The sequence below is a fragment of the Lissotriton vulgaris genome, chromosome 8, assembly GCF_964263255.1.
Source record: "Lissotriton vulgaris chromosome 8, aLisVul1.2, whole genome shotgun sequence".
NCBI classification, from domain to species: domain Eukaryota; kingdom Metazoa; phylum Chordata; class Amphibia; order Caudata; family Salamandridae; genus Lissotriton; species Lissotriton vulgaris.
Window position 1 is genome coordinate 352,013,330 of NC_141696.1, and position 72,089 is coordinate 352,085,418.

Genomic DNA, 72,089 nt, shown 5'->3' on the forward strand with positions numbered 1-72,089 from the left:
GTTAGTGCAACTAACTATATATGGAATTTCAATGGTTTTGTGTGAGTAAAATAAGGTTTTGTAAATGCGAATTCCTAACTATATATGGTCTATAACCTATGGTTTTTTCAGTGAATTTTCAAGGTTTTGTAAATGCTAATTCCTAACTATATATGGTCTATAACCTATGGTTTTTTCAGTGAATTTTCAAAGTTTTGTAAATGCTAATTCCTAACTATATATGGTCTATAACCTATGGTTTTTTCAGTGAATATATATATATACATACATATATAAACATATATCATCTGTATATCTATATAAATACAAACATAAATGCATGCATACATATACTTATATGCATACAGATGCATGTTATTTACATGAAAGTTGAAAAAACACTAATAAAAGCAAAGCTAAAAAGCCACCTCATTACAAACAGAATGGCTTTAACTTAAACGAGGGCGAGATCTATTGCATTTTCAATGCTTGTTTACTTTGGTTCCATCAAGAAGGCATTCAGATGTGTCACACATTTGCCATAAATTCTGAATGTTAGCACTCTAGTTGCACATTAGATCACTGTAGTAAAGCTACTGCTCACCAGGGACGTCTGCTGCTGGTATTCAAAGTGCATGTTTCAGTCTGCATGTCAGAATTTTTTTAATGAAATAGAAGAGGATTTGAGAAGTCACTCAAAATGATCCCTAATTTTTCTTTCTGAAGCACTAATCATACTTTCTATGGCAAAATTAACCCCCTCATGTTGTTCCTTTTTAAATTGAGTGTTTTCAGACTTACCACTTCATTCCAATCAAGATGGCTTCTGGTGTGCCATACTTTTGTCATAAGTAAGACTGTTAGCGCTCTAGTTGTTCTTTAGAACACTCTGGGACATTCTGTCATTGGGCTATACTTGGGCTACATCTGGGTGATATTTGGGCTACATTTAGGCTCTTTTGTCTCTGGTGGCCATCTTGGGAGACTGTATGTCAGAATTTTTTAATGAAATTGAAGAGGGTTTGAGAAGTCACTCAAAATGTGCCCTAATTTTTCTTTCTGCAGCACTAATCATAATTCATATGGCAAAATATACCCCCTCATTTTGTTCCTTTTTAAATTAAATGTTTTAAGAGTTACCACTTTATTCCAATCAAGATGGCTTCAGGTGTGCCATACCTTTGTAATAAGTAGGACTGTTAGCGCTCTAGTTGTTCTTTAGAACACTCTGGGACATTCTGTCATTGGGCTATACTTGGGCTACATCTGGGTGATATTTGGGCTACATTTGGGCTCTTTTGTCTCTGGTGGCCATTTTGGGAGACTGCATGTCAGAATTTTTTAATGAAATAGAAGAGGATTTGAAAAGTCACTCAAAATGTGCCCTAATTTTTCTTTCTGCAGCACTAATAATACCTTCTATTGCATAATATACCCCCTCATTTTGTTCCTTTTTAAATTAAATGTTTTAAGAGTTACCACTTTATTCCCATCACGATGGCTCCAGGTGTGCTATACCTTTGTAATAAGTAGGACTGTTAGCGCTCTAGTTGTTCTTTAGAACACTCTGGGACATTCTGTCATTGGGCTATACTTGGGCTACATCTGGTTGATATTTGGGCTACATTTGGGCTCTTTTGTCTCTGGTGGCCATTTTGGGAGACTGCATGTCAGAATGTTTTAATGAAATATAAAAGGATTTGAGAAGTCACTCAAAATGTGCCCTAATTTTTCATTCTGCAGCACTAATCATACTTTCTATGGCAAAATATACCCCCTCATGTTGTTTCTTTTTAAATTAAATGTTTTAAGAGTTACCACTTTATTCCAATCAAGATGGCTTCAGGTGTGCCATACCTTTGTAATAAGTAGGACTGTTAGCGCTCTAGTTGTTCTTTAGAACACTCTGGGACATTCTGTCATTGGGCTATACTTGGGCTACATCTGGGTGATATTTGGGCTACATTTGGGCTCTTTTGTCTCTGGTGGCCATTTTGGGAGACTGCATGTCAGAATGTTTTAATGAAATAGAAAAGGATTTGAGAAGTCACTCAAAATGTGCCCTAATTTTTCATTCTGCAGCACTAATCATACTTTCTATGGCAAAATATATGCCCTCATGTTGTTTCTTTTTAAATTAAATGTTTTAAGAGTTACCACTTTATTCCAATCAAGATGGCTTCAGGTGTGCCATACCTTTGTAATAAGTAGGACTGTTAGCGCTCTAGTTGTTCTTTAGAACACTCTAGGAGGCTGCAGTAGAACACAAAGGAATCAACTGACAGTCTCTGTCCTTGTTGGATGTACATGTTTTACTGAGAATGTCAGACTTCATTTTCACATGACTGAGAAAGATAATGTGAATTTACAGAAAATATGCTTTCAGTTTAGCTTATAGATCCCCTTCCAAACCACTGTGGGAAAATCATGAGATATTAGTTTTCTTTCAAACAATATTCATGATATCACAGAAGAAGGTTTTTTCACATGGTAAAATCATTTAGAACCCACCACAATTCCTAAAACGAGTATGGTACCATCAACAAATGATTTATAATGTAACTAAAGTCCTAAAACCCTCTATTAACTACAATGCTTTTTAATGAGGTGCTATCATGTATATTGGTCCCAAGATGGCTGCCAACACTTCTTGGATGAAGTGCTGACAGCCAATCAGATCAGATGTGTGGTTAGGCTCCGCCCAGATATATATCTTTTTTTGAACCTAAATTACTTAAAATCCACTGGAGCACATATATTGAGACCTAGCAAAGGCACATCGGGCTAACAGTCCCTACAATTTTGCCAAGTTTCGTGTAAATCCATTCAGCCGTTCGAGCTAAAAGTGAGGCCAACCGCCCTATGGAAATTAACATGGGAAAAACGCGTTTTGGGACCCCCCTTTTTTCACGGCCCCCCCTTGATGAAACCCCCCCAAATTGTCAGGGGCTGCTCAGAAACAAAATGTTCCATTTTCCTGAAAATTTCAGCCAATTCCGTCCACAAACACCAAAGTTATTAGACATAGAATTTTCAAAAATCCCATAGAGAAAAAATCCTAACTATATATACCTACTGGCGACCGCCAGTAGGTAATATATATATATATATATATGTACATGTAATCAAGGGCTCTTGAGCCCGAAACGCGTCATCTGCCTATGCTGTACTGGATGGAAAAGGTTAAATAAATCATCTTGCCTATAGAAGTGGTCCGTTTCTCTGTCTTCGCTGCCACGCTGTGGTGGCAGTAGCTGGAGTTGCTGTTCGAGATATATATATACATATATATGTATTACCTACTGGCAGTCACCAGTAGGTAGTTATAGTTAGGACCTATTATCTATGGGAAATCCACAACTTTCTATTCCCAATAACTTTGGCGCTGATTGATGAATCTTTGCGAAATTTTCCAAACTTTTGGCCAGCTCTGGTCCGCTCCCATCCTGGAAGTTTCACAGTGCTTCATGAAGTAGGGGCTGAGAAAAAAGGGGGTCCCAAAACGTGTTTTCCCTATGCAATTTCTCATTGGACCTTTAGACACAGCTACAGCTTGAACTGCTGAACGGAATGACACCAAATTTGGCAAAGAGGTAGTCCTCAGTTCAGACGTGTGCCTTTTGCTTAAATGGTGTCAATCTGTTCAGTAGTTCCTGAGAAAATTACAGTTAAAATCATTTATATATCTATGGGTCTGTGAGTCTATGAGTCTGCGTGCATTGTCATCCTACCATAAGCGCACCCTTCCGATCACGCGCTGAATGCTAATTGGCTGTCAAGTGTCTGTCAGCATTCGAAACCAGGAACTGTTGTCTGCCATTTTGTGCCTCGGTTGAAGCGAGGCTGAGGAAGTCAGTGCAATATGTGTGTAAAACGTAGAAAGGGGGCAGGATAGAAATAATTTTACCCTCTAGACCTGCTTAGGGGCCCACACATTAAAAAAAAAAAGACTCTGCAGGTGCATGTACGGTGCGCAGACTCTGACATAAAATAAATAAAATAAGACAGAGTTTTTTTTGTAATTAGCCCCGGTAGGGCTGAATACCGGTGGCAAATGTATTAAATTTAATGGGGGGCCCAGAGGGGCCCCCCAGCCCCAGGGATTGTCAACCCCGGGGCTAAAAAAAATGGAGGGGTCCAAGGTCCTTAAAGCCGTGGGGACCACCACCCCCCCGGGATTTATGTATTGTGTGAGGGCCTGGCTCCTTCAGTGTCCCGGGGTGTCCACCCTGCCCTCCCTTAGCAAGGAAATCTGTTCTCTCTTTCAAAATCTAAATCAGATTGCTTTTCCACATGGAGAGCTGCATGTTAGTAGCTCCCCATGTGGAAAAGCAATGCCGGCCCCCAAATGCGTAGAAGTTGTGCACCAAAGGTGCTGGAGTCACGCACCCTATAGATTATGAGTCGTGCATCCAGAGCGTGCACACCAGGGTCCCGCACTGAGCGCTGCACTGGGTGCACAACTTTTAATTTTGCCGTAAAAGAATAGCCCCTATCAGAAATTTCTAATATCCCCGGGGACCCTATCCCCTGGGTCTAATAAAAAATGTTGGAGACCGTGAGGGGAGCCACAATGCCCCCACGGTCCCGTTGGCTCCCTGCATCCTTTGGGAGCCGGCATTGCTTTTTACCACGGGGAGATGCTAACTTGCATGTGGAAAAGCAATCTGGTTTGAATTTTGAAAGTGAGAACAGATTTCACTGCTGTGTCTTTCAAAATGCAAACTAAGTTTGCTATGGGAGGGCGGGAGCCACGAGACTCCCGCCTTCTCATAGGAAACAGCAGTGTCCTGGAGGTAGGCAACCTGGCTGGGACACTGCAGGAGCCGCTCCTGGGGCATGGCGGTCCCCAGTGCCCTCGAGGGGTCCAGGCAGAGGGCCACACAGTCTGCCTCTGACAATACATCCATGCGGGGTGGTGGTTCCCAGGGCTTGATGGGGGTCATTGAGGTCCCCACACTACTCATTTTACAGGGGGGCCTTGGAGCCCACTCCAACTATTTATTTTATTGCTCTGGGGGTGGCTCTCACTGTTGCCTAGCAAACAGCAATGTTGAGAAAATCTTCCGGTAAGATAACAAAGGTTTTGAAGTCCATTTTGGGCGTTTTTGTTGTAGGTTGCAGCCGTTAAAGTGGCGACAATTTTAACGATGTGTTTGTAAATATGCCCTTAAGTTTTGTAATGTCGACAATCTTGTCTCCCATTTAAATAGGCACAAAGTATTTTTTGAATCGTGAAGCAACACTGTCTAATTGTGATTGATAAAGAATTGAAAGAGTTGTGTACTTCTTTTGCTCGTAATGTGCATAGGGTCAGATTTACAAGTTCATCGCATTACTGTTGCATCATCTTTAAGATGGGAAAAGTGACGCGAAAGTGGCTCAAGGGGCTTGTAAATCTGCTACACAGTGTTCTGTCTTACTCTGCTTTCCTTTCTGTCATGTAGAGGATCCTGGGTAAATATAACGGTTTCTGTACAGCCAGTACCTTTCAACCCTACCCCCAAACTGCTTACTGCCTGTTACCATAGTAACAGTTCATGGAACACTTAAGTGAGCACAGAGGTTAGAAGTTCACCACACTATGTTGCTAATCGAAACAGTTACTGTGCTGGAGTTTTCCATTGGAACCGTTAGTCGTAAAAGAAGTCAGTGGAAAATATAATAAAAATAATAGCTGGGGTTCACTGGGGCCCCCACAGTCCCGAGGCTTCACTCATGTTGGAAGGGAGGTGCAGTAGGCTGTGTAAATTATATTGGGATAATGCAGCTTATTGTGGCTTTTCTTTAATATAATGTGGAATAATGTTTTTTTATTAGGCAGTGTTCACTTTTGTTACGGATAGAGTCACTTTGTTACAGGAAATGTATTAATATGTAGGACGGCATGTTCTGTATGTTTGCGTGGGACAAATTTCATGTTAAATTGGCTAAGGTGTTCCAACAACAAGCTTAATGTTCATTGGGTGCGAACTATTGAAAGTAGAAGTGTTTTCTGAAATTCACTTTGGCTCCTGAGAGTAGAAAGGACATCTAATTGGCTTACATGTTGTAAGGACGACTTTCCTGAGCTTTATGTTGGTTTGTTGCGAACTATTGATAGTAGAAGTTTTGCCAGCCATTCACTTCCGCTCTGCGGAGTAGGAGTGCATCTGATTTTGCTGGCGTGCTCCAAGGAGGACTTTCCCAAGCTTAATGTTGATTGGCAGTAAACTGTTGAAAGTAGAAGTGTTGTCAGCTATTTCTTTCCTCTTCGCTGAGTATTAGGGACATTTCATTGGGTAACGTGTTCCAAGCGGGACCTTATGAAGTTCAATGTTCATTGGCTATGAAGCATTAAAAGTAGAGGTTTTGGCAGTCATTACTTCCTCCTCTGCGGAACAACATAGACATTTTATTGGCTAAAGTGTTTCGAGCACAAGTTTGCTCCTTATTGGGTGAGAATGGTTTACTGTTGTCAGTGATTTTGTGACACTTTTCCAAAGGAGTATGGGAAAAGAAAGTAGTAGAGGGGAGGTTAGGAACACTATTAACTCTGTACAGTGGTCACAAGGTGGTGGACAGGGATTATGAAGGTAAATTTTTTTTTTATATGTTTTAAGGGCCATTTATATAATTGCTGTGTGGTGTACACGGCGGAAAAATGCAAGTGTCTTGCGGTGTTTATTTTATCAAGTTTGTTGGTAGGATACTTCCCAGGAGCACTATTTACTTATAATCTGGTGTTTACTTTTCTGATGGGGAGGTGTGGTTGCGCAGCAAAAATTTCAGTCTAGGCTTGAAACATTTTTTATTTAGGAAATACAAATAAACTTTCTTCAGAAACTGACGCTGTATATATGAAAGGGGTGACAATTAAAAATGCAATTTCAAAAAATATCAGTTAAGTGTGGCCATACCCTCCTTTTTTCTGCTATAGTTTGTAAAAGTGTTTCCCCATATTATTGATAATGTAAGAGGGCATCAGTTACTTTTATATGAAGTAGAATAGAAGTGCTACAACAAACACTCCTGCACTACATTATCTGAGGTCAGGAGAACAAGTAAAAAACAGTTAAATACAAGTGAGTTCATATTACATAGAAATGTATGCATTATTATTTTTCAAATTTGTATTCTGTGGAATTCAGGAACGTTCTGTCATAGTGCTTAGAGGTCGCACACTGTTCCGCTAACAAATCACATATTCACTTAAGAATATATAGGAAGGTACTATTATAATATACAGAACTGGTCATATATATTCTTTAGGGAGAAGGTGAATAGGAACCGCAAATGAGAAGAATAGAAATTAGAAAATATGATTCTGAAATGTAGGGTTTATCAAATATTTAAAGTAACAAAGTACGTATGAAAGCTATATTTTTTATTCTGTAATTTCGTAAAATGTGCTTCCTGGAAAAAATATCTGATCAAGTACGTTCTAATGTTTCCTAATCTGTATTACAGATGGAGCCGGAAAATCTCCTATTCCTCTTCTGTAACAATAGGACAATCTATTACAATATAATGATTGATACCATTGTTACAGTAAAAAGAAAAGGAAAATAAAGTTATCTATTTAACAGAACATCCATAACGAAATACCTTCGAGCGGTAATTTTTTTCTGAGCTTCTTTTCTCCGGGAGGTCAAAAAGTTTGATCTTTGTGGCGACGGGTCATAAACTCCTCTGAGATCATGACTGTGAAAATTATAATATATATATATATTCACAGTATACGATCAAAAAGGGGGTAACCGACTAAAAACTAGAAGCTGGTGACCTTGCTTATATATCTTTACTCTTTGTGACGACGGGTCATGAACTCCACTGAGATTAGCATAACTGTTAATATTATAATATACATATTAACAGTATATAATCCCTAGGGGAAAACACACTAACAACTGGAAGGTGGTGACGTTGATTGTAAATGTTTAAGGTCTACTCCGACGGGTCACCAACACCTCTGAAGCGAAGTACAGTGTCAATATTATAATATAGAAAGTCACAATTTATAGGCTGAAAGGAGCCAGAAAAGGAGCAATGTTTGTTGTAATCCATCTGTTTCTGAAAACAAGCTGCTGACGTTACAGTGAAAAAGGGAAAAACATGCAATAACACTTTTTTCTAGATATAAATGTTTAAATATTGACGAATAGCTACAAAATATAACTATCTACCATGCCATAATGAAACAACTTACAACTCCGGAATGTGTTTTTTGACGCAAAACAAGAATCCGATGCTAGAAAAGGGAACCTGCATCACAGATTGGCGACGCAGATATAACTCGCAAAAACTAAACTAATCGCACAATAGGTGTGGTTTATATAGTTTTTGGTTGTTTAATAGTCTATGGAAGGAAGATTCGGCTCCGCCTATGTAGTTGTCACACTTTACAGTTTACACGTGCTCACGTTTTAACTGTTTTATTTGTGCACGTGTTGGGAAAAGTTACAAACTGTGAAGCTGTAAAGGTTTCAATTTCCATAGTAACACGAATAAGGTCCTTATTATCTACATACGTTGTAGAGTTTGAAAAGTGTTACCCGGTAAACTGTTTCCTTTTCATTCTCATGATTAAAAACATCTAAATAGAAGATATAAAAAAAAGATATCATTTACAATTACAGAAAAAAAAGAACATATTAATATTTGTTATCACTATGCTTTTTAAATAAAAAAATGCCAGCCTTTGTGAAGCGTAAAGCTACCCCCGGAAAGGTGTGACGGCGTTTGGGGTGTTGGGAAGATTAAGCAAGATGTTACCTACAGTGAGATAGTGGTGCGCTAAGAAGCTGATGGACTTTGAAATCGAACTGTGAACGTTGTTCTTGAAAGGCAGGTATTATAGGTGCTGCGTCATACTTTTAATACACTTATATGTTAATTACTGCTAATTAGGTTGAAGATTTTCTTAAATTATAAGTAGGGCTCCTTGATTTATGTTTTAATTGATTTTTACAGATAAATAAAGACAGAAAAGTATTTTCCTCTCTGTATTTATTTTAAAGTATGGATAAATACAGAAATTGGGTTATTTTTTGAGTGTTTGTAAATGCTGTCAATGATGAGTAGGACAATAGGTCTTTCGTTCTAAAAGTAAAAGGGTAAAAACAATAAAAAAGACTTTTAGTGAACAGCTTCAAAGAGCAATATATATCCTTATATAAGAAAACGTGTACATTTTAATATGAAGGTTGTGTATAGTTTATCATCTAAGAGTGTTTACATGAGTGAAAACGGTCAGTCTTTCAGCCATGAATGCATATTTATCAGTAAAATAGATGTGGAAATATACTAATTTCAGATTAATTTTTTTACAAAATATATATTGGTAAATACACATACCATTATTTGGTTATACTAAGGAATTATCTTTTAAAAAACCTTTGAAATTCATTGAAAAAGCCATAGGTTTCAGGGGTGTTATAGTTAGCTGGACATTTTACTCATACAAAACCATTGAAATTCCTCCATTATAATTAGTTGTACTAAGTATAACTCGCGCGCCCGCATATCCACTGCTGATGATGTTACATATTACATCATTCATGACATGGTCAGTGACCACACTGATGACATCACTGATGACATCTCAAATGACATCCCCAACCAAGAGTGTGCCAGGAGGCACGTTTGCAGAGTGGTAGACAAAGGGAGCATAGCCTGTGTCCACCTCTCAGCAATCCCACTGTGTGGGGCTTATTGAGGTAATAGGTAGGCTTGTTGGACCCTAAGGACCCCTAGCAGCAAAGGGGACTTCAATCCGCATCAAAGAGTGTGGCAGGGAACACATTTGCAGAGTGGTGGGCAAAGGGGGCATGGCCTGCTATGAAAACTTAGCAATCCTGCTGTGTGGGATTTACTGGAGGTAATAGGAGGGGTAGTTGGCCGCCAAAGGATGTGTTTTGGGGCCAACTACCCCTCCTGTTACCTCCAGTAAGTCCCAGACAGTTGGCGTGCTACGAAGTCTTTGGAGGCCATGCCCGCATCTCTCCACCACTCTGCAAACACGCCTCCTGGCACATGACTGGTTGGGTGATGAAGTCCACTTTACTCCTGAGGGACTTTAGGGGCCAAGAAGCTCTCTTGGTACCTCCTGTAAGTCCTATGCAGCGGAATTCCTGACTGATCGTCAGAGGACCAGCCCCCTTTCTCCACTACTCTGCAAACCCGACTACTAGTTAAAGCAGCATTTGCATTGTGATAGGTCTCGCATTTGCGAGAGTTAGAGCTATTGGCGTTGTAAATGTAAATGTTTTTTACTAATGTTTTTTTGAGCGGAGTGGATGTACGTTGTGTAGTGGAATTACTTGGTATGCTGCGCAGTGAAATTATTTGGATAGAAAGTATGTTGTATTTAGTGTATAGGAATTACATAGAGTGGGATTATGGGTTGTGGAGTGTAATTATGTGGTATGGTAGTCTGTGTTGTGGAGTGGTAACCTCAGGTTTAGTCTTTCTTGTTTCCATAAAAGCTAAACTATAAACTCAGTGAGGCAAAAAAAGAAGGAACCACTGAGGAGCACTTCTCTACCTAGTCAGAGGTATGAACAGGATGACTGCTTGGCTGCACGGATTCACGAATAATTATACATTTTCTGCATTTGCACATAGTCCATCATCTACTGCATAATCTGCAGATTTGAAGAAAAAAAAACTAGCTAATGACTCAAAGGTTACCAAAAATCCAACCACAAGTGTTATAGCATGGTGGAAGGCCCTTTGCAAAGCTAGAATGATCACCTGTTACGTAATGCTAAATGTGAGCGTTAAATAGGTACTAATGGTGTTCAAACATTTTTCAATTTACAAACCACAATTGCTTTTTTCTGTGCCTCTCTTGCTTCTTTCTGCACCTCTTTTCCTTTTTCTACACTTTTCTTGCTTCTTCCTGCACATTTCTTCCACTTTCTGAAAAAACCTACTTTCTGCAACCTGTCTTGCTTCTTTCTGCACCACTCTTGCTTCTTTCTTCTGCACTTCTCTTGCCTCTTTCTGCATCCTCTTCCTTCTTTTTGCACTTCTCTTGCCTCTTTGTGTACCTTGCTTGCTTCTTTCAGCACTTTCATTGCTTCTTCTTTCTGCACCTCTCCTGCTTCTTTATGCACCCCTATTGCCTCTTTCTATACTTCTGTTGCTTCTTTCTGCACTGCTCTTGTTTCTTTTTGCACCACTCTTTCCTCCTTGTGCACCATCTTCCTTCTTTATGTACCCCTGTTGCCTGTTTCTGTGGCCTCTTTCTGCACTTCTCTTGCCCCTTTCTGCACGTTGCTTCCCTCTTGCTGCATTTCCATTGCTTCTTTCTGCACCTCTATGGCTTCTTTCTGCATCCACTTGCTTCTTTCTGCACCCCATTGCTTCTTTCTGCACTCCTCTTCTCTCTTTATGCACCTTTCTTACCTTTTTATGTACCTCTCTTGCTTCTTTCTGTAGTTTCTTTGCCTCTTTCAACACTTCTCTTGCTTATTTCAGTACTTCTCTTGTCTCATTCTGTACCCCTCCTACTTCTTTTTGTACCTCTGTTGGTTCTTTCTGCACTTCTCTTGCTTTTTTCCCCACCTCTCTTTATTCTTTGTCCATCCCTCTTGCCTCTTTCTGCATCCCTCTTTCTTCTTTCAACACCACTCTTGCCTGTTTCTGCAACTCTGCTGCCTCTTTCTGTAGTTCTCTTGCCTCCTTTTGCACCTCTGTTGCTTCTTTGTGCAATTCTGTTGCCTCTTTTTGCACTCCTCTTGCCTGTTTCTGTATCTCACTTGCCTCTTGCTGCACTTCTCTTGCTTGTTTCTGCACCTTTCTTGTTTTTTTCGTCAAGTCTCTTATCTCTTTCATCACTTCTCGTGCTTCTTTCTGCACCTCTGTTGCTTCTTTCAGCACTTCTCTGGCCTCTTTCTGAACTTCTCCTGTCTGTTTCTGCAACACTCTTGTCTCTTTTTTCTTTCTAAATCCCTCTTGCCACTTTCTGCACCCCTCTTTCATCTTTCTACACATCTCTTGCCTGCCTCTTTCTGCAGTTCTCTTGCTGTCTTCTGCACCTCTGTTGCTCCTTTCTGTACCTCTGTTGCTTCTTTCTGTATCCCTCATCTATATTTCTACACCTCTCCTGCCTGTTTCTGTACCTCTCTTGCCTCTTTCTGCGCCTCTGTTGCTTCTTTCTGCACCTCTGTTGCTTCTTTCTGCATTACTCTTGCCTTTTTCCTGTACTTCTCGTGCCTCTTTCTGCACCTCCATTGCCTCTTTCTGCACCACTGTTTCTACACACCTCTTGCTTCTTTCTAAAACCCTCTTCCCTATTTTGCCACCTCTCTTGCCTCTTTTTGCACCCCTGAACCCTCTTTCTGCACCTCTCTTGCCAGTTTCTGCACCTCTCTAGCTTCTTTCTCCACTTTTCTTGCCTCTTTCTGCATTTATATTGCTTATTTCTGCACATCTCTTGCCTCTTTCCACTTTTCCGTTGCTTCTTTCTGCACTTCCCTTGCCTCTTTCTGCAACCCTCTTACCTCTTTCTGCGCCTCTGTAGCTTCTTTATGCACTACTCTTGAATCTTTCTGTACCTCTCTTGCTTCTTTCTGCACCCCTGTTGCCTCTTTCTGCACTTGTCTTCCCTCTTTCTGCACCTCTCCTGTCTGTTGGTGTATCTCTGTTGTGTCATTATGTACCTCTCTTACTTCTTCACATCTGTTGCCTCTTTCTGTGCCTCTGATGCTTCTTTCTGTACTTCTCTTGTCTCTTTCTGATGTCTGTTGCCTCTTTCTTCTCTTTCCTTGCCTCTTTCTACATATCAATTCCTTTTTGCTTTGCTTTGTTTGCCTCTTTCTGCAACTCCGTTACTTCTTTCAGCACATCTCTTGCTTCTTTCGGCACCCCTGTTCCTTCTTTCTGCACCTCTCTTGCCTGTTTCTGTACTGCTCTTGCCTCATTTTGTGTCCCTGTTCCCTCTTTCTGCACCTCTCTTGCCTAGTTCTGCAACTCTTTTGCCTCTTTCTGCAGTTCTCTTGCCTATTTCTGCACTTCACTTGCATGTTTCTGCACCTCTTTTGCCTCTTTCTGCACCTCACTTACCTCTTTCTGCACTTCTTTTGCATTTTTCTGTGCCTCTCTTCTTTCTGCACCTCTTTTCCTTTTGCTACACTTTCCTTGTTTCTTTCTGCACATTTTTTCCACTTTCTGAACCGCCCTTCTTTCTGCAACCTGTCTTGCTTCTTTATGCACCACTCTTGCTTCTTTTTTCTGCACTTCTCTTGCCTCTTTCTGCATCCTCTTCCCTCTTTTTGCACTTCTCTTGCCTCATCGTGTACCTCGCTTGCTTCTTTCAGCACTTTCATTGCTTCTTCTTTCGGCACCTCTCTTGCTTCTTTATGCACCCCTATTGCCTCTTTCTGTACTTCCGTTGCTTCTTTCTGTACCTCTCTTGTTTCTTTTTGCACCACTCTTTCCTCCTTTTCCACCCTCTTCCATCTTTATGTACCCCTGTTGCACGTTTCTGCACCTCTGTGGCCTCTTTCTGCACTTCTCTTGCCCCTTTCTGCACTTCGATAGCCTTTTAGTGCATTTCCGTTGCTTCTTTCCGCACCTCTATGGCTTCTTTCTGCATCCACTTGCTTCTTTCTGCCCCCATTGCTTCTTTCTGCACTCCTCTCCTCTCTTTCTGCCCCTTTCTTACCTTTTTATGTACCTCTCTTGCCTCTTTCTGTAGTTTCTTTGCCTCTTTCTACACCTCTGTTGCTTCATTCAGTACTTCTCTTGTTTCATTCTGTACCCCTCTTGCCTCTTTTTGTACCTCTGTTGGTTTTTTCTGCACTTCTCTTGCTATTTTCCCCACCTCTCTTTATTCTTTGTCCATCCCTCTTGCCTCTTTCTGCACCCCTCTTTTTTTTCTACACCTCTCTTGCCTGTTTCTGCAACTCTGCTGCCTCTTTCTGCAGTTCTCTTGCCCTCCTTCTGTACCTCTGTTGCTTCTTTCTGTACTTCTGTTGCCTCTTTTTGCACTCCTCTTGCCTGTTTCTGTACCTCACTTGCCTCTTGCTGCACTTCTCTTGCTTGTTTCTGTACCTTTCATGTTTCTTTAGGCAAGTCTCTTATCTCTTTCATCACTTCTCATGCTTCTTTCTGCACCTCTGTTGCTTCTTTCAGCACTTCTCTGGCCTCTTTCTGAACTTCTCTTGCCTGTTTCTGCAACACTCTTGTCTCTTTCTGCACCCCTCTTTCTTCTTTCTACACATCTCTTGCGTGCTTCTTTCTGCAGTTCTCTTGTAGTCTTCTGCACCTCTGTTGCTCCTTTTTGCACCTCTGTTGCTTCTTTCTGTATCCCTCATCCCTATTTCTACACCTCTCCTGCCTGTTTCTGTACCTCTCTTGCCTCTTTCTGCACCTCTGTTGCTTCTTTCAGTACTTCTCTTGTCTCATTCTGTACCCCTCTTGCCTCTTTTTGTACCTCTGTTGGTTTTTTCTGCACTTCTCTTGCTTTTTTCCCCACCTCTCTTTATTCTTTGTCCATCCCTCTTGCCTCTTTCTGCACCCCTCTTTCTTTTTTCTACACCTCTCTTGCCTGTTTCTGCAACTCTGCTGCCTATTTCTGCAGTTCTCTTGCCCTCCTTCTGTACCTCTGTTGCTTCTTTCTGCACTTCTGTTGCCTCTTTTTGCACTCCTCTTGCCTGTTTCTGTACCTCACTTGCCTCTTGCTGCACTTCTCTTGCTTGTTTCTGTACCTTTCTTGTTTCTTTAGGCAAGTCTCTTATCTCTCATCACTTCTCATTCTTCTTTCTGCACCTCTGTTGCTTCTTTCAGCACTTCTCTGGCCTCTTTCTGAACTTCTCTTGCCTGTTTCTGCAACACTCTTGTCTCTTTCTGCACCCCTCTTTCTTCTTTCTACACATCTCTTGTGTGCCTCTTTCTGCAGTTCTCTTGTCTTCTGCACCTCTGTTGCTCCTTTCTGCACCTCTGTTGCTTCTTTCTGTATCCCTCATCCCTATTTCTACACCTCTCCTGCCAGTTTCTGTACCTCTCTTGCCTCGTTCTGCACCTCTCTTGCCTCTTTCTGCACCTCTGTTGCTTCTTTCTGCATTTCTCTTGCCTTTTTAGGTACTTCTCTTGCCTCTTTCTGCACCTCCATTGCATCTGTCTGCCCCACTGTTTCTGCACACATCTTGTTTCTTTCAAAACCCCTCTTCCCTCTTTTTGCACCCCTGAACCCTCTTTCTGCACCTCTCTTGCCAGTTTCTGCACCTCCCTTGCTTTTTTCTGCAATTCTCTTGCCTCTTTCTGCATTTCTGTTGCTTATTTGCACTTGTCTTCCCTCTTTCTGCACCTCTCTTGTCTGTTGGTGCATCTCTGTTGTGTCATTCTGTACCTCTCTTACCTCTTTCTTCCCATCTTTTGCCTCTTTCTGTACCTCTGATGCTTCTTTCTGTACTTGTCTTGTCTCTTTCTGATGTATGTTGCTTCTTTCTGCTCTTTTTCTTGCTTCTTTCTACATATCAGTTTCTTTTTTCTGTACTTCGTTTGCCTCTTTCTGCAATTTGTTACTTCTTTCAGCACATCTCTTGCTTCTTTCTGCACCCCTGTTCCTTCTTTCTGCACCTCTCTTGCCTGTTTCTGCACTACTCTTGCCTCATTTTGCATCCCTGTTCCCTCTTTCTGGACCTCTATAGCCTAGTTCTGCAACTCTCTTGCCTCTTTCTGTAGTTCTCTTGCCTATTTCTGCACTTCACTTGCATGTTTCTGCACCTCTCTTGCCTCTTTCTGCAACTCACTTACCTCTTTCTGCACTTCTTAAATTTTTTTCAGCATCTTTCTAGTTTCTTTCTGCAATACTCTTGTCTCTTTCATCACTTCTTTTGCTTGATTCTGCACCTCTGTTGCTTCCTTCAATATTTCTTTTGCCTCTTTCTGCACTTTTCTTGCCTGATTCTGCACCTCTGTTGCTTCTTTCTGTACCCCACTTGCTTCTTTCTGTACCACTCTTGCCTCTTTCTGCACCTCTCTTGCCTCTTTCTGCACCTCTCTTTCCTCTTTCTCTACATTTGTTCCTTCATTCTGCACTTCTATTGCTTATTTCTGTACCTTTCTTGCTTCTTCTGCACCCCTCTTGCCTCTTTCTGCAGCCCTTCTTCCTCTTTATGTACCTCTCGTGTCTCCTGCTGCACCTCTCCTGCCTCTTTCTGTACCCTTCTACACCTCTTTCCTCTTTCTGCAGTTCTATGGCCTCTTTCTGCACATCTATTGGTTCTTTTTGCACTTCACTTGCTTTTTTCTGTACCTCTCTTTCTTCTTTCTTGCACTCTCTTGCCTCTTTCTGTACCTCTTTTGCTTCTTTCTGCACTTCTCTTGCTTTTTTCTGCACCCATCTTTCTGCACCTCTCATACCTCTACCTCTTTCTGCTCCTCTCTTGCCTCTTTCTGCACTTCTCTTCCCTCTTTTTGCACATTGATTACTCTTTCTGCACATCTCTTGTTTTTATCCGCACTTCTCTTGCTTCTTTCTGTTCTTCTCCTGCCTCGTTCTGTACTCAAATGGGAAGTGCAATCCGTCAAGTTTAAAGGTCTGCATGCTCTCGTGACTGATGTATATGTCTACTTGTACATGTATGCTCACATGTGTTATGCATCTGAAGATGGTAGCTAAAAAGCGGGTAGCTTCTCCTATAGGTGGTCAAATCTCACTTGTGCTCTATCATTCGTTGCACAGGCAGACAGGTCTTATGTGTATAGGTATTATAGAGCTCCTCAAATATTCAATTGAATACCCATGTGCCCTGTATCATGAGCAGAAAGAAATACATACACCTTTTTGTTCACAAATTTACAGAGTATGCTGTTTGAAACACAGGTATTCAAGTATGTGTATGTTTATTTTATTTAGATCGACGTAGGCCTCTGTTGCTTCTTTCTGCACTTCTCCTGCTTATTTCTGTACTTTTTTCCTGTTTTCTGGACTTCTGTTGCCTCTTCCTGCATTTTTCTTGTTTCTTTCTGCACCTTTCTTCCTCTTTTTTCACCTCTCTTGCATCTTTCTGCACTTCTCCTGCTTCTTGTTGCACCTTTCTTCTTCTTTCTGTTCATGTCCTACCTATGTTGGCTTAATTAGAAATTAACATTTAAAGAAACCTTAGAAATTCACTGAAAAAAAACACAGGTTTCAGTGACGTTATAGTTAGTATTAGCATTTAAAAAACCTTAGAAATTCACTGAAAAAAACACAGGTTTCATGGACATTATAGTTAGGAATTAGCTTTTAAAAACCCGTAGATATTCACTGAAAAAAACACAGGTTTCAGGGACATTATAGTTAGGCTGACATTTCACTCTTATAAAACTAGAGAAATTCAGTCCTTATAACCCGTGCCCCACAATGCATTGCTGATGATGTCACATATGACATGGTCAGTGAAATCACTCATGACATCTCAAATGACATCACTGATGAAATCATCCACTTAATCAACAATTCAACCTGACCAGATTGTGGGAAGCCCCACAAAGACAACAAAAAAGTGGAATAAATTGTGATTTGTTCAGTTTGCCTTACTGTCAATGGTGTATGTCATACAAAAAACAAAGGTTTCCCCCTCATTTCTTTTTCATCAGACTGTTTCGATTGTGAGAGTGTGGTATGTTAGGTGAGATTGGCTGGTATGAAGTTGATTTTTTTCTTTGGGGGTATGGATATGAATCATTAGAATGTATATATATGTCTTTCCATGTTTTTTATTAGGAAATAATATATTTTGTACATGTCAATTACATCAGATGTAAAATGAAATATCCAGCATAAGTTTGTACATTTTTTTACAAATTGAGATCTTAAAAAATAGAAATGTACACATCTTTATAAATTGATCTCTTACAAAAACATTTAATAAGATGTAATACTTTTTGCACATTCCTGTATGGAAAGACTGATTATTTTGGGACAGCTCTATTGAAGCTGGGTCTGGTGGCTCAGTGGACTAATGCGTCCATTGCAGGGGCCTGTGTTCAACCCCATGGTCACAGGTTCAAATCCCAGTGGGTCCACTCAGCCTGTCATCCATCTGAGGTCAATAAAATGAGTACCATTGAGTGGGGTAACAATGAACATCTGTTAATCAGCGCCAAGAGACCTCTTGGTGAACGTGCACTTTACAAATACTTATGTTATTGTTGAGCCCTTTGCAGGCCACTAGAAAAATGATACAGATCTGACAGGAGTATCCATTTATGTGATTGTTTTCTCTTTTCCCCCCTGACTCCTGGACCTAAAAGTATGTCATGTTATGTTACAGGTGTTATAGAGTGCACAGCTGTCCGAGCAAAGGGGCGTCCCAGCGCTAACTTTAGCAGATGTTTGTGGGATAATGGAAGAAACAGGGCCTATAGTACAGGAAAAAGACGAGTTTTAATGGCTTTGCGAAATGCCATGTAATCGGTGGTGCTGGTGATGTGCACCGGAAGAGAGTTCCCGAGTTTTGCATCAAGGACAAGGAAGGAGTGCCCACCTGATCACTCTTTCCTGACCCAAGGGACAACTGCCAAACGCTGGCCCATGAATAGTAGTTGGCGAGTAGGTATATAGGGTGATAACAATTTCGCCAGGCTATCTGGGGAAGAAAGATTCATGATTTTATAGTCAATGCAGAGGGACTTGAAATCAATGCATTTTGTCACCGACAGCCAAAATGGTCTGCAAATGGCGTTGGGCGTAGGGCAAGTTCTTGGAAGGACAAGTAGTGTTCTAGCAGCCGCGGTTTGAGCCCTTGCAAATGTAGGACTTCAGCCTTATTAGCCCCATGTAAAGTAAACTGGTGTAGTCCAGCTTTGATAGAATGAAGGCCTGAATGATGACTTGGCAGACTGTGGGATAAAAAAAAACAACAGTGCTTTGAGCCCTCTCAGGAGTCAAAAGCAGGTCCCAGCTACTTTTTAAGTCTGGACCTGGGAGCTAAGGGCCCAATCAACCCTTACACCCAAGTTTTTGACCACATATCCATAGGGGGTACCTTTTTGAGAAATTCAGTAATAAAGTGCTTTAAAATGACCAACTCAATGTAATACAATGAACATGAATCTGTATCCAGAATCTGTTTTGAATCCATAGAACGTTAATGGAAGGTACTTTTAAAAATCACAGTGCAGCACAACAAACCCTTAGCAAACTTCTCAGCAAACTTCTTAGCACGTGGAAACTATACCAAATGTGAAATCCAACAGGGAAGAGAGGTCATCTAGGTAGAGGAAATATTCCCCATTGCAAACCCAGCAATAATGTATGTAACAATAATGATTAGTCTTGTCTGAAATCACACTGCTAATAGACAGTGTGACAAACTCAAGAAATACATAGCAGTTCCAGGGCTCACAAATACATTTACTAGAAGGGGCCAAGAGGGCTTCCTTAGAAGCAAGTTGGTATTTTTTTGGGTGGTTATGAAGAGTTTGGAGGGTGCTAGAAAACCTCCCAAAATTGGTGGGGTGGATGTCCCATTGTTCTAATTTAGAGTGTCTACGAAAGTATATACATAGGTTTTACATGGTTCACAAGCATATGCCAATCTAAAAAGTAGCACTATTTCTCAATTGGATTCCAAAAGTTATATAGATCATCATACCCCTGACAAGCCACAAGTTGCTCAATTTTTACAGGTTCCTCAGAGGCCTTTTACAAGTGGATGGTAGGAAGAGTATGAATTGTAGCGTTGCTTCAATGGGAGATGTTGTGTGTACTGTCTTAGATTAAACACATGTTCGTATCATGGAGTGATTAAATGTTTGCAGCACTTAAGGATGAGTGTGAGTACTTATGTGGGAGTGCATGTTAGTATCCACTAACTTCTAATATTGTGAATATTCAGGAATAACCCATATCCAATCCCAGAGTAAGACACATCTGCTCCTAAAAGAAACTTTGTGAATTGATCCCCTGAGTTGAAAGCTTCTCTGAGTTGACTCCTGAGTTTATTGTCAAATGATATTGTCGAACAAATTGAGTTGCAAACTTTGCAGGAACCTGTATTCCAAATTCAGCCATTAACTGTCTTCACCAACTGTTCAGCCTTGCAACATCACCATAGTGAATTCATAAGATTCTCAACATGGTTGCACAGATAAGGGTAGGGGTAGGCACTTGGAGTATTAGTTGTGGGGATTGAGAACCCACCTCAGAGAATAATCCCAATAATCCCAATCATTGTCAGAGTGAGCAAAAACAGTTACTGAATAAACCTGTGCTTAACCTAAAGGTAGCTTGGCACAAAGCAGAGAGGCTTAACTTAATGACAATGTATAACATATTTATTCCGCTCTCAAACAGTAATAAAGTGAAAACCCAACACAAGAAAAATCCAAATCAGTTTTGCTGGGAATGCAGGAAAATGGGCTCTTAGAGCTTGTTGCATAATTGTCACCCAAAAAAGAAGTCAGCCATATATCTGTTGGTGTCTTCTGTACAAGAAGTAGACCAGGTCAAGTCTTCAAGGCCCTTCTCAAGTCACATCAAGTCCAATCCTCTTCTGCTCTTCCACAGGTCCAGAAGTGATCTATGGATGGTACTAGAGTGCACTATTTATGCCAATGGAAGTCTTTGGGTTGGGAAACTCCTGGCCACACCCTTATCAATGGTGTTATTGTTCCCAGAGGTAGACCTACCCACTTTGCAGTATTTACTTTGTATTTTACTGTAACCTATACCAAAGTCACCATCTCTAACTAAATACAACTTAGAAAAACCCTCCCCCACCCCGGTACGAGCACCCTGCGCCCAACCATAGGTGTGGCTATGACAAGGGAACGTCCTTCCCTTGTGGTCACTCCAAACCAGCTTTAGAGGCAGCTCCTCTCCTACTGGAATTTATGCCTTGCTGGCTAGCAGGACAATAGAGGGGGCAGGCCTAGAGTGAGCTACATCTGCCTGTGATACAGTAGGCACCCTTTGAAGGTTATTAAGATGCTCAGATGCCCATCCTCTACCTTTGTCTTAGCTCTGGGACCTTCTTCAAATCCAATTAATTAGCCATTAAGCACCTGGGTGTCAGTGACTGGCAGAAAGGCACAGTTGGTTCAGGCAAGAAAATAATTACTTTCTAAAATATATAGAAAACATTAAATATATGTAGGGAAAATGAACACGTATAATACTTTAACTTCAGATTTATTTAATAAAATAGTGTCCAGACGAAGAAGACGAGGCAGCTTCCAAGTACAGCTCCAACCACCAACTCCAGGTAAGCTGTTCAACCGTCTCCAATGTCAACGAACATCTCTAAAAACATAACATGGCACACTCTGCTCGCATGCCTAAGAGCATGCATAACTAATTGATAAAATAACATTCTTAACATATTTCCTGTTCCTCGTGAAGACCGTAAGGACTACACGAGGAACAGTAACAATAACACGACACATCTCCCCCCTCTTTTTTTAAAACAAAAATAAATACATTTTAATTACAAATATAATCCTGCAAAGCATGTGGAGGCTTGATAACCCTTTTTCCAACAATGGTCTTAGTATGGACATCTTCCATTATTCTTTCAAATCTTTTTTCAGTATCATCAAAGGTTGCTTCATTTCCCCTTGCATTCTGTTGGGAAACAGCTGTAAGAGAATCATCTGGAACATCACTGACAAGTTTAGGAACACCACTGACAGGTTGTTTACACAAAGGAACTCTTTTGAGATTCCAGCATTTACCATCATCCAAGATGACAGCATTTTTTTTAATTTGAACAACACGTTGTGTATCCTAAAATGTACTACAATTGGTTGGAATGAAACCAAGTTTTTTAACTCTAACCCATTGACCAATGGACAAATTGACATCATGGGTACTATGTTTTTTATCATATCATTTTTTGGATTTCTCATGTTTGGAATGTAAATTGTCCATAACTTCTGCAGATGACCAACTGACATCATTAACAGTATTAATCCATCCAGGAACCCATTTGGATCTGGGTTTCCTTCCTCTCATTAGTTCAAAAGGAGAGAATTGTGTTGCATTAGAAACAGAAACCCCATACGACCGAAGAATTTTGAATACCTGAATGTCCAAAGGAACATTGTTTTTAAAAGCCAATTGAATGGCACCTTTTAACACTCTTGTAGCTTTCAATGAATCCACTCCCACTGGGATTGTATAAGGAAGTAGTTTTATGTGTGATATCACATTTGGACAAATAAATGTTCATACATTCTGAAGTAAATTGCACTCCATTGTCACTAAGATTCAGAACAGGAGTACCTTCATTAAGAAACAATTCATCAAAAAATGTAATTACAGTATTGGTATCCAAATTCTTTATGATTTTGATTACTGGCCATTTTGAAAAGATATCCATCACAAAAATTATGTATTTTCCAGAACTGCCAATAGGACCTGTAATGTCCACAGCAACATTCTACCAAGAAAACTCTGGACAAATGAAATCACTCATGGGTGGCCTTAAGGTTTTAAGTGATTTATCTGCTGAGGTACACAATTAACATTCTCTAACTGCTCTCTCCACCTTGATGTCCAGACCTGGCCACCAAAACTTGCTTTTAATGATGGATTTATTATTATAAATTCCAAGAAGACCATCGTGACATAAAGCTATATTTTTACGTTACAAGGTGCAACTAACTTATCACCTCTAATAAGTTTTCCGTCAGGACAAGCCAGTTCATTCCTAACCTCCCAAAAAGCTTTAAACTGACCAATCTCCATTTTGCCTGGCCAACCAGAATTTACAAATTCCAAAACTTTTCTCAAATTAACATCTTTATCAAAGGCCTCATCTGAGACCTTTGAATAGAATCATCACCATGATCCCGTAACCATGTGACTTGAACATCTTCCATGAGATCATCTTGATTTTCCACTAATTGTGTAGGAAACCGTGAAAGAAAATCAGCAATTGCATTTTCCTTACCAGGAATGTAAACCACTTTGTAAATGTAGTCCAAAACCCTCATTGCTATTCTTGCAAGTCTAGCAGTAACAATGATCATACCAACATTGGATAAAACCTTAACCAAGGGCTTGTGATCACATTTGATAATTACTTCCTTGCCCCAAACAAAAGTTCTAAAATGCTAAAAAGACCACGCACAGGCAAGCGACTCGCGTTCAATAACAGCATATTTACATTCAGCAGGAGCCAACCAGAATTTACAAATTCCCAAAATTTCCTCAAATTAACATCTTTATCAAAGGCCTCGAAACCGTGAAAGAAAATCAGCAATTGCATTTTCCTTACCAGGAATGTAAACCACTTTGTATATGTAGTCCAAAAGCCTCATTGCTATTCTTGCCAGTCTAGCAGTAACATTGATCATACCAACATTGGATAAAACCTTAACCAAGGGCTTGTGATCACATTTGATAATTACTTCCTTGCCCCAAACAAAAGTTCTAAAACGCTAAAAGACCACGCACAGGAACGCGCCTCACATTCAATAACAGCATATTTACATTCAGCAGGAGACAAAGATCTTGAAGCATAAGCTATAATATGCTCTTTACCTTTCTCATCAAATTGAGATAAAACAGCACCAATTCCTGTGGCACTTGCGTCAGTAGTAATGGTATTTTTTCCACAAAGATCAAAACCTTGAAGAGCAGGGGCTTGAACAATAGCTTTTTTTATCCCATCAAATTTGTCTTGGCAATAACTACACCAAAATAATTCAGTCTTAGCTTTAAGGAGTTGCCTAATATGAAAGGTTTTACTAGAAAAATTCTTTATACATTTGGAAAAAAACTCCACCAATCCAAGAAAAGATTTTACATCATCTTTACTTTTTGGATTGAGAGCATTTGTTATGGAAGAAACTAACTTAGCTTTGGGACACATTCCTATGGCACTTATTTCATGTCCCAAGTAGTTTACACTTGAGGCTGCAAATTTACACTTAGATTACTCAACAGATAAGCCAAATTTGTCCAACACAGAGAGTACTTGAGCAAGTTTGGTTTGATGATCAGCGTCATTCTTCCCCATAACTAAAATGTCATCCTGAAATATAAAAACATTTCTCAAATGACCAAAGATGTTATGCATAAAAGAATGGAATACAGCGGCCGCTGAGGCCAAACCAAATGGCATTCTTGTGTATCTGAAACATCCAACACAAGACACAAAAGCAGTGACATCTTTGCAAGAGTCCGATAAGGGAATTTGGTGATACGCTTGGGACATATCTAAAGTTGAAAAGACTTGCATATCTCTAGTTTTGGAAATCATCTCACTGATTTTGGGTTGAGGAAATTGATCAACTTGAATATTAGCATTTAAATGGCATAAAAAAATGCAGAGCCTAATTTTTCCATTGGCCTTCCTAGCTGCGACCAATGGAGAAATCCATTGAGAACTTTTAATTGGCTCAATAATACCATCATTGGTCAATCTCTTCAGCTCATTTGCTACTTCATCCCTGACGGCAAAAGGTATACTCCTTAATTTATGTATTTTGGGAACAGCATTGTGTTCCAATCGAATGCAATGTTCAAAACCATCAATCTTTCCTAAAGTCCCTGAGAATACATTTGGAAAATACTTACATAAACTTTTTCCTAAAGAATCACCTTCATCTAAAATCAAAACTTGTTAAAATTCCATTGGGATCTAAAATGATGTTGAGTTTCTTTTGGTCTTTCCATCCAACGACTGACGGACCTATTTAAGATACATACATTTTACAAAGAGCACTTCTGTGTTTGAACCTAAACAACAATTTTCTAAAACCAAGCAATTCAATGGGATCCCCATTAAAACTCTCAGGAGAAATATCTGGAGTTAACAAATTAGAACCAATTTTGTTGACAAATTTCTCCAACTACACAGATTCATTAATAATTGCAAAATGAGAACCTGAATCAGCAGCTGTGTGGATGCTTACCCCACCCATAAGCACTGAGCACATTGGCTTGTTTAACCATTTAGCACTTGAAATATTTAACACAACTTTACCCACTGGTGTAGATACATCACATTTGTTCTCATCACTGTCATCATCATTGGAGTTAGACTACCTATCTTCTAGAAATTGGACTTTACTGGATTTTTTATCATGACAAACTTTGCTGAAATGACCAATTCTACCACAAAATGAACAACGACTTCTAAATGCAGGACGTTTTTTGTCATTAGCTAGATGGTTTACTGTCACATCTGTAACAACGTAAATCTTTCATACTAGAGCTATTCATTTTTTTCCACTAGTTTTGTTAGAAAAATTACTCTTTTTTCTGTTGGATAGAACTCTAGCCACAGTCTCTTTAGAAATTGTTTCTTGTTGGGTGCCATCTGAACTCTTGAGTGCCTTTGCACACCTTCCGGAAAGTTCACCTTTGTGAGCTACTGCCAGAACTTCTTTAAGAGGATTATCCCCATTAACCCATATTCTATCCTGAATGGTTGAATCATAAGCGTGCGCAACAATTTGGTCCCTTATTAGTTCTTCTTCGATTACACCAAACCTACAGTCTATGGACAGGTTTTTGAAGAGCCATTGCATAGTAATCAATAAATTCTTTTTTTACCTGTTTTCTCTGAAAGAACTTAAAATGTGTAACTCCAATGCAAACTTTGGGAGAAAAATAATTATCTAAATGTTTAATAGCTCGGTTGAAAACATTTTCATCACCGCCTACAGAATGCTTATTTAATTTGTTGTAAAATCTTAATCCTTCCGGACCAAGACTGTGCATTAATTAACCTTTTTTTTCTTTCAATAGATAATTTGTTAGCGTGGTCGATAGTAAACAAATAATTAATGAAATATTCTTTCCATTGTATCCAGGGAGCAGGTGGATCACCCGGAATACAAAGGAACTCTTTGGGTGGATTTACAGTGATATTGGTAAGTGGAGTAGACGTAATAAACAATCAGATGCTAATATAAGCACAATGAAAACAGTTCACAGAGTATAGAAGTGCAAAATAAATAAAGAAGAGTCTTAAAGGAAAGCTGTGTGAATCAGCGTTGAGGAATCACACTTAAAAGGCTGTGTGAATCAGCATGCTGAGTCACAGTTAGGAAGCTGTGTGAATAAAAGGCTGTGTGAATCAGCGTGGTGAGTCACACTTAGGAAGCTATGTGAACCAAAGAAAGATGTTGGTAGCAGTTAAAAGTCTCACCTTAAATTGAAGACTTTCATTATCATTATTCACCCAGTAACGCTGTGAGAATGCAGCCAATTGCACGGAGTATCGGAAGATGAGGTATTTATAAACGGTACCTCAATGCTGAATAAACTTGTGGTGAAAGCTGAAGGCAAACAGCACTTCCGTCAATACCGGCAATGTTCGCTATTCAAACTAGTTAAAATGCGCTGTCAATTTGATCTAACGTGCACACAAACAGCGATTGGTGAAAAAAGGGTGAGGAGGACTAATAATATAACAGGTTTCACTGCTCCTTAGTGGAGGCGGGTAACATCAAAATCCGGCCAATCAGAAACGTCAAGGCGTTGAATAGGAAATTTTGTAGAAATCCGGAAATAATTACACTGTTGCGCAGGCTCCATGATCGTCTGGAAGGATCAGCGTCGCCAAAATAGTTGTAGAGAAGATGAACACGTATAATACTTTAACTTTAGATTTACTTAATAAATTAATATACAGACAAAGAAGACGAGGCAGCTTGCAAGTACAGCTCCAACCACCAACTCCAGGTAAGCTGTTCAACCGTCTCCAATGTCAACGAACATCTCTTAAAACATGACATGTCACGCTCTGCTCGCATGCCTGAGCACATGCTTAACTAATTGATAAAAAAACATTCTTAACATATTTCCTGTTCCTCGTGAAGACCGGAAGGACTACACGTGGAACAGTAACAATAACACTACAATATATATGTCTAACCTCTTAAATATGAACACCCCAGCCCTATGGGCATTTAGGGTCTAGCTTAGGGGTGACGTACAATTATTTAAAAGGCAGGTTTAGGCCTGGTAAAAGTTTTATTTTGCCAGGTCAAAATGTCAGTTTAAAACTGAATACCCAGGGTGTAAGGAAATGCTTGGAGACATGCTTTATAGAGCTACTTTTGTCAGTGGCCCAATGAGTACTGCAGGCCACTTGTAGCATTTATTTTACAGGGTTTAGGTTTATGTAGTACTATATACATGGGATTAATAAGTAAATTAAATGTGCCGTTTAGGTGTATACCAATCTTAACATGTTTGAAAGGAAGGGAATGATCACTTTAGCACTGGTTAGCAGGTGTTACCAGGAGTAAAGAGCAGAGTCCTAGAGCAAACATAAAATTGATTCAGCAATTTAGGCAAAAATAAGGGTGACCCTGTCAGAAATGCACATTTCTAACAGACAACACGCCCTTCCCTTTTTTAAACAAAATAAAACAAAACAAATCACTCCTATATTGAGCATATCATATTTAACATAGAGATACACACAAATAAAAAACAAACACAGGAAAATCCCAAATGACTAAACTTTCAACTCCATAATAAAGAAATAAAATAAAGCTAGAAAATCTGCCAACATTGTGTAGAACTAAATTACATAGTCCTTTAAATGCATGGTTGGCTTTTAAGCTTGTAAATCTGAACCACGTTGTTCACCACTGCATTTTTCTTTTAAAACTGACAGATTGACGAAAGTGTCTTTTGACACAAATAATTTTCCTACTAGGGGGGAGAATTCACTGGATCAATCACTTTTGAGAAACTCTGTGGGATGATTGAGTCTTACGTTTTTAACTAGTTTATGCGCACTGCTATGCAACACATTTCTGAGGTCACTGAAATGCAGTGTTTGTGTTTCAGCATTCTGTACTCTCTGTTCAGTAATTCAGTGCAAGTGAGGGAGAGCACGTGACACAATCTTTGTGTCTAGGGAACACAGCGTTTGGTGTTCTGGACATAATTATATTATGATGTGATGTTCCCTCAGCATATAAGGGATTTCTGCTCAACCTGGTTACCAAGCAACATCCTTTCATCAATCATTGTTGTAAGTCCATTCTCCTTGTGATATAGATTGTATTTGCTGTAGCGCTCTTCACATTTTACACTTAATTAATTTAAAATTAATTCTATTATTGTGAGCAAAGTAACGATCTTTGTTAATGTTAATGTAGGAGTCTTATAAAGCGCTCTGTTACCAAAACGGTGTCCTGGTGCTTGCCTAATGATTGGACCGGAAAACAGGACTCTTTACCAAAAGGTTGATATGCTGAAAAACCATGTTTTCAGCTCCCCCCTAAAATTGAGGAGCGAGGTGGCAGATCAAATGGATAGCGGGAGTTTATTCCAGATTGTAATAGTTCCTAGATAAAAACTTCTGTTGGTGAGGACATTTAAAGTGTTGAGGAAATTTAAAGTGTTGAAAGTTTGCACAGTGTAACTCGTGTGACATTCTGCTTACTAAAAGTTTGTTGAGTCAAGGACACACAATTGGTTTTTTTCAAATGCACACAATGCATACAAATGCATACAAGTTTTTTCTATTGTACTTTTTCAAATTCATGGACATTTCTCCACATATACCTTCTTATGGCAATTGATTTTTTAGGAAGGTCAACTTTACCTGTCTTGGCACTGCCATGCAGGTGTATTGATTACTATAGTATTGGATACTGGAAGACATCACCCAAAATATGATTCCGCCCCCTTTTAATGTGTTACAGACGGGGAAGATCAGTTTACACAGAGGAAATTGGAGAATGACTTTTTGAATGATGCTTGTGTTTGTGGTGCCAACTGAAGTTCTTAGAGGAAAATGGCATTTTAACACATAGGTGCATATATACAAGAAACTGACAGAGCGCGATGTTATGCCAAAAATGGTACCAACACACTCCAACAGTTTCAAAATGCAGGAATGCACCATATTAGCAAGAATGCAGCGCCCCCCTGTGTTTCCCCTAGTGCAGACACTAAAAAAGCTACCTAGCGCCAGTGCAGACACACTAGTACCATTTTGCTAGAGTGTCTGTGCTGCATGGGCAATTGTTTATGTACTGGAAGGGACACCTTCCTGCATATAAACAATTTTATAGGCAAGTTGCTCTGTCTATGTGTGCTGAAGTATGTAGCACACGTGGTAAGAGCAAAAAATAAGGATAAATAAAACATTTCTCCTCATATCACCTGCTGAAGACCGGTTAATCCCTGATGGTATTTTTGGCACTGCTCCATACTTCGTAAATATGGGGCAGCATCAAAAAGCAATGGGTGTTGTAGAGGAACACCCACTGTACGCCCCTTACAAGCTAAGTGCTGCATGAATAGGGGTATTGTTTAAAAAGTGGTGTTAAACCACGTTAGATGGCTCAGCATCACCTTGTAAATAATGCTACAAGAACGTCAGAAAAAGTGACATTCTGGTGGTGTTAACTCCTTGTAATTATGCCCATTGTCTAGGAGCAGAAGGCCAGAAAGTGTTGGATGCCTTACCAGATTTATCTCAGGAAGATGCCCATGGTCTTTATAAATTCAAAATTGCCATGAAATTAGTTGACTTACCTTCTGAAAGTCAGGAAAATTTTAGAGAATTTGTTTTGGAAGACAGATACAGAAGTGGAAGAATAATACCTTTAAAATGGTTAGCTTGTTCCTGCAAGATTGGTGCTTCAAATGAGGAACCCGTTAGAGACCAATGTTTCTCCACTGTAAATCTGGCAAAACAAGGAAGGAGTTGTGGTTCAAAGGAGTGCTATCTTTTTCTGATGTGATCTCAAGAGCCAAGCATGTAGGGCACATGATGTGTTGTGTAGAAGAATTGGGTAGTGATGTCAATAAAAGTGTTGATGTGCATGTGTTGGACAGTTAAGGGGGAAGACAATTCTACTATTTAAAGACAACTGCCTTCCTTGTGGCTTAGCTGGCTACATGGCTAATTGAAAAGAGTGTCTAGCTATCAAAGCAGAATGTAATAAAAATGACAAAAGATGAAATTTCGTCAAGGGTTGCAGGAGAGAATGTAGGATGAAAGATTTTGTGAAAGTTTATGTGATGATGTGGTATTTCTTGTGGGAATTTAGAAATATGGTAGTCTGTCTAATGTTGTTGTGAAACTGATGCTGGATCCTTAATCCACCTTCAGCATCATTCTTTACAATTTTTACTAGAATATATGTGAAGGGATGATGACTTTCACGAAAATGTATGTTAAACAGGGAATTTATGGGTGTAATCCAATAAGCATGTTGGGATTTTTTCATGGTCCTACTGAATATAATTGTTAGTATTGAGTTGATTGTCAATTAATATTCCAATTCCAATTCCAAAAATTCTTTATTTCGGCCATATAGGCCATAAAAGATGCAGTAAAATACAATACATACATATAAAATACAGTATTTAATACATAAAAAAAGTCTCTACTGGACCAGCGGGGGATAGAGGGTGCAAGGCAGTACCAGTTCAGGGGGACATTTTCTTCCTAATTATCCACGCTGCCATTAAGAATTTTGATACAGCAAACACAATGTGGCCCAGAGTACTGGTTTTCATGACCCTGTATGCCTGTAAGTACTTCCTGAACCCCAGGTTCCGGCAGAGCGGTGCTATCCAGTGCTTCCTGGGTCTATGGTAAGCATGGCATACAAACATTATATGTAGGTCATCTTCATCATGGGCATTACAGCATGGGCAGAGTTTGTCACCCCCTCTGGACCATTTGCAGGTAAATATTTTAGTGGGGAGTGTACCGAACCTCCATTGCACAAACAATTTCCTCGCCAGGACAGGAAAGATAAAATCCATAAAAGGTTCGAAAACATAAGAATTTTTGGATTCCATAAAACGTGCCGTCAGGGTGCCACTATTATAAGCATTTTCCATGTGAGACAAGTTCTTATTCTTATACATCTGGGCCAGGGTTTTACGGGTAATCCTTTGGCAGCCTTGAGCTGGATCATCCCATAAGTCTGGCAAGTTCATACTGAGCAATTCCGTCTTGATAAAAGCCAGCCAGGGAATTTTGTTGTTGCCATTCAAGCTCATTACATGAATAAGGTCCTGTCTGTAATGGTACAGTTCATCAGTGGTCCATATCCGGTGCCAAAACTTCACGGGTTTTGACAGAAGATCTTCAGCAATGGAGGGAAGACCCATATCTAGTCTTAGGGGCAGGAGTGGCGTGCCTTGCGGGAGACCAAGTAGGCGTCTTAGAAAACTGTTTTCCACTCCTGCCAAAGCCTTCCCTGCTTTGTGTCCCCATAACTCGCTACCATACATGGCTGCTGCCTTGGCTTGGGACCTATATGTTTCCAGGGCCGGGCTTACAGGCTTAAAGGTGGACTTATTAGCCACCTTCAGTATTGCACCCGATAGTTGGGACAATTTTACCCTGGATCTAGCTATCTGGCAGTCCCATGAGAGGTTTTCCTGGAGTGTTACCCCCAAATATATGAAAGTCGAGACCCTCTCAAGACTAACTTTCCCCAGTGTGGGATTGGGTCTGGTTTTGGTAGGGGGGTTGAAGATCATGAACTTGGTCTTTTCTGTGTTTACCTCCAGCCCGTGTTGGCGACAGAAAAGGCCAACACCGTTCACGATCCTCTGAATCCCCATGGGGGATTTGGAAAGCAGGAGGGTATCGTCAGCAAACATTATTGCCGGGACCCTCCTGCCTGCCAGGAGCGGGGCATCATTGTCCTTAACGTTATCAAGATGTAGTATAACGCTGTTAATGAAAAGACAGAACAGGGTCGGTGCCAGGACACAGCCCTGTCTGACTCCTCGATGAACCGGAAATCTGGACGAAAGCTTGCCATCCCTCCCACACCTCACTTGTGCATAGTTGTTCTCATGCAACCTGATGATAATGCTGAGTCGCTGAGGGGGTACTCCTAGCTTTTCCAGAACCTCCCATAATTTCCTTCGAGGGACTAGATCGAAGGCTGACCTCAGATCCACGAAGACCATGTACAGTCTTCCCCCCTCTAACGTCACCGTCTTCCAATAAAGGAGGAGGAGGCGGAAGATCTGGTCCATGGTCGACGTGTTCTTTCTGAAGCCAGCCTGGAGGGGGCTCATGATGTCATTGTCCTCCACCCAATCCAGCAGATGGTTAAGAATGAGGCGCGCAAAGAGCTTTTGGGGTACATCTATTAGGCTAATAGGCCTGTAGTTGGCCGGGAGCAGAGTAGACCCCTTCTTGTGAATCGGTACAATCTCTGCCCCCAGCCAAGACCAGGGGATCGCCATACCTCCTAGAATGGCATTAAAAAGAATAAGGAGGTACGGACCCCAGATGTCCGGGTGATGCCTAAAAAGATCCCCGGGTAACTTATCCAGACCCGGCGCCTTCCCCAACGATAAGTGCTCCAGAGCAGCCTCCACCTCCCCTAGGGATAGTTCCAGGGCTGGGTCCTGGGAACCTATGGGCACTGACAGGGCTCTATCTGGGCAAGTATTAATATCTTGATAGAGTGCCCCAAAGTGAGCCTCCCAAACCGCGGGGGCAATGTTGGGTTCAATTGCTTTCTTGAGTTCCCCCATCCCATTATTTACCAGGGCCCAGAATTTCCTGGAGTCCCTGGCTTTTAGGGCATCATGAAGGTCCTGCCAGTGGTTCCAGTCCCACTCGGTCCTAGCATTTGCCATCACAGATTTATACTCCTTCCTGAGGTCACGTACCTTGGCCTTGTTTGACCCCTCCTTAATTGCGGCGATAAGCTCAGATTTGGCTGCCCTGCAGGAGGAGGTGTACCAGGTGGGAACATGGGTCTTTTTCTTTCGGGTTGGCACCACCGGATGAAATACCTCCGCCAGATCCCTCACTAATTCCTGGTGTATGCTACCCAGTTTCTCAATGTATTCTGGGGTTCTTGGTTCATTTAAAAGCACATCCACCTCCATGAACCTTGGGAGTGCCAAACCGTATAACTTGTTAATGGCATCTTCTGAGCTCAGGAGCTTTCCCCACTTAACCCGACGCCTATTTGTTGTAAGAAGCAACTCCCCCAGATCTTCTCCGCCATTTTCTACGGGCAGGCCCGCTAGGGGCAGGGGCTGCTGGATGTTTAAGCAGAGGGCATTGTGGTCACTATCTGACCTATTTATTACCCTGAAGTCGAGGACTTTTGGCCAAAGTGTGATATCTATCATGATGTAATCTAGCCTCGACTCATGGCCCCTTCTGTTGAAAGTACACACTGAGGGGGTATCGGAAGGGGTACGACCATTACAAGCCCTCAGTGCGAAGTTCAAGGTGAGGGACATGAGTTGTATTGCTAGAGGGGACCAGGCTTTAGGATGGGGCGAGGACGAGGGTGGTACCCCCCAGTAGTCATCCTCAGCAGTGAGGGCACCCTCCAGTAGGCCTTCCAAGGGTTCAAAGTGACAGTTGAAGTCTCCTCCCAGCACTACCTTAAAGTCTCCTGACAGTTGACCCAGGAAGGAGGACAAATCGTTTAGGGTGGGTGATTCATTTGGCGCGGCAACTGGTCGCGAGTAGACATTAACAATGGCCCACGATGGTTTGCCAGGCCATATGAGCAGTACACACTGGATGTCCTGCGAAAACGTATGCACCTGTTCCGCCTGGCACCCAGTGTGACTCGCAATCCAGATTGCCAAGCCTCCTGACGGCCTCCCCCTCCCACTCCATTTGGCAGGGATTTCAAATATTTCGAACCCTCTCCTGGTTTGGGGTTCCCTCGCCCATGTTTCCTGAAAAAGGAGGATATCACTGGTACCTAATAGGTGATCCCACTCCCGTGTGCCTTCCTTGTTTGCGATACCTGCTACATTCCAGGAGAGAATTCTCAACCCTGGATCTTGTGGTAGTGTACCTTGACCTCCGGTAGGAGGTGGTGCGGTGACTGTGGGGGGATATGAGTCTAACGGAGCAATATTACAAACCGTGGTGATGGGTGGACCATCCACCTCCACCTCCATAGTTTGTAAACTATGATCAGACCCAGTGTTAGGTGATGGCCCTTGTTGGCCCAGAATATCATCCAGGGTAACCGTTCGTTCTATGGCGGTATCCTGTGGGCCACACTCGGTTGCAGGGGCAGCACTCAATCCCACCCGACTTTGCGCCTCACCCACTAACTTTCCAGAGCTGAGGAGAGTCTCCCCAGTTTGTGGTCAGTCAACCTGGTCTAGCTAGGAAAATCTATTGTGATGTATGATATTGACCGGAACAGGTGGTAAGTGATGCTTTGGTCTATAACGTGAGCCATCTACAGCAAAGCCTACTCTAGTCCACCCCTTCTCCCTCCCCACCTCCGTATTGCAATCATTTGGGTAGAAGTGTGAGAGGGGTACTAATTCAATGTTGGACTTATCAGGCCTTACGAGCCAATTGCAGATGTAGTTGGCGACATGTGGGCTTTTGAAACTAACAATAATGCAATCCCCTGCCCTGTTCTTTGGGGTAAGGCCAATCCATGGGATCCTCCTGACCATCAGGACCTCACCTTTCAGGTTTGGGGGCAGAGGCCTGTTAATACTAAGCCAACTTATGACCTTGTTGCGTAAAGAGTCCTGAGGCTCCCTTGTGTCACCAGTTAGCTCAGGTACTCCCACCATGATTGCCGTGTACGGTACTGCTTCTGGGGGCAGATTAACCACCCTACGCCTATCATGGGGGGTAGTGGTGTTGCCAGTGGGAACATTAATAGAATTCTCATCTCCCCTCGATTGAGGAGCAGGAAGTGGCTTAGATCTCCTAGGGGCCGGAACAGGAGGCCTAGGCGTTGGAGATGGAAAGGGTGCGTTTGGGGGGCAAGCGCACCGTTTGTGCTGCGCGGGACCAAATTTGAGTCCTGGGTCAGTGCAGAAGACGACGGTCTGTTCCCAGATGGATCCCGGGGAACTAAAGGAGCATTTGTAGCTGACCCAGGGCTGTTCCTTTTGTGAATATTTTCCATAGCCTTGAGTCTAGCCTCTATGGCATCCAGTTTGTCCGAGATAGGGATCAGCAAGTTCTTAAGGGTGTCTGTGAATGAGCTGATTATCATGTCAGTGCTATTGGAAGTTGCCCCACCGAAGATAAATGGACCCGGGTGCAATGGTAAAGCCGTGGATACTGGAGAGTCTATATGATCCGACCTAGACCCTGGTGAAATGAGCTCAGGGGAGGCCGAGATGTCGGTGCTGACATCCAGATTTAACTCAATTGTGTCAACTTTGGCCCTTTTTGCCTTCTTTGGTTTCCTGGACCTTTTCCTTTTTGGTGGTTGTTCCACTCCACTACTTGCAGGCTCTGTAAGCAGGGCAACCTGTCTCACTTCCTGCAACTCTATTCCCGTGTTGACCGGAATAGAAGAGTGGTCGGTAATCCCAGATGGCCGAGGGGAGTCACTATCCCTCTGGGGGATTGATGGAGTTCTTAACTGCTGGAGAACCGACTCAATGGTCTGATCGATACTGTCCCTTAGTGACATATGGGTGGCGTCCAGTAGTATAGGCGTACTAACATCAGTAGAAAAAGTATCCCCAGGGTCCAATGTCACGCTTTCAGATCCCAGCTCCAGGTGTGTTTCCGTGACTGACTGGCATTTATTGGCTAGAGCACTCACCTTTGGGAAGAATTTTTCCAGTGTACTTGAACACTGTTGAGCGGATTTACTCCTTGAGACCGCAGACGCCATTTTGGAGTTAAGCGGATAGGGGCTAAGGGACAGGGAGCGTCAGAGGGGTGGCCCGGTCCGGTCTCTGCCGGCCTCTAACGGCCTAAAACGGCCCGCTCTTTGCCCGGTCTTCGCCCCGTTCTCCGCCCCGTGATGCGCGTGACCAGGTGCTCCTATGTATGACAGGGGGGCGTGGCACTGGGAGGGGGCGCGGCGCGGCGGGAAGAGGAACCAGCTGGCGGTGTTATGCAGGAATGCTGGTCCTCGCAGTCCCGCTCGCCGTGCCTCTCACCTCCACTGCGGCCGGGTCCTCCGTGAAGAGCTGCAAATTGCCCAGAAAGTGCGTGTTGGCTCCCGGCTACTCCTGTAGCGAGCAAGGCGGACACCAAAGGACAAAGTCTCACTCTCGAGCGGCTCCCGCGAACCGGGGGCCGCGAGAGGTAATGAACGCTCAGGCGGGGGGGCGTGGCACTGGGAGGGGGCGCAGCGCGGCGGGAAGAGGAACCAGCTGGCGGTGTTATGCAGGAATGCTGGTCCTCGCAGTCCCGCTCGCCGTGCCTCTCACCTCCACTGCGGCCAGGTCCTCCGTGAAGAGCTGCAAATTGACCAGAAAGTGCGTGTTGGCTCCCAGCTACTCCTGTAGCGAGCAAGGCGGACACCAAAGGACAGAGTCTCACTCTCGAGCGGCAATTAATATTGTTGTGCACATTGAGTTACAAAGCTTGAGTTTCTGGACTGACAGAGGCTTCCATCAAAGCTAAACATGTTAAAGGAAAATATGGTCAAGAGTGGGACCATCCCAGAATGCAGCGATCTCATTTGGCATAGGTATGTAGGTTAAGTTAGACGAAGAAGAACCCAGATGACTGAATTCTTCAATTTGTGATGCACCTTATTTACAAGTGATATTTCAAAAAAAACATTACATTCTTTCATATCACCTCATTAAACAAACAATGGGAATATTTCACACTGTTTGTTTTGCAATTTCTCAACCTTTTCTCAAATATACATGATTCTATTGAATGCACTTCCCTGGTATTTTCAGCTATTAAACAATACATGATATTTAGTTCTTTCTATAAAGAACATAATGACATTACATGAATCATATTTGCTTAATCTGATTTAATTTATTCCAGTACCAATGGCTAAAAAAGAGGATGAACATCCACACTACTTAGAAAGGTCAAGGAAAAAAAAAATCAATTGTTGCATTGTACAAGCTATTAGGAATCCCATAACAAGAACACAATTATAAAAGGAAAGAAAAATGGATGAAAGATGAAAAGATTTAGACAAAGAAAAGGAGAAAAAAAGGAAGGAGAAACCAGCATATTGTCTGACCAATTTGTGAAAGATCAAACCATAATAAATGTATTGACTAAAAATCTGAAACGGCAAAAAGTAACAGCATTACTAAAAGGTTTACATTTTTGTACCAGCACCAATTTTAATTATACAAAAACTAGAATAGATATGTCGAAATCATAAGAACATTGAAACTATTGAAACATTTTGCTGGCAAAACTACTTTTAATGTGAGAGTCCTGATTTATAAAGTGCAAGACAATTTACAAATCATTGCAGGAACTATTGCCAGAGCGCTAGTGGGTCTCCCTCGCCACTGCTCAGTTGCAGCTACGATTCAAGGACTTCACTGGCTTCGGGTCGACAGGCAAATTCAGTTTAAACCCCTTTGCCTGTCGTTCAAAATCCTGAAGTCCAATAGCCCTAAGCTACTCTGTGGTCTGTTGAGTCCATATGTGCCACATCAAACACTGCACTCCTGCGGACAGCACTTGGCGATTGTGCCACGCTTTACTCGTGTTAGGGCTGGCGGATCCTCGTTTAGGTACTTAGCTGCTAAATTGTGGAATTCCTTGCCATTACACCTCCGGGTCATGGATGACCTGCTGGCCTTTCAGAAGGCTATTAAAACGTTTCTGTTCTCATCTGTATAGGACTTGACTGTCACACCTGTGCAGCTCCCTCTGGAAAATGTTTGGGACTTAGGTCTGACAGCACCGGGACGCCCCTTTGCTGGGGCAGCTGTGCGATCTAGAAATCATTTAATATAACATAACAAACATATTGGTTTGCTCTCATGAATACTGACAAGAGGAGGCCCTTTCGAGATTTGACTCTGATGCTCAAGAATTCAGTGGTCCAAAGAAATAGCCTAAATGTTTACCAAAGTCCTCATTGGATGCAATAGATGTATTTCACGTTTTAGTTATCAAGGATTTCAGGAATATCAGGAGAAGATACAAACCTCTAGATAACTCCCAGAAAGAATTGCAGGAAGCAATACAGAGTCTGAAAGAAGATCATAATTTGATTATTAAACCTCCGGAAAAAGAAAGTAATATGTATTTAATCACTAGAGATATTTACATTAATGAAATTTTATCATAATAGGGAAATCCTGGAGGCTTTGAACCATATGAACTAGAAACATATAAAATGCACATCGGAAAATACCAACATAAACTTGGCAGGGACGTTCAACATCCTGTGATTCTGGGCAAATCATTTAATCTCCCTGTGTCTAACAAAAAAATGAATGTGTCCATTTGTATCGCAATGATGCTCAGGTGAAGTGCTCTGATAAAAGAAATCCTCATAATTACAGAAGCATAGCTCTTCCTGATACTGATTCTAAGATTTTGCCGAATGCTGTTGACAGAACGGGAAGAATGGGTAATGAAATTGAATGCAGTTCCTAGAGGGGACAAGGGAGAGATAGGTATTTCTTCATGATGCCCTCACAACCCCAAGGATTTAATGGTTCATCATTGGGGTTTACTCCTTGTCGGACCGGTGCTGCAATGCCGCCCGACGAGGTCATCCACTTAGGTCCTGATGAAGTGCCATACAACTTGTTAGGAGCGACAACGGCACAAAACATGTCGACCCACCACACAGCGATAGCCCTCTAGGAACATTGCATCCACATAGGGCGTCCACACACTTTTTAACTAAGCCGGATCTACCTGAACCATTAAAATTGATTTTGAATAGGACTTATCCAGATTTATTTTAAGATCCAATTCCTGAACACTACACTTTCCTTGCCCTCTTACCAGCACGCACCCCACGGCTTCTTCAAAAAAGATCTCCGGCAAAGAGCCCTCTTTATGGTGAGCCCGTCGGCATTGCAGCGTCGGCTCAATGAGGAGCAAAGCCCAATGATGAAGCATGACATCCTTCGGGGTCTGTGACCGCATCATGACGGAAGAAAGACCTGTCTCTCCCCTGTCCCCTCTAGGAACTGCATACCTTTTGCAGCACAGTTCTCTAGGAGCCCTGTGTGCAGGACCTGTTTCAATAACGGCTCCCGGTCCCACCCCCTTTCTTTTGACGTAATGAAATTGAATATCATGCCTTTCAGTGTAGATTTACAGAAGGCTGCGAAACCTTGTGAAAAAGAAAGCAATAGCCCATAAAGCACCCCTCTATGTAGGCTTTCTTGATTACAGTATTGCGCATGAGAAGGTCAACCTTGGTATTTTGGGGAGAAAGCTAGAGAATGCAACATCTCCAAACATCTGTAGAACACAATTTGTGTTCTGCACAGTGGTACATGGGTGCGGGTAAAGTTAGGGAAAAGCTCATCAGTGTCCAAGGAACTTCCAGCAAATCGGGGCCTGAACAAAGGCTGTGTGTTAGCCCGCTGCTTTTTATCATCTTTACAGCAGACTTACTACCAAATGTGGCAGGAAAATAAATCTTTCCCCTAAATAAGGTGGGAGCATCTTCCTTTTCTACATTATGCCAATGACACAGCATTATTGGAACAGACTGTAATAGCTATGCAAAGGGCCTTAAATGCTCTTCTCTTCAGAAGCACCACCAAGACAACAAATTTCATATAATTCAGTTAAAAACAAAGATACTGATATTTGGCTATACAATGACCAAGAACAAATGGAGGATTGAAGGCCAAATTATATCTCCTATCGATTCCTTTCTTCATCTGGGTGTAAGGCTAGACTCCAATTCAACATGTAGAAAATCAGCTTATTGCGATGCGCACCCATTCATGATACTTGCAAAACTAGCTGGGTAAAATCAATAGAAGTTTAAATAGTCCTAAAGGGACCTGCATATTAGAAGTTTTTAAAGGAAAGCTAGCGCCAGCAATTCTCTACTGGTTGCCAGTTTGAGGGTATAAGCTGCATGATGGATGGCCCCACAAAATTGCAATCGGGTGTAATAATTCATCAAATATTGCTTTAGAGGAAAGCACCAGGAAACTATTAAAAAATTCGATCTGGAAATAGTTTTTCTCAGGAGTAACAGGAATTTGTTAAATGGTCAAACTTGCTTACTAAACCTGGTAATTACTGCAAATTCATAACCAATTTAACAAAATTATTGGCCTGTCCCATACTAGATCTTCATAGCACTTTATTCAGGGATTTGCAACATGTATGCACCAGGGAAATTGCTTCTTCTACTCAGCTCATTCCCCAGCCTTCACCATAGTTTTCTAGTGAATGCTGCAAGGCCAAATGTGCACTGGTTAAAGCTAATCAAACTAGGAGACTGTGTGGTAATCAGGGAAGGGAGGTCCTAGTGCAAACAAATTGTGGCCTCTTCTAAACAGGGTTGGATTGACTCTGATTAGCAAGCCCTTGTTAAGGATACTTGATACAAAGACACTGTAGCCTTCTGGCATTTTATAGCCCATGGAAACCTAAATAATGCTAGACCCTTCTGGCTTTTTGTTCAACTACACCAGTGGCTTAATCATTTCACTGAAATATACCCACCAAATAGACTGGAAACTGTTGCACCACCATTAGTCAAGATAGACACACAAAGATTAGTGTGCATTCTCACTCTGACTGATAATTATTTATTGGTTCAAGACCCTGTTCCTTTCTCTCAGTATGACACTTAAAGGGCCATTCGATCCTCACAGCCCAGAAAAAGTTCATGGTCCCAATAAGATTCCAGACAAACCTTTTCACTCTGACCCCGTTGTGTAGGGCCCTTATATTAACTTATTGTTGAATTGGGTTATGGCAGGGGAAAGAATTCCTAATTTGACGCATGGTGCTGAAATCATACCGCTCTTTAAAAAATGGGACTGGACTATTCCTGGCAACTATTGGCCTATCAGTTTAATTGCTAACCTCCATAAAGTGTATTGCCACCAAGTCTTAGATAAACTGCAAAACTGGATGACACACACTCTTCCCTTTACAGGCTGGGTTTAATACAAAGGTGAGCACAATCAAGCAGATCTTCTGTTTTAACCTTATTGTGCGGAAATATCAAAGTCTCTCTAAGGACCACTTATATGTGGTCTTTGTGGACCGATGAGCAACATTTGACCATGTCCCTAAGGCAATGTTTTTGGTCTACCCTTGAATCAATGGGAGTCAATTCTGCATTGTTAGGCATTCTCAATAGACTTCATCAAGAAAACTTTGCCCAAGTGAGCTGGAGTCTGGCTGTAGCAGGCACTGCGCATTTCCTCAGTGGGCCACCAGGGTGGGAGCTGGTTTTGGGCCCCTGAGGCCAGATTTGTTACAACGGTCAGGAATATCGGCCCTAGCAAACCGTTCAGCTGCAAGGGGAACCTTGGCTGACCGGTTTGGTTCCCAGTTCAGCCCTGGATGGAGGTAGGGGTGAGCTCACATATCACATACCTGTTGAGCGTGGGGTGCATCAAGCCAGAGTGCTGGCCCCCACACTGTTTTCTCTTTCCATAAACAATGTTGTCAAACATCTTAACTCCTATATTCATTACTCCCCCAAACTGAGAGGCATCTCTATCCCAGTGATGTTATTTGAAAATAATACTCTTCTGGTTTCCCACACTCCAGCTGGTCTGGAGAACTTGCTTAGCAATTTAGTTGATTTTGTGATCTTTGAGGTCTGGAAGTGAAGATGTTAAAAGCTAAGGATATGGAGTTTAATTCACATAGGTCATTCAGAAGAGGTTTCTAAAAGAAAGGGTTGATCTTGCAAGTAGTTGATAGATTTGACTACCTGGGAGCTAGAAAATATAAATCTTACACCCGGAGGTCACAAGTATAGAAAAGTGTACTGACTTTACTACATAGAGCTTCTCCATGTATTAAGAGATACAAAAGCCACTGCTCCCAGGTTGATTCTGTGGCTCCTTATGGGGCAGAAATCTGGGGAGTAGGGAACACCACTGGGTTGACCTGCAAGGAGGGTTGCAGACTAAGCCACCTTGAAACCTCTTCTCTTCTGGCTTAGGCTGTGGTCAACCCCTGAGTTACTATACCATAGGTCTGCCCTGATAGAAATCATGCACTTTAGGGAAGCTCAGACAGTACACTGGTTTTTACATATTAAACTGCACTTTAATAATATAGGATTGGGCACTTGATGGAGCAATTATACATCAATTATTAAAAGTACTAAGGTCATTGTTAAAGGAGGTATTTTGGAATTTTAAGATTGATTCTTATCATAGGAGCTCTGAACTTGGTGAGCTCATGAACTTGTTCCTGTCTCATAAATCTGTACCCTCCTTGGAACCATATATGGATGCCATTGTACCTTGCCAGGCTCAAACATTGTTTATTAAATTTAGGCTGGGTATGCAAGTTTATTATAAATTGGAAGTCTAACCCAACAAAATCTCCTCCTTGTATGTCTTGTAGTGATATGATGGAGGGTGATGAGCATCAATCCAATGAATACTAGGCCAGAAGGGTATGTATGAATTAGGCCACTTTGTAGAAATCTGCATGTGAGACATTACAAAGCCGCTTCTCAAATTCATTTGACAGACATTCGTCAGCTTATAGTTTTTTGTCTTCAGCTGTTATATACATGCAGTTTAGTTCCAAAGGAAGAGGTTGGGTCTATCATTGTGATTTTTTAATCAATTGGCTCTTACATATTTTAAACTGATTTTAGCATCCCTGGCTGTGATCCTTGTTTATATGTTTGTAAGAATTTTCTAAGCCAATATAAGTGTAATATTTTAGATAATTTTTGCTCAAGGTGTGTATATTTTACTGTTTTTACTTTTGTTATATAATTGTTCATCTAAATATGAGTCTTGTTTTAGGATTGCATAGTTTAATTGAATTTTATAAAGTTATAAAAGGCTTGACCCTGAAATAAATGTATTTAAACTAAAAAAAATAACAAAAGTTGGAAGATAATCCAAAGGTGTACTCTGATATTGGCATCCCCAACCTTGAGAGAGAAGAATCCAAAAGAACCCATCTAAAGGAATGCTGGGAGAAAAAAACGGCATTTCCCCTTTTCAAAACTCAAGCAAAATTGGTGGTAAGGAATTATTGATATGAGCAGAATATCGAGGCTCTGGGCAAACTGCCCAGACTGCAATCCCTTAAATGAAATTACACCCCCACCTTTCCCTCAACCTTATTTTGCCCTGAAAATGAAAGTTGTCACAGGAGTTAAATACATCAAAATAAGATTTCTGCTGTTGCCACGCAGAGTTTTAGTATCCTGAAAGACGAATGTCTCATGCAAATGTCGTAGATGGTGTGGATACGGCCTGGAGTCCCTTGCAGATGTTATTTGTATTTTTCTGCACCTACTGCCTTTTCGAAGAAAGTTTCTATGCCCATGTTTCAACCGGCTGGGCGTAAGCTCTATCAAGGAAGTAAGGAATGTTTGCATACAGGGCACTGATCAAAAGTTAATATGCTCAGTACTGAAATACCTAGACCTAATAATAATTGAGTTACAGAAAACAAACATGGTCCTACATACCCCCTCATGTTCACAGTATCAATGAGCCTTTGACCCTGGAAAAGGTTCAAAGTCTATGTCTGGTACCAGGCGTACCACTTACACACTATGGGAATATGCCATATAATTATTAGTTCTGTGGTTCAGATAAGCCCTTGGCACTTTATGACATATTGTGGTAATTTAGCAAGTAGCAGCTTCAAAGGAGCCTAATTGTTGTAGGTTGCACTGACAATAATTGATAGGTTTACATAAAAGCATATGGCCCTTTGGTTTTAACCTTTTGATACATCAGGCTGGTTTTAAATACGTATATAAGAGCTTAACAACAATTTTTTTAATTAGGATTGTAACAGGAAGTTATATAGTGTTTTTTTTGCATAGCATTGTCATTTCCATTTTTAATGAGCATAGATAGCTTATCTAGTAATAGCGCCTTCAATTGTGACTTAAATGACTTCTGATCATACATTTTATGTATATATTTGTTCAAGTAAATGCCTATTGACAATGGATATCTAGGGATTGCATAAGGAGCATAGGAAAAACACATACCTAATGACTTAGGCCATACAATAAGTTGGCAATTTCCAGTTAGTGGTTACCACATTACAGTATGTAGATGGTATTTCGGACAGTTGTTGATCGTAGCAGATTAGAAATTGAATGATTAATTGTGCATTTTAACATGTACATTATTTCTTATTGTTGTGTTTTCACTATTGTAATGATTAATTTTTCTAAACTGCATAAAAACATTTCCAATTTTAAAAAGGGAAAAAATATATGGTCCTACTCGAATGAAGTGGATCCCTCCGTTAAGTAAAAACTGTTGTTCCTAACTGGTGGAACTCTGTAATTTGAATAGGATCACATTTCATCTATTATGATCATGTGCTCACCAATCAAGGAGTGTACAAACATTTTCAAATGATCACACCTTATTGAGTAGGACTGTATTTGGAGGATGTGGAAGCTAGAAATTGTAAGGATCATGTGAAGAGTTTGATTAGGCAAGATGTTTGTCTAGCAATTTTACTGCCATTTAGGGCAGTAGATACTGAAAGAGTGTTTGGTCATTGTTTTACAGTTTAACAGCTACCTGATGGCCATAGTTAAGCATATCTTATGGATCTATATATTTATTACTTTCCTTCCAATTCTGCATATCCAATGCACTACCCTATTTCTCACCCTATACCGCTCTAAATATATCTTCTACCTCAACTCTCTCTCATCTCAAAACTCTTTCTACTACTCTTTACAATGCACTACCCTATTTCTCACCCTATACCTCTATCAATATATCCTCTACCTCCACTCTCTTATTCATCCCAAACCCCATACCACTACTACGATCCCCAAAGTAACCCTTCTAGACTCTTCCCTACTCTACACCTCCTTGCATCATCTCATACATGTTTTACTATTCCGATCCCCCGAAACAAGCCTTTCCAAACCCTACCCTCTGACTCTTTCCCCCTTCACCCCCCTTTTACTTATCCCAAGCCTCCTCCTACTGCTATCAACTCCAACAAACAAACAAAAAAGATAAAAGATTTCTGGAGCCTATGCTCTTCTATCCTTCCACTATCCTTTTCAATCCAAATAACAGACTAACATGTCCACCACTCAAATTAATATTTCACTATACTATTCACCACTAACCCTTTACGGGTTCCGGAGTTGTGTGCTACTCGTCGAAATAGCGCTTCAATACCCCATCAGGGGTAGAAAGCGCTATATAAATGCAAACCTTTTTCCCTCTTCTATCCCTCCACTATCCTTCTCAATCCAAAAAACTAACGAACATTTCCACCACTCAAAACACTTTTATATTACGCTACACTAATTCCCCACTAATCCTTTATGGGTTCCAGAGTAGCGTGCTACTCTCCGAAAAAGCCCTTCAACACCCCATCAGGGGTAGCAAGCGCTATATAAATGCAATGCAATATTGCTGATAACATAATTGCAGTGTTTAATGTAAGTTCAGTCACTGGTATTCAAGTTAAAAACTGGTGGTCTGTCTCAGCCGAAAAACTATAATAGTGATAATAGTGTGCAAAGCCTAATGCTCACAGTTCCACTTATGTTTTTTTACTGCAGTAACTCAAACACTAGAACAAAATTGACCCGTCACTTATTGCAACAGAGGGGCTCGTGCCGCTTGGCAGCTGTCCACCCAGTACAATGATCTGAGCCCATCCCTGTGCTGAGAGATTCCAAGCAGGTCCACCCAAACACACCCAACTCACCAAAAAAGGTTTCCTAACCTGGAGTGTCACATGCCCCAGTGTTTGCCAGCCCAACTGATGCCTGGTCAAGCACTGTTAATGGACAGCTTCATAGAATGACCTCTGCAGCACCAACTGGTGACCATGGGAAGCTGCAGATTTCTACATTACCCTTTTCTGCGCAGGAATGACCCGGCGAAACATATGCTGAAGCAGAGATGGTCATCAGAGGCAAGGCTAGTGTTGCTGGAGCAAATCAGAAAACTCGATTTTCTGACTTTTCAATGACTGCCCATTTGTAAAACATACAGACAATGCTATGCAAGAGATGTTATTCGTTGATCTGGAAAAATGAAATAATATATAACAACGCCATTATTATAAGTATACGGAACTGTAGAAGGACATTCACATTCACTGTTTCTTTCCCTACTTATAGGTGTCAGAATTTGCTATAGCTGAGTTTTAAAGACGAATCTACAGCCAATGTGCAAATGTATACATTTTCGCGGAGTATTCCATATAAATGCCGATTTCCAGGCGCCTTCCTTAATAAAACAGAAATACAGAACCGTTATATGACGGTTACTTAATGCCTGTAAAATACTCTAGCAGAATGCTGTTATTGTAAATAACACCAGGTATGTGAGTACAAATCAGACTCACTAACACATTATCATATTCTTTAGTCATTTTAACATCCCATTGCCTGCTTTTTGTCGGAATGTATACTAGAGTAAAAGAATGTGATATTTGGATTCGTAAATGAACACAAGAGGCGAGTGTTACCGAGAGAGCTCTGAACGCCAAGAACATGCCTTTCTTACAAAACAACACAGTCAAGTATTCCAAAGGTTGTTTCCTTCCAGCAGCAGTTACATGATGGGGAAATGAATCATAATGGAATGGAAAATGAAAGGCCACGAGTGACAGGAAGATTGACTACTTAAGACATAGAAGAGAGCGGGAAAGAAATAATAGTATATTTTAGGTTTCAGCACATGGAGTCTGTTTCTTATCGTGTGCTTTTTTCCGGATGTTTGCATGTCGCTTGAGTTATTTTCGAGTAATTGTTATTTTGTTTTCATAAGACCCGCTCATGTATCTCTCTTTCGGATTGTAGCATGACAGATGGTTTGTAGTAATTCAAGGTACCTGTCAGTATGAGCAGCATAGATGCTGCTGTGATTTCATCAATTCCAAAAGCATGGGCTGCAGCGGTGGTGTTCCATAGAGATAAGCATTCATTCCAGCCACATAAGAAATGCACCTGTTGCGGGAATTTGGCAACACCATATTGTCTGACTGAAGTGGAAAACAAAGGGATAAACAAGTGGAAGTTGCAGTGGCAGGGCCTGATTATGATGTACCGGAGTCCGTCTGACATCGCTTGAGAACTGGAACCGAATGACTTTCTGTCGTCAGTTCCAGCCCAGCAAGTAGGATGTGACCGAACACAGAATGGTCGCAATCCTATTCTTTACAATGGTGGGAGCATGCATACCAAACTAAATGCATGCTCTCATTGTAAAGAGCAGAGGTGCAATTCATCCTTGCACCTCATGGCAGACACAAGGTGCCTGCCACTGGGTGCAGGGATTAACAGGGGGTAACCATATGTGCCCACTAGGCCACCATTCAGAGGCCTTGGCCCTATTCCCAAAGCCTTTCCGTGTGGGAAAAGCCTGCACAGAAAGGCTGTGGGAATCTTCCATGGAAATCCCTCGACCGGAAAAAGCCACCCGAGGGATTGACGGAGGATTTCGGAATGGCATCTGGGCTGTCCAAGCCCGTCGGAGGCCATTCGGAAATGCGGTTCAGACTCCTTTCCACAGACCCAATCAAAATGGGTCAGTCGGAAAGGAATGTTATGTTATGTTATGTTAATGGTTTGTTTGAGCGCACGGCTGCCCCAGCTAAGGGGCGTCCCGGTGCTGACCGTATCATTGTACCGGAAAAGGAAACTGCAAGAAAGAAAAACCTAAGTCAGAGGGAAAAGAAAGATCTTAATGGCTTTCCGAAAAGGGAGAAGCTCATCGATACTACGAATAGATACAGGCAAGGAGTTCCACAGTTTGGCCGCCAACAGTCAGAAGGAACGACCTCCAACACGGCAGAGTCTGAACTTAGGTATGTTTGCCAGATGTTGACCTAAGGAGCGCAAGTTATGCTGAGGAGTGTATGGAGTTAAGAGTGGGCGGAGTAACTCAGGGTTGGTACCTTTCAAGATTTTAAACACTAAACAGAGTGTCTTGAACTGGATTCTAGCTTGAATCGGTAACCAAAGTAAGGCTCTGATCGTGGCTCTAGCAGAACATCTGCGAGGCAGTCCGACAAGAGCTCGGACTGCCGATAGGACATTCCGATATGGTCGGAAAGGCTACAACTGCTAGTTGGAGCCATTTCTGACCGCATTGAAATCGTCCCCTAAAAATACCTTTTGTTACATTTTTTGCAAACTAAAAGATTTAAGCTAAATGACTTGGCATGTCCCAATTCACAAAGTAAATATGTACATGTTTAATTAGTTAGGTGTACATTTACCAATAGACCTAGGTGTAAATATAGACCTTTTTGCTCTACACAATTTCCTATTGTAGATTTAATGCTAGGTGTAGACTTGAATGTCTCACACAAAATAATTTATTAATGTAAAGTTAATACTAGTTGGTCAGAATAGGATGGGGTATTCACCATACATGGCAAATAACATTATCCTAAAGTGAGGTTTTACTATTCATGGTAGATACCTCGTATCCTTAACTTTCAATTTTAAAATGAGGCATAACAAGTGCAATCCATATTTGACACACCAAGGGGCATATTTACAAGCCCCTATCGCCACCACAACGTCATTTTCAGTGACATTGTTGAAAGGGAGCGCATATTACTATCGATGCCCAGGCTGCTGGCGCAAGACGCCTCTTAGTTCCCATCCTGAATAGTTACCAAATAAAGAGACGGGCGCTGGAAGCAGGAATACCAGAACAGGATTTATTACTCATGAGGAGAGCCTGTCATTTCGGACACGAAACACAGTGTCTTTCGGGAGGTGCTCTAACAAGTTCTCTGAGACATCGCCTTTTATACATTACGAACAGTCCTTATTACAATAACGACATTGTGAAACAAGGAACAGACATCCCCGTAATCCTCGTGTCAATCCCACCCCCACATACATCCACAATAGAGGTCCTCAACCTGCTGATAAGAGGAGGGGGCTATCACGCAGCTGAGTGTTCCGCCGATTCTTTAGGATGTGTGCGCCTGATCGTATCCCAGGGGGTGGGGAGGCCAGGATCAATAGTGGGCCCTTTGAAGAGGAGCGACTCCATACAATAGGGGCAGTAAACTGTATCTCCCGGCGTAGGCGATGGCCTCGGACCTGTGTGGACAATCGGACTCGGTGGAAGGGGTCATCAAAGGAGAGGTATTCATGCCGCGTGGACGATCAGGCGCAGAGGGAGAGTTTACCAACAGAGGGGTATTCATAAAAGGAAAGGAGGTGTTGGTCAGGCGCGAGCGTGACTCCCAAGGACAGAGTCGCACAGAGAGAGAGGTCTTATGACCCGTGCATGAGAGAGCGGGGGCAGTCAGGTACAGCTGGGGGGGTTATGTCAGCTGAGGCGAAGGATGCTTCTTCAAGAGGAGATGGGGGGTGCGTGGGTCAAGCAGGAGGGTTACTTCTCAGAGCAGGGTTGCGCAGAAGGAGAGGGTTATTCGAGAATGGGTGGGGGTGTTCAAATGCGTGCAGGAGGGAAGCCGGGGATTCCAAATGAGCGGGCAAAGAGGCCATGGTGCCTAAAATGGCTGTCAGGTACATACGGGCATGGGCCTTTGCTGGCAGAATGATGCGGTCAACGTCTCATGACATTCATGGTGCGCACAGGGAGGGGAATGGGAAAAGACAAATGAACGCCGCTTATGTACATCAATTTCGTGGATTTCCACAGTCGCCGCTTTTTACATAACAAAGTTCATTTCCTAATTGATGGGTGTACATATAAACATGTGTGGTTGATGAAATAGCATTTGTCAATACTAACATATTGCATATAATCATGAACAGTTGATGTGATTGGCAGAATGCAGCACATAGGAAATTGCGTTTGCAAACATACTACATAGCATAGATGCTTCTGACTTTCTCAAAAAAAAAAAAAGGTGACCAATGAACATTTTGACCAAGTAGTTGAGGGAGGAATTCAGTCCAATAAGATCTCTTCGTCACAGTGTCTTTTTAGCAGTGAGCCATCACTGGTAGGCTCTAGTCCGTGTCCTTTTGTTGGCGCTGTTGAGCACCGGCGGTGGAGCTATAGGTCCAGCTCGGATCTATCCTTACGCGTTGCAGGGTGTGGTCAGTCCTCTGCTGTTAGACCACAGTCCTGTTCCCTAACCAATCCTTTTAGTGGCGCCTTATGCTTGGCACCTACATTTCCGTGGCATAACCCCATTTCCACCTAAATGCTGTTCTTCCTTTCGGCAAAAAGTCACGTGGAAAAGAGGGTATGTTGTTCAATAGTCGATGGGAGTGAGGGCGGAGTGGGGGTCAGATTTCCTGGGACACACCAAAGGGACCAAGGGAGCAAAAGATAACAAGCAAGCAGGCCCATCAATCGGGCTTGAAAAGGGGGATGGAGGCTTCAGGCACACGTGGGGTAGTGGACAGAGAGCTTCAGGACAGCCCTTCATCCTTTCGTTCACCGCGTTTGAGAGTGCTGCCTCGTCCCGTATCTTGTTGCGCTGCGGCTCCACCTTTGGTCGAGGTCGCATGTGTCTCATGATCTGCAGCCAGGCTGTGCGCCACGTCCGACCCTTCTCCTCCGATGATCGTATATCTTTGAATGGGTAAAAACAAGTTTCTAGAGAACTGGCAGGAGAAGATATTTTTTTTTTACATTTGAATTCCACTCGCAATCCTAGCACCTGGTGGTTATGCTCATTGGTCATAGTCAGAAGTCTATTACCATGAAGTAAGTATGTGGGTATTTCTACTGTGTTTGCACCAAGTCTAATCGGCGTTCATTCATGACACATACGGACAGAGGTCAGACTCCTATTACTTGAGCATTTCATCAAAGACTCCAAAATTGGCAACATTCAGAGGAGACTCGTCCTTCCAACCCGAGCCTTAACAGTCTTACATTTCCCTTTAGAGCTGGCTAACTCTTTCAAGCAGAGCGGGGGTGCAATCATCGAAGGACAGTGTTAAACAGTTTTTTCTCGAGGGGCGACAGTTGGTCATGGTCATTAGTTATACATCGGGGACAGCAGCTGGGGTCAATCAGGTGGGGCGGGGACGCTTCGGGCATTCGCGCTTGAGTGAAAAGGGGTGGGGCAATCTGGGCATTGGGGGTCAATCTGGACATTGGCGCTTGTCTCTAACGAACTGAAAAATAGGGTGCCATTGACATATAGTTCCCCTATAAAAGGCCAGATTAGGGGACCTTAGTCGTCTTACCTGTCCTTTCTTTCTTAGCCAATTCGAGTTCATTCATTTTGCAGAAAGGAGAGGTAGTAATATGGCAAGTTACAATCGTTTTGGTTTCTGTCAATTTTGCTGAACACCTTTGCGTTCAAAAAAGTATCCAATCAGACTGGTGCCAGCGGGGCACAATTTTACCACAAAAAGGAAGATGGAACAGGGGGACTCCCATAGAGAGTGAGAGTCGTCAGCAACCTAAACGAGCCATTCGGTACACGTATGACATGTAGAGAGAGAGAGAGAGAGAGAGAGAGAGAGATAGGGAGATAGAGAGGGAGAGAGAGAGAGAGAGAGACGTGTACACTAATGGGTCTTTTAGTGCACTCACAACACAGAACAGCAGGGGTCAGGTAACACAGAGACGCGAACAGAGGGGAGACATAAACCCATACATTACATACACACAAACTCATTCAAAGAAAGACAGTACATGTATCTCATACAAAAAAGGTTCATGACAAAACATAAAACAGTTATTGGCCAAAAAGATCTTTCTGCATGCTGCGCATCTTTAGTATCCTATTTATCTACGTGCTGAGCTCTTTTTACCTTTCCTCCTTTTCCTCTCGTTTGCTATCTTTGCGAATGTTCTCGGTTGCCAATACTTACACCTCGGTCAGTTGGTCAGGAATTAACCTGGTTGGGCTACTACTCACGGTGGGATCTTTGAGTCATTTTTCCTTTTCTCCCTTTGGCGGAAAGGTTCTCCAGGCTGAGGCGACGGAGGGCATTAATTGGGAGAACAGTCGGACAGCTTAGCTATATCTATAAAAGTGCGAGAAGGAGGGGGTACATTTTTGAACATCAACATCATTCCTACTTTTCCAGACGGGTGGTGCCTAGGTAAACCTTACCCCGGAACTTTTCCTTGTCCTTTCCCTATCTAGAAAAAACGTCATAGTTGCACTATCTGGCGTGCTGGTTCGAGTCAAATTCTGTCATACAGTACTAACCCGTCAAGTTTCTATGTCAGTCCATCCTCCCAGTTGCTACTTTCTAAGGAGGCACAGTCATATCTAAGTCTACGCCTTTCAAGGCTTTGTTAGCATAAGTACTATGCTCAGATCCCCTCTTTCTCCTTCTGTCGGTCGTTCGACCATCGCTCTTCCATACTTCAACCGATGTTCCGACGTGACCTGCAGAAGGGAGGAGAAAGAAGGGGGTGGGGGCAGCATTCAAAACACATCAGCGCGCATATATCCGAAAATGTTTTTACCTACCACATACTCGACCTATCTCCACGGGGTGCATTCTCTACCATCTCGGCGTTTAAGCCCAGAGGGACCAGTAGTGTTAGATAGATAATCATCGATGGTCTGCATATCTACATGAATCACTTGGTCGTGGCCTTTTAGGTCATGTGCAAGGGTGGTGGTCAAGTGGCATTTCTTTGGTATCGTTTAGGGGCGTCTAGAACACTTTTCCGGCTGCCTGTGACACATAATGTATCTGCTAAGTATCGGGCCTTTTTAACCTTCAACCTTAATCATACTGCATGTATTTTACTTATGTCGGTGACAGTAGCCATACATTTCAATAACATTCATAAATACAAACGCTACGATAATATTTGCGTGTTCAAAGATTTTAATGAATAGGTTGGCGCACAAATACGGGCCTACAACCCAGTGGGCTGGCTACGGAGCAGACTGGAACTGTGCATAAGAGGAACGAAGTCGGTGGCCATTTATTTCAAAAAGTGCGGCAGTGCAATGAAAATCGTGTCGAACTTTCTTAAGGGGCAAGTATAATGCGTGTCAAGCTTTCAATAATATCATCTCATTATCCTACTATTTACTCAAGACCTAACGTATATCAATTCATTGTCCAAATGCTCAATCAGTGCCTATTTCATAACAGTTCATTGCTTCCAACACATAATTAGTACCCACTCTAAATCAGTTCACCGTCCCAGCACATAATCAATATCCATCTTTTCTACTTTCATTGTCCAAAAACTGCGTACATATCTTGGAGCATCAAAGCTGAGCAATCAGGGTGCAACAAGGATTTTTAAAAGTCTCATTTTGTATCGGCGCCATTTTGGGCGAGGTCAGGCAAGTCCCAGTATAGTCAGATTGCCTCCACTGACTCGTAGTAGGACCAGAACCTTCCGTTGGTAGTTCAAAAGTTTTTCATAATAGGGCAACAGACTGGCGATATGAGCCATCAGTCAAAAAAGTGGGGAGGGAAGCAATGATTTTTCCTACCGGGTCATACTGGGGTCCCACCGGAACTGAACAAGTCTGTATCTTTGCAGGATTTTAGTCATTTCAAAATTGAGGTCGGCGATGGCAGGAGTGCGCCGATGTCGCGGTTCCCAGCGAGGGGGACGGGGGCGCCCATGCGGAGGGGTCGGGGGCCCCCCGGCTCTCATAGAATCTTCAAAGTTGAGGAGAGAAAGCACAGGACGTGTGCCCGTCCCGGGCAAAGAACCGCTTTTTGATATGGACCCTCTTTAAGCAGGAGCGTTGGGGTGTCGCTGGAAGCCTCCACCTGGAGGGAGGTGGGGGAGGCTCGTTCGCGCCGCCTCCCCCTTCCAGCGACCCCGCGTCGTTCTTCGGCTCCAGTGCTTTGGTATTGGCCGTGCCAGGCGATGAAGATGGGGGGGGGGTCGGAGGCAGCAAGACATCCCCCCCCCCTTTTTGTGGCGGGACTACCTGCAACTGTCAAGGGTTGCCGCTGTGGTGGGACTACCTGCAACTCTCAAGGGTTGCCGCTGTGGCGGGACTACCTGCAACTTTCCAGAGTTGTCCAAGACATAATCGAAAAGAAAGAAGTGTTGTCGCAGCCATTATAGTGGAAAGAAGCGCTGCCGACCTCGCCTTGGCTTCGGTCTTCGATGATGGCCGGGTCAGGCAAGAGAGGGGGGGGGTCGGAGGCAGAGGCAAGACACCCCCCCCCCGTGGCCGACAGGGCAGCAGAAGAGAGGAGAATGGGAGACCATTACGATTCTCGGGCCGTCCGCCCTACAGCCTCCCCTTCCGATGTCGGCCAGCCAGGCCCTGCTCTGCACGTGCTGAGGCCTCGCCTTCCGGATGGGCGTAACCACGGACCTGTTGCACTTCGGGAGCTTCCGGAATGGGGGTAGGTGCTTATTGATTTGTATCTATTTCATGTTACCGTTATTTGGGCGTGGTGGGCAATGAGGCAGACATGTTTGGAGCAGGAATAGGCAGCGGAGCCTAGCTACCTCGTGGCTGTCTTGCCGTCAAGCTTTCGCCATTTTATATTTCTAATTACGAACTATTCCTAATGTTTCTTATTTTTAGTGAAGTCGAAAGCTCATCAGGGGGTTACTGACTTAGCCCGATTTCTTTTATTTTTCCTTCCTTTCCTTAGCGTGTTTCAAGCTAAAGTTCCTGTTAACAGGGTACGGTGATCACTTCATATTTTTATATGTCCTTTCATTAGGGGTACTCCTGGACGGACCAGATGAGTTACCTCCAATAAATGGTCCGGGGTGGAACTAGATTATCAATCAGTGGGGAACACATGTCCCTTCATTAGGGTATCATCCTGGACGGACCAAATGATGTACCTCCAATTACTAGGGTAGCCCTCTGGACGGACCTGATGGCCTACCTCCAATAAATGGTCAATGAGTGGGGAGCATATGTCCCTACATTAGGGTCGCCTCCTGGGCGGACCAGGTGAGCTACCCCCAATAAATAGTCAATCAGTGGGGAGTGGGTAGGCCTGACGAATCATAAAGGGGCATAACCTACCCTTTACTACTTGCAAAGACTAGACAGAATATTTCTATTCCACGTTATTTGCAAACAGAAAATACCTCAAACGAACAATTCCTTGGACAACAATGTCCAGTCAATCAATCAATCAGTGGGGAGAAAAACAGGCATGACGGATTACAACGGGGACAAACGTCTGCATTACCTGCCCTTCGCTATCTGCAAAGGGAGACAGAATATTCCTATTCGTCTCTGTTTGTGGACAGGGAAGATCTCAAAGAGCAACAATCGATATTCAATCGATATCAAACAATCAGTGGGGAGAAAGGTAGGCATGACGAATCATAAAGGGGCATTACCTACCCTTCTCTATCTGCAAAGAGAGACGAACGTTCCTATTCGCCGCTGTTTGCAAACAGAGAATGTCTCGTTCTCAAGAAGAGAACCAATATTTCAAGTAGCAACCAAAGCTAAATGAACCAATAAACAAACAATATCAGTATTTAAATACCGATTCCAATACAATCAATCAAACAATCAGATGGATAAAACCATCCTACCAATAAGGCGTAAAACGCCCTATTTAATCTTACCCGGACCGGACCATGTGGACAGTTCTTTGTCTTCCTCCTCCAGCGCCCGATCGTTCTCTTACTCTATGCAGCATTCCTGTGGGATTCCAGTCAGGACAATAGGTCACTCGAGAGAGGTCCGTTCAGAATCGGTGAAGTTCATTCAATCGGCAGCCGGACGAGGGCCCTCTCAAGGCAGGTATACTCCAATCATTTAGATGTTCACCTCATCGTCTGGATCTCTCTTACTGGACCTTATGTCACTGATGGACCCCGCGTTGGGACGCCAATTGTTGAAAGGGAGCGCATATTACTATCGATGCCCAGGCTGCTGGCGCAAGACGCCTCTTAGTTCCCATCCTGAATAGTTACCAAATAAAGAGACGGGCGCTGGAAGCAGGAATACCAGAGCAGGATTTATTACTCATGAGGAGAGCCTGTCATTTCGGACACGAAACACAGTGTCTTTCGGGAGGTGCTCTAACAAGTTCTCTGAGACATCGCCTTTTATACATTACGAACAGTCCTTATTACAATAACGACATTGTGAAACAAGGAACAGACATCCCCGTAATCCTCGTGTAAATCCCACCCCCACATACATCCACAATAGAGGTCCTCAACCTGCTGATAAGAGGAGGGGGCTATCACGCAGCTGAGTGTTCCGCCGATTCTTTAGGATGTGTGCGCCTGATCGTATCCCAGGGGGTGGGGAGGCCAGGATCAATAGTGGGCCCTTTGAAGAGGAGCGACTCCATACAATAGGGGCAGTAAACTGTATCTCCCGGCTTAGGCGATGGCCTCGGACCTGTGTGGACAATCGGACTCGGTGGAAGGGGTCATCAAAGGAGAGGTATTCATGCCGCGTGGACGATCAGGCGCAGAGGGAGAGTTTACCAACAGAGGGGTATTCATAAAAGGAAAGGAGGTGTTGGTCAGGCGCGAGCGTGACTCCCAAGGACAGAGTCGCACAGAGAGAGAGGTCTTATGACCCGTGCATGAGAGAGCGGGGGCAGTCAGGTACAGCTGGGGGGGTTATGTCAGCTGAGGCGAAGGATGCTTCTTCAAGAGGAGATGGGGGGTGCGTGGGTCAAGCAGGAGGGTTACTTCTCAGAGCAGGGTTGCGCAGAGGGAGAGGGTTATTCGAGAATGGGTGGGGGTGTTCAAATGCGTGCAGGAGGGAAGCCGGGGATTCCAAATGAGCGGGCAAAGAGGCCATGGTGCCTAAAATGGCTGTCAGGTACATACGGGCATGGGCCTTTGCTGGCAGAATGATGCGGTCAACGTCTCATGACATTCATGGTGCGCACAGGGAGGGGAATGGGAAAAGACAAATGAACGCCGCTTATGTACATCAATTTCGTGGATTTCCACAACATTGTGATGGCAATAGGGGCCTCAATTTATTTACCAGACACATTAAGCCACTTAAAGTGGCTTAACACTGCCTGGTAAATAAGGCACCCTTTCACGCTGTATTTAGCGTGAAAGGGTAGGGCAATGGGTGTTGCAGTGGGAGTTCCACCGCAACACCCATTGATCTTTACGCTGCCTCCTATTTACAAGGGCAGAGTAAATTGAAGGCAGTGCCAAAACTAAGAGCAGGGAAAACTTAGTCTTAACAGGCAGATGAGGACAAATGCTATTATTTGTTGTGATTGTTTAGTGGGGATTTTCCTGCACATAAACAACCATTTAAAAAAATGCAGTTTTGCAACTTCTATGTCTGCTGCACTAAGCAGCATACAAAAGTTACAAAACGGCATTTAAAGATTGTGTCAGTGCAGGAAGGGAACAATCTTTCCCTCAACACAGGCCACCTTGCACTATGGTGCAGGGGTGCCTAAGTTGGCGCTAGGCAGCTAAAGTTAGCACCAGCTCTGGGGGAAACGCAGGGCTGCACCATACTCTAGTAAATATGGTGCAGCCCATCCGTTTTCAAAGTGACAAAGCATGTTGTTAGTCTTCTTGGCTTAAGAACACGCTTCACCACTTTATTGTAAATATCACAACAAAATAAGCATGCTATGCTTTTTTACAGGGTTTTTCCCTGATAAATTTCAGCAGGCTTGGCCGGTGAAATGTATCAGGGGAACTTACGTGTGTGTGGTAATTATAACAGCATTTGTAATTCTAATCCCTGTACACGTATTTGATTGCACAGAGATGAAAATGTAGCCCTTAACCTTTAATGAATGCAATAGATTTATTTATTTATCTATTTACAAAATCTTATAGAGAGCATGGCTAACCAACAGCAGGCTTTCCAGCGCTGATAGGAAATGTAAGGAATGGCATATAGTTCAGGTGGACAAATGAGTTTATAGTTGCTTCCTGAAACTGAGCAAATTGATATTGGCTCTGAGGCCAATCGGGACGGAATTCCAAAGCTTAGGTGCCTGATAAGCAAAGGATCACCCTACGCTTCTGGCCCTTTTTATTCTGGGAATAGCAAGAATAAATTGACTATTTCACCTTAAGTCGCATGCTTTATTATGGAGAACAATAAATTGCCTCGGGATATGTGGCCGCTGGGCATGCTTTACTTTATATACAATACAAAATTATTTGAATTCAATTATCTTCCTTACTGGCAACCAATGAAGACCGGCCAGAGCTGGGCGTGCTGATTGTGATTTGGGAATGTTCAACAAAATTCTAGCTGCAGCCGTCTGTATAACCTGAACCTCTCTGGTGACATATGCAGGGCTGCCAAGATAAAGTGATTTGCTGTGATCCAAGCGCAACAAATTGAGCCCTTGTACCACTATTCTGCATGTTTCAATAGAAAGCCATGTAATTGGCTTCCGGAAAGCTCTTAAAAGGCCAAAATACATTACTGCCAATTTCTTGGCCTGCAATGCCATGGTAAGGTCCGTATCAAGGAATACTCCCAGGCTTTTAACTTCCTCTTTTGTTGAGGGAGGATCACCAAGGCATGAGTGCCAGGAAAGATTATCCCAAAGGGAGGGATTGTGCTCCACCGCCATAACCTCTGTCTTGTTGTTATTTAGTTTAAGGCAAATATTGTGCATCCATGTATTTACCTGTTGCATGCAGTCAGCTACATTTGCCTCAGTTTGACTGATGTTAGATGCAAAAGAAGCGTCTGAGACCATCGTGAAACCTGCTGACCAAAGAATGTCAACTAGGGGGCGCAAATTTACATTAAAAAGAGTAGGGCTTAAGGACAAGCCCTGGGGTACACACATTTAACCTGATGGACCTGTGACAGGCAAAGTCCCTCCCTGACCAGTAAGCTTCTGTTTTGATGAAGGACATTTCCCATAATTCCTAGTGCATCCAACCTGCCTCAAAGAATAGGGTGAGGCAGTGTTGAAAGCTGCACTCAATTCCAAAATAATTTGCGCTGCTGAGCCACCTTTATCCAATATTCTCCTATGGTCTTCCATGACTAGTAGGAGAGCTGTCTTAGTACTGTATCCCAGTCTAAAACCGGTTTGAGTTGGATGTATGAGATTATGAGATTCCAAGAACCTAGTCAGGTAGCTATTTACCACTTTCTCTAAAATCTTGCTTACACCAGGGAGGAGAAATATAGGCCTACAATTCTCTGCTTAGTCAGGATCCAAGGAGGGTTTAGTCAGCAATGGTCTAACAACTGCGTGTTTCCAGCGATCAGCGACTTGTCCTTTTTCCAATGAGAGATTATAAAGGTTGGTCAAGGCTTATAAAATAGTATCTCCTCCTTTCAGCAAAATATCTGTGGGGGCAGGGTCTAAAGGGGAATCAGATGTAACTGTCTTTGCTACTTCCCCAATAGTATTGCTGTTTAACTGAGGAATTATTGTATGAATAGGAGAATCTTTACTAACTGTGTTACAACCACTAGTGACTGGATACGAATCCGGATCAGAGTATATATTGCTGACGTTTCTAATATAATAAAGGGCAAGCTCGTCACAACGTTCTCTGGAAGGGGGGACCTACCCCTGCGACTTTCGATTTCAGGAAGGAGTTCACTGATGTGTAGATTTCTTTGTAAGCCTGTGAGGACCGAGTGATTCTATGGCCAATATCCTCTAGCCTAGCTTTCCTAATGGCATACTAATAGTTTTTCACAGGTTTTTTATAAATTACTTTAATTTCTTCATCAAAATAGGCCTCCATTTCCGTTCCTCCCTCTTCCATTTTTTCTTTAACGCTTTAATGTATGAACCTCAGTATACCCCAATCTAGGTCTAGGTAGTTACGCGACCTTTTACCTACATTTGTCCGATCTTGCTCTGCATAATGGTTCTAGCACTGACCTTTTACCAGGTATGTGATGAATAAATGTTGATCAGTTTCTTGGAAAGTAGCCTCAGTTATTATGCAAGAGGTTTCTTAGAAAAGTCCCCTGCACATGACATACATCACAGCATGAACATACTCTGCAAAAATGTCATAGTCATCTTCATCCTAAGGCGAAAGAACTGCTTTGCATAATTGCAGGTATTGTTCTAGACTCATTTGCATAATTGTACTCACAACATATTGATTGTGTATAGAACCCAGAGTCTATGTTTTTGGTATAAAAGTACCATACCAAACACTAGATAGAGGAGAAGCTTCCACGCTGACAAAAGACGTTGAGGTCCCACAACACAGAAACTGCAGCCCACAGTGGTCTGACATCCCTTGCGGGGTGTCCATCTCGAGACCAAGATGGGGTCCTTTACTCTCCCACATCAGGTAATGGGGCTGGCTCTATCATAAGGGGATTCTTGGCTATAAACCTACATACATGCTAGGTACACTTAGGTACTTCTAGTTAGGGTTTTCATAGTAGGAGTTCACATTATTACTGTTATGCATCTATATGCCTGCATATATTCATTGTTTTAGCAGTGTGGTAGAATTCTACCTTTTCTTTACTCTACTGGTGCTCATAATCGTATATATCTGTTTCTGTCTCATGGTTGTTGCAGCAGACATATTTTATACTAGAATGACGCTGGTTCAATAAACACTTATTGAAAATGTCCCCGTTTATTCTATGTATGTCTCTGAGACTAAGTGAGCACAAGTGAATGAGCAAGTACTGTTTCCAGGATCCCTGAGGGGCCAGGGTTGTCATGTTCGATAGTTGTCAGAAACTATTCGTTCCTTGGTAAGGTTAGGGGGCTTATGGTAGCACTGTAAACTAGCTGGTCTAAAGGCTAACATATCCTTTAGGGGTGTCTGGAATTAGTCTTGACACCAATCCCTTAGTTTATGTTGTATAAACACGCAGATCCTATATAGATTTGTAGGAACTACTCAACCCTAATTTCAGTTGTAAACTAGGTGATGCATGTCCTAGTGCGATGTGACTTCAACATTTTTCTTGGGATCTGAGTCTCTAAAGATGACTCAATCCAGTCCTCAAAGGCCCTTTAAACAGAATTGACATCCCCATCTTGTGGGCACCCTAAGCCTGGGGTGCTTCTGTCGACTGCAAAATATTAAGTTTAGACTAATGCCTGGTCAATCTGGGGCAATGAGTATTTGGCTTGAGTCTGTCTGTCCTATTGATTACAAAATCAATCAATAGGTGATCTGACCAGAGCAAGGGTAATGGATCACTGACCATAACATTGGTCAGATTGGAGAAAATGGGATCCAATATATGTCCCTTACAATGTGTCAGAAGCGTGACTAGCTGTCCAAAATGAATCACAGATAAATCATTTAGCAGGTTTTGCGACAGACTACAAGAAGTGTCCTCTAAATGAATATTCAAGTCCCCCACGAAAGTGAAATTTGCAAAATGAAGACTATGAAGTGCTATAACTTCTGGGATGTGCTGCACAAATTCTGTGACTGTGCCAGGGGCCCTGTAAAGAAGCAGCCCTGAGAATGTAAAGGAGTGTGAGAGCTTGATAGAAAACAACAGATTTTCTCATCCGTTCATGGTTATCAGGGTAGCTCTACAAACTGTCTAGCAATCGCAAAGCCTTCAATTGCAATATCTGTCCCACTATCCTCGTGGAGCCATGTCTCAGTGAGAAAAAGGACAACTGAATGTTGGTCCTCCAGCAATGAAAATATTTCCTTACAGTATTTGGGCAGCGACCTACAGTTTAAAAGAAGCGTAGTCCAGGGGATGTTAGGTTGGTGCAGAATACTTTTATTTTCCATCCAAACCGTTAATTGGGGGTTTTCAGCAATGGATAGACCCACCCTGGATCTGTCAGGAGTACCAAACCATTTTCCACATGCTTGATATTTGCTAGGTCAAGTATCTGGCTCCATCGAGTGTGGGCAAGGCTTTCCAAGCGTGCAATTGGGATTGTTTAGGGTTTCAGTGCTATAATTCCTCTCCTCAGAACCAAAAAGGGCAGGGGTTCTAGCCACTGGCCCTGCCGGCCACAGATGGGTGCAGACAGGCTTGCCTTTGGGGCACTAACCGTGCACCCACTGCACGCGTCCCCACACCTGGCTGCATTCCATACACTGGCGTTCGTGATGCAAAGAAACTAGATTGCCAACCAAGATTGCTCCTACTTCTGTGCTACAGGTCAGGCTCTGAACACGGCCACAAATGCCCCAAACACTGCTCTAATTTGCTAATTGTGCAGTTATTCATAAAAGTATACAATTTAAAAATCACCAGAAAAGGCAATTCATTCCGGCCCCACAAAGCAGTAAAATCCCCATAAAACAGATTTTCAGGAGAGATTAAAATCCACACTCATGCTCCTATTATCCTTACGTCCAACGCAAGGAAACTAGAATGCCAACCAAGATGGTGCCTACTTCTGTGCTAAAGGGCTGGCTCTGAACATGGCCACACATGCCCCAAGCACTGCTCCAAAGTGCTAATCATGCAGTCATGCATAAAACAATAACATTTAAAAAGTGCCAGAAAAGGCAATAAATTCATGCCTCAAGATGCAGTAAAATCCCCATAAAACAGATTTTCAGGAGAGATTAAAATCTCACTCACACTCCTATAGATGGAACTCTCACTGTCGAAAAGTATAATGAAAATTATTAAAGTGTATTATTATTTAAAATAACTTTAAAATATGTTAATGTATATATGTACATAAATTTAAAATGTTTACAAATACACTAGAACTAATAAAATAAAATGTTACAGCACATTCATTTATCAAATTACATTTTTATTAAATAATACATTTTAATATATATTAGTTTAATTTGTAAGTATTTTTTTCATAATAATTTCCCATTTTCATTAACATTTTCAATTCTATGTATTAAGTAGTACATTTTGTTAAAATAAATATGCTGAATTGAAATTGTTTTTATTAAAAGTTTAAAATGTATTCATTTTAACTAAGTGTATTAATAGATTTTAAAATAATACAACACTTAATTATATATTTTTAACACACACACACACACATATATATATAATATATATTCATTCTATAAAAAAAACTTAAAGTAATGGTATAGTTAGGTGACATCTAATGTTTTAAGCTAAAAAAACACTGCAATTCACCAGTTATAGTTAACTGCAGTAACTATAACTCATGCCCTCACTATGCACTGCTGGTTACCTCACATATGTCTTATGACTTCAATGATACCATCACTGATGAGATCTTAAATTTCATCATTGATGACAACACAGTGCACTCTAACTTGCACCCCTGCCATGCACAGTATTGTCATCAATGATGTAATTTCAGATGTTGCACTGATGTTATCAATGATGTTATAGAGCATGTCATGAGTGATGTAATATGTGGGGTAATATTTTATTACCATACATAATGGGAACCCCTAGTGGGCACTCAACACCCCACTGCACAAATGGTCAAAGGCGGGGGAGGTTGACTGCAGGATCTGGCCTGTGAGCAGCCAATCCAATGCCACACAGGGCATTCTGCAACTCCAAAATACAAAAAGCAAGCCTACTGACTTTATTAAGAGGTGAGCATATCCCGATATATAAAGCATGTCTATAATCTTTCTCCAAAAATCACCAATATTTATATATTTAAATGTATATTTCAATAGTTCACACAATGCAATTTTTAGTAACATCGATTTTTATATAAAATTTTCATTAAAAACATGTCTGTGAGTACTTCTTTTTACATAGATTTATTATTACTTTTTGTGGGTTAAAATAAATTATGAAGACATACTGTTTTAAAAAAATAATTAAAACAAACATGTCTTTGAGTCTTTCTTTTAACATTTTTCAGCCCAGAAACTGCAATCATTAAAACAACTACAAGAGTGCCCTGTACTACAGCAGAAGAGCATAGAGCTCCAGGTTGAAGTGCTTGAAAAAAATAAGATATGTTCTCCTGAGGGCCATAGATTCAATGACCCAGGAGACTTACTGTTTTCTTTTAATTGTGCTGAGGGGCTGCTGGATTCTCTGCAGCCCAAAAATGGCGTGATGGTGCACTTTCTATTCCAGGGGGCTAACGAAGCTAAAAGAACTATGTAAAATAAAGCCCTTGCCATTCGTTATTGGGCACACCTTCAAAGGAGCAGTGAATAATAAATGAGTGACTCCTGACGCTCATTTATTTTTCACTTTTCAAAAAAATATTTACTGTGGGTGTCCCAGTTTCCACCCGAGACATCCATATATTACTTTTATAAGGGTGGGGGGAGTGCGGGCCCCATCACCAAGGACCCCATCTTCAGGAGTTGATTTTTTCATGATGGAGGTCGGCACACAGCCCTCATCCCGAGCTACTGGTGACCCTAGGGACTCCATCCCCCCAGGACCATTTTATAGAAATAGGGGGCATGCAGCCTTCTTCCTGATCCAATAACGGCCCTGGGAACTCCGTCCGATAAGGTTTCCTTTTTTTAAAATAAGAGAAGGAGCAAGCAGCTCTGCTCCCCTAGCGTTTGTGCCCTGGGGACCACATCCCCCGGTGGCTCTAGTTGGCCACCCAAGGAACTCACAAATGACTACCTTGGGGGCCACATGAGGAGCCCTAGGGACCTTGGGGCCTCAGCCATGTCCCAGCCAGCTCCATACTGGTAGCTGGAGGCAGCTGCCACCTTTCCGGTAGCAAAGTGGAGTTCCCAGCCCTGGAGACTGCGGGCAGGGTATGCCTGCACTCTCCCAGTCAGGGAACCACTGTGTCTCAGGGGTGGGCTCCTTGAGATACTGTGTTGTATCTTGCCCCAGGGTTTTGGGACCCTGGGATGGATACCATGAGAGGGAGGAGGGTACGTGACTCCATCCCCTTTTTATTATTGTTGTTCACCCTGAGTACCTGGGGCCCAATAAAGGCCCAGCGAGTGGGGCCACATGTCCCACTCCCCTTGTAATTACATTTGACCCAGGAAATGGGGTTCCTGGGCCCTGAGTGGCTCTGGGGTGGTATCCCGCTCATGCCCGCCTCCCCAAAAATATAATTGAGAAGTGAGAAGACCCCCGTGCCCTAGCCCACCCCAAGGGCCTAATTTAATTCTAATTAAAACTTTTCTTTTTAAAAAGCTTTGTACAATGGGACTCCTATATGAGGTCCACAGGAATGCTTTTTTCTTTATTTATAAACATGTTTTTGGGTCCTTAAGGGTGTCCTTCTGTGACCTCCCCAAAAGGCCTAGGGGTCAGATATCCTACTAGACTACTTTTTTAAAAATAAAATAAAAAACAGGCCAGGGAATAAGTCCCCAAGTCCAGTAATGGCTGTGTCTAACATTTTTCTTCATGTTAAAGGCTGCTAATCAGAGCGCTCGCTTGTGTGGCAGCGTGTCTCCGATGGGAGTGTTTTGGCCCAATGGAAAAAATCCCCCTGGCCCAATCAGAATGCACAATTTTTTTAAATTGGGTTTTAGGGACTCACAGGAGAGTCCCTTGAATCTGACCTTCCAGATATACAAATATTTTTGAGAAAGTAATTGAATGGGGATTTTGATATTTGCTTTTTTCTGCCCCCGGTCGGCGAATCACCCTAACACTTTGTATGCACAAAGTTGACAAAAATGCCATCAAAGGTATTAGAAACACAAAAAAAGGCATTTCCTATGGAAACGCCGACCTAACTATAACTCCCCAGTGGCAAACGCCACTGGGTAATATACATTTTCATAACAATCCGAAGTTCAGTAACTGATGAGGCAGCACTCTGGGAAGGGTGGGCTTTGATTGCCAAACTTTTGGCAGGACAACAGACAGGTGATGCTTTTCTGCACTTGCCTCTTCCCCTTTGTAAATTTCCCCCTGCATATGCAGTACACATGAAGTAACAGGGGGCAAATTGTCCTTTACCCGTTACTTTTCATTGTATCTAAACACTTACAGGAGCCAGTTTTCTTTAGAATACCCTTATAATATCATTAGTATTGATGAGCTTTCAATCTCTACTAGCTCTAAAATTAATGGAGTGATGTTGCCTAATCTTTGCAGTCTTGACTGAAATGTGATGGCGCTCTGACACCACATGAAAACAATCTGTCAGACATAGGCTACTGGGTAATTAACAAGCATTAACACATCCATGTCCATAATAATCTCCACAAATTCTCCCATAGCAAGCGCACCAGCTTCAGCACAATTCTCAAATGCACTAATGAGGATGCTTACAGGTCACTGGTGTCAGAGTGGAGCCTGCACATTATTATTATTATTATTATCTGCCCACACCCAGTACAACTGATGCATAAAAGTCTGTTTACGCTTTTCAGCACACACTGCTCTGCTTCTTGTCTGGCTTATTAATATCCATTAGATAAGCAGGCATTCTGTCCTGCATAACGATGTCTACTGCGTACATGGATGTGGACTACATGGGGAACCTGATATCTGTACCTGGGTTGGTGCATATTGGCCAGTAGGCAAGGAGATAATGAGGCGAGGGCAGAAGTGCCAACAGCTACCTTGCAAGGAATCTCTCTCTCATCACTGCGCCCTGGCCAGGCTGCACCAGAATAGAAGTGGAAGTATGAAAACCCCATTGTCGTCGAGAATGTTTAACACCTCCGTTAGACAAGCACTAATCACGGCCCTTTTTTTAAAGTTAGGTACCTATTGCCTGTGTTTATTGCATGCTGGCCTGCTATATGACAGTCGCTGCTCACTCCACTGATTGTTGAAGTCCAATAGATGACCAAAATATGTATAACTTTTCTATTGCAAAGATTTTATTTGTAGGAAAGTTTGATGCAGATGCAAATCCTGTGTCCGAATCATTCCATTCTTCCACCAAGTAGGGCCATGTGACATTCTCCATTCAGTTCTATTTACTACAGAGCACACCATAGCAGGTGGCAAAACTTGCACCACTTGTTGTCATAATCTGCCACACCAGTCATACCTTAGGTATTATACACAATGCCTCTTCCACGGTGAACCCATATAACAAGGATAGTAGTATCTGTCATCTCAGCCCCTCAAACACCTCACATTACCTTTAGACACCCTTGTTTGTATTAACACTGCAGGTGTGGGCGGAGGGCTACTGGGTGCTGTTATTCCATTGTCCAAACCAAGAAAGAGAGAGAGTTTGAAAAAGAAATTGTGGGAATATATTTTCTCCATTTACTTCTATTGAAGCAGAGGCAATTTCAGGTGGGACGATGCATAAATAAAGACTTTTTTTGGTTTAAAAATCGGGATTCTCCCACCTAAATAGGAAGTGTGGGCATGTATGGATTGTCAAATTCTGTAACCGCTGAGACTGACTGAGAGTTGCCAAAATCTCCTCAGATCTTGGCTAATCTCGGCTGCCATCTTGGGTGCTGTCATAATTAAATCGCACCCTCGAAATGAGGTTTGCTTTGCATCGAGATGGTAGGCATTTAAGGAAATTCATATCAACTTGCCAATTCACTGCCTTATCACATTATCCAGAGAGAAGCAAAATCGACGCAAGCCTTTGTGCCAAACAAAAAAAACCCCTCCTGCAAAAGAAAGGAAAGAGCAAAAAATCTGTAAAAGAGAAAGGTACCTGATTAAAAAACAATTCCATGCATTAACTGTTTGTTAAGACATGCATAGACCACAAAGAGATTAATCAGAGTATGGAGGTAAACCTTCGCAGATATTTGACGTTATTTGATTTTTATGCGAGACCTTGAGAACTGTTTTCAGTATAGGAAAATCAACAGAGTGAGACGAGCTCGTTTGAAGAACTGAAAACTATCAGATATTGCTGTGAAGAAACAGATACATTTACCTAACGCTCAAGGTACAATGTGAAAAAGGACATGATAATATTTGTAAATGTGTTACAGCACATTCATTTTGCTAAATGTTAATTATGTGTGTATTTAATAGAAATCAAGAAGGAATCCTCAAACAGAGGAAGCTCTAAGAGAAGAGAAAACTCAAGCCTGATTCATTCCCAAGTAAAGAAGTTATTCACTACACAGCATGACTTCAGGGCTAAGCCAGCCGATCACAGTTAGTTAAAATATGGTTTACTGCAGGGACAGTAGGGAAATTATAGAAACAAAAGATAAGCATGGTATTCATAACATTTGTTGTTGTGTGTTCAAGGTAGGACTGCGGCTGCCCAAGGGTGAAGAGCTGTGCCCCAAACAACAGAGCCCCCTTCCATAGCCCCATATGTCTTCCTTGTTGTCCTCCACATTTACCAGTAAGGAGGTAGATTTTAAGATATCTGCAAAGCCACATTGCAGACTATACAGAAAAAGAGTTTGCAGCATTAGTTCCGACACTTGGTTGCTCTTGTTCTAGGTTAAAGACATCCATACTGATTCATTCTAGTCCTTGTATCCCTTTTCTTCTTGAAACTTTACCCTGATCACATTCAGGAAGTTGGTCTTTCTTACAAACTTTCTCTATCTCTACCTAGTTAGTCACTGATGCTTGAATAAACACTTTTCTGACTCTTCTCTGTCTCTGCTTCAACTCTATGGGCCGGGATGCCCGCCACCCCTCTCAACACCAATTCCCCATGGGAGGAGACAGACACAGGTTTGAACTTTTGGAAGGCGGGGGGGAGTTACCCCCCCCGGCCGTATTTATTAAAATATGAAACAAAATTTTAAACTTTAAATTAAAACGTTTCATGAATCATGTACAATTTTATCTTCCATTACATTTTGATGAAGACAAGTTCTTGGCTAACCTTAACAAATCTCTAATACAAAGGTTTCCTAGCCGAGTCTAGCATCCTGAAAATGCATAACGTTCTAAAATAAAATTGTACAACCTAGCATAAAGGCCAACGGCAAGGTCTTAACCGGTGTCAGATCCCTACTACCAAATTCCCGCCCTCACGGTGTGAGGGGAGCATGCGCAGAGGACTTTACTCTCGCAGTCAACTGTAACTTCCCTTGTCGTAGGGGCCCCCTTTCACTCGACGCCATCTTAAGGTCGTCCAAGTTTTCGTGCGAGGTATCCATAAGAAGGACAGCGTGGACTCCCCCCCTTCCCTACACTCTCTTCCGCCGGAGCGGATATCCGCCCCCCGGGAAATTCGTAGGTGGGGCCTATAGCCGTCTCCTCCTGGGAGGGGCCTATGGCCGTCTCCCCCTGGGCGACCCATCCGTAGTGGGTGCCGCCCCCCCGTGGGAGGGGCCAATGGCCGCCTCCCCCCGGGCGCTCCCATCCATACTAGGTGGCGCCCCCCCAAGGGACCTTGAAATTACTGCTCACCGATCATGACCTTACCGCCCGACCAAAATAAATACGACAGTTGTTTTACCTACTAAGGAAAGAAATTACGCCTGATCTGTAACAGCTTGGTAATTCACCAATTTTAACAATACTACAAAGGGAAAAAGTCCTAAAGCACAAGACAATTTTTATAATTTAATCCATTCCTCTACGTTTCTACAAAGGAGAAAAAGGCCTACAAGCATTATTCAATCAAAGGCATACATCCATCATGCAAAATTGACTGTATCTTTTAATTACATTTGAATAATCACCAACAATTACTTTATTCCACAAACATTGCAAACAGGGGCTGGTGGGTGGGTCAAAAATTGCAGCTTGTTCCCTAGAGGGCTCACGAGTGACGAGTGGTGCAGCCTTCAGAGCACTGGAACAAGAGGAAGCTTCGTTGGATTCCCGCTCTATTTATCCATCTGCGGGAGGGCGGGGGCCCGCCTCAGGTACGCCCATCCGTGCGCGGACTTCCGGGCGGGTGTTTAGGACAGCCCCTTCTGGGCGGGAGGGGAGTGCTCCGGCTACGCCGCTTCGGGCATACCAGCCGGGACACGCCCCCGCCCACAATGGCTTCCCGGGGGATCGGGGCACCCATCCATACGTTTGGAGGGACCGAGTGGTCTTCCCTTTCCATATGGGCCGGGATGCCCGCCACCCCTCCCAACACCAATTCCCCATGGGAGGAGACAGACACAGGTTTGAACTTTTGGAAGGCGGGGGGGAGTTACCCCCCCGGCCGTATTTATTAAAATATTAAACAAAATTTAAAACTTTAAATTAAAACATTTCATGAATCATGTACAATTTTATCTTCCATTACATTTTGATGAAGACAAGTTCTTGGCTAACCTTATCAAATCTCTAACACAAAGGTTTCCTAGCCGAGTCTAGCATCCTGAAAATGCATAACATCCTAAAATAAAATTGTACAACCTAGCATTAAGGGCCAATGGCAAGGTCTTAACCGGTGTCAGATCCCTACTACCAAATTCCCGCCCTCACGGTGTGAGTGGCGCATGCGCAGAGGACTTTACCCTCGCAGCCAACTGTAACTTCCCTTGTCGTAGGGGCCCCCTTTCACTCGACGCCATCTTGAGGTTGTCCGAGTTTTCGTGCCTCCCCCCCTTCCCCACACTCTCTTCTGCCGGAGCGGATATTCGGCCCCCGGGAAATTCGTAGGAGGGGCATATGGCCGTCTCCCCCTGGGAGGGGCCTATGGCCGTCTCCCCCTGGGCGACCCATCCATAGTGGGTGCCGCCCCCCCATGGGAGGGGCCAATGGCCGCCTCCCCCCGGGCGCTCCCATCCATACTGGGTGGCGCCCCCCCAGGGACCTTGAAATCACTGCTCACCGATCATGACCTTACCGCCACAGGCCGGATAGTTGACCGACTATCCGGCCCCCCCACCCCTCCTAAAGGTCATGTCTCCTCGATGCCCTTAGCCATGCTACGAAGTCTCCTATGAGTAAGTAATTCCCAGCCCCGGACAGGTGCACCCCATCATTCAAATAATAGTGATCACCCCGAATACACCCATGAGGAATGCTTTGTAAATGAGTAGAGCGAAACAGTTTCTCAATGTTGTTGTTGAACCTCTTTACCGAGTGGTTCAACGCCGACACAGATTGACCCCCCCGCCAAACTCTTCTGGGAATCATGTGGGACCAAGCAATCGTACACCCCAGGAGCCTCTTGGCCAACCAACTGACTGCTGACAATATGTGCTCTACCAACACCCGTCTTCCCAGCCTTACCAAGTCATTGCCTCCCAGATGCACTATGATTACAGATGGCGGTGACCTTTGCCGCCCTAAGAGTTCCTCCACAAAGCTCTGAAATGGGTCAAAACAGAGCCCTCCTTTCCCATGGAAGGACACTCTGAACCCATATTCCTCAGATGCGTGGATCGCGTCACCTGCTTTGAATATGTCCCCGGCACGCCTCACGTATGAGTGGCCCATGACCCATACCACTTGATCCCCAGTCGGTGATCTTTTCTCACTGGTCCTCTGGTGTTGGGCCGGTTCCAATTTTCGCCCCGCGTTACAGGCTTGCGAAACTGTAATCCAAACAAAAGACAACAAGCGTGAGTGCATTTAATCAGCCTTTTACAACATGTGCAGTCGCACATACCTCTTGAAACAGTTCGAGGACCAATGGCCTAACTGTTTCACTTCCTCTGTACCCAGACCCCGAGCCGTAGCCTCAGTAGCGGCCCCTATTCTGAATGAGTGGGTCCCAAAATCACACGGGTTCAAGCCCGCCGCAGCAATTGTAATTGCCAGCAACCTCCGAAACTGAAATCTTGTCAACGGGGTGCCGTCCTTGTGTCTAAGCAGGGTCCCCCCCATGTTGTCAACCTCTGTGCCATGTAGTCCTCCAAATACCTTACTGGACAACTGGGGCTCCCTCGGGCGCGCTGCAGCACCACACTACTCCCCAAAGCCTCCTGGTCTGTCTTTGACCTGGCTATCGAGATCAACAGAGAATCACCCCTTAATTGAACGTGATCCCTGCATAGACCTCCCTCCACATCCTTCTTATTCCTTGCTATGAGTTCACTTACCCGCATGGCCCCATGGAATGCCAATGCGAAAGCCGCTCGGAACAGAATTACCTCGCTGGGCGAGGAGCATGTCTCATCCAGTTTCGCTAGTAGCAAGGACAATCTGTCTAACCCAATCGGGTGCCTTTTATCTTGTCTGCGACCCTCCAGGTGCTGCCAGCCGCGGAGCGCCTTCCTGACTAAGAATGAACCCGTTGGGTCCCATACCCCGTGAAGCTGCGCCGTGAATGATATGGCAGCCCTATACCTGTTGGCGGTTGCCGCCGATCGGCCTTCCTTATGAAGTGCCACCAGAAACTGGAGGAAGGACTCTTCCCGCCCCCAGCTATGGCCCCCTACCGGCCCTAAAAAGGCGCAGTATGAACGAAACGCTCCTTCATAAGCTTTTCTCGTCCTGGGCGCTAAACTGGCTGCCACGAGGTCTTGTAGTCCGGGGCACCGATCTGCCATAGTGCTTCGGGGAAAGGTGCCGCCACTAGTTCCGCTGTGGGTAGATAACCCCTGAAAGCCTGCATGTGTGAACGAGAGAGTGCATCAGCTGCATTATTGAGTACACCCGGCACATGCCTTGCCCTGAATTGTACATTCAATCTCATGCATCGCAATACAATTTCTTTCAACAGTCTCAAGGTCCACTTGCAGCGTGCAGCCTGGTGATTAATGCACTCGACCACTGTCATGTTGTCTGACCAAAACACCACTGAGCAGTCCCTAAAGTCTTCCGGCCATGCCATCAAAGCCACCCAAATGGGGAATA